Source organism: Hydra vulgaris, chromosome 09 (assembly GCF_038396675.1).
Source record: "Hydra vulgaris chromosome 09, alternate assembly HydraT2T_AEP".
Taxonomy (NCBI): Eukaryota; Metazoa; Cnidaria; class Hydrozoa; order Anthoathecata; family Hydridae; genus Hydra; species Hydra vulgaris.
The window spans coordinates 38557290-38629378 of NC_088928.1; the positions used below are offsets into that span (position 1 = coordinate 38557290).

At 27.0% G+C, this 72089-nt stretch overlaps 2 protein-coding genes and 2 long non-coding RNA genes across 5 annotated transcripts in view; 3 read left to right on the forward strand and 1 right to left on the reverse strand.

Annotated features, from left to right (window-relative positions):
* LOC136085453 (uncharacterized) overlaps window positions 1–612 on the forward strand; it is a 1011-nt gene extending 399 nt beyond the window's left edge. The window contains exon 1 of the mRNA XM_065806761.1: window positions 1–612. This exon is cut by the window's left edge and continues 399 nt beyond it. Coding sequence (XP_065662833.1) covers window positions 1–612 — 612 coding nt within the window.
* Window positions 613–6120: 5508 nt separating this feature from the next.
* Window positions 6121–21970, forward strand: LOC100213504 (polyunsaturated fatty acid 5-lipoxygenase). Of its 2 annotated transcripts, none has more exons than XM_065805632.1 (12): window positions 6121–6317; window positions 17774–17854; window positions 17944–18009; window positions 18135–18499; window positions 19068–19224; window positions 19307–19416; window positions 19809–19998; window positions 20070–20434; window positions 20584–20687; window positions 20848–20953; window positions 21036–21239; window positions 21619–21970. In XM_065805632.1, exons 2-12 carry the CDS (start codon window positions 17791–17793, stop codon window positions 21850–21852), a joined length of 1965 nt encoding a protein of 654 aa, XP_065661704.1. In that variant the 5' UTR covers window positions 6121–6317; window positions 17774–17790; the 3' UTR covers window positions 21853–21970. The 2 variants fall into 2 exon arrangements, with proteins under 2 accessions (XP_065661704.1, XP_065661705.1); XM_065805633.1 differs by lacking the exon at window positions 6121–6317 and adding an exon at window positions 10567–10707.
* A 17428-nt stretch (window positions 21971–39398) lies between these two features.
* LOC136084764 (uncharacterized) lies at window positions 39399–46390 on the forward strand. Its single transcript, XR_010640836.1, has 3 exons — window positions 39399–39534; window positions 42898–43022; window positions 46141–46390. It is a non-coding gene; the product is annotated as an uncharacterized LOC136084764 (long non-coding RNA).
* A 25371-nt stretch (window positions 46391–71761) lies between these two features.
* Window positions 71762–72089, reverse strand: part of LOC136084765 (uncharacterized) — a 1073-nt gene continuing 745 nt past the window's right edge. Inside the window, exons 3-4 of the long non-coding RNA XR_010640837.1 lie at window positions 72081–72089; window positions 71762–71944 (exon numbers count right to left, since the gene is read on the reverse strand). The exon at window positions 72081–72089 is cut by the window's right edge and continues 63 nt beyond it. This is a non-coding gene — a long non-coding RNA (uncharacterized LOC136084765). The remainder of the gene's footprint in view (window positions 71945–72080) is intronic.

A 72089-nucleotide genomic window follows, 5' to 3' on the forward strand; every position in this document is an offset into this window, starting at 1 on the left:
TCGCCGCAAAACGTTGATTTAAGACAAAGTTATTGCAGGACTAATAATTCGATTCCTGACAATAACTTAGTATTTCTAGATGAAACAGGCTTTAACTTACATACTTCTAAGCAATATGGCTATTCTATAAAGAATACAAAATGTTTTGTTACAGTGCCAGCAAATCGTGAAAAAAATGTAAGTCTAATGGCCGCTATTACAGTTAATGGTATTCTAAGCTTTAAGATAGTGGATGGTGCCTATAATGGCGATATTTTTTGTGATTTTATAACCAATAATTTAAGACCGTATTTCCAAACAAATCCCCATTTTGTACTAGTATTGGATAATTGTGCATTTCATCGTCGAAGAGATGTAATCAATTTGCTCGGCCAATCCAATGTTTCAGTTTACTTTTTGCCCCCTTATTCACCGCAATTGAACCCGATCGAGGAATACTTTAGTTGTCTTAAAGCTAATTATACTTTTATAAGGCCATTTCTAAAAACCAGCAATGAAGTTAAGGCTACTTTAAATTGGCTTATACCGACAATTGGCATTAATTTTTGTGGTTGGTATTGTAATATGAGAAGATGGGTTTTGAAAGGCATAGCAAGGCAAGAGTTTTATTAAAGTGGATACTTTGTTATTTATATTATATCTTTAAATATAATGAGTTTTAGTTATATTTAAAAAATACACTTTATTATTTAGAAATTTATGAATAACTTTATACATCATAAATGCACTCTTAAATAACTAAAATGTTTTATATTTTCTTAAAAAATGTTTTATATTTTCTTAAAAAATGTTTTATATTTTCTTAAAAAATGTTTTATATTTTCTTAAAAAATGTTTTATATTTTCTTAAAAAATGTTTTATATTTTCTTATAAAATGTTTTATATTTTCTTAAAAAATGTTTTATATTTTCTTAAAAAATGTTTTATATTTTCTTAAAAAATGTTTTATATTTTCTTTAAAAATGTTTAATATTTCGCATAAACCCTGTAAAATGGGTAATATGTATGTACATACGTCATTATATAGTTACTATTATGAACATGCAACCACAAATTGCGTTACATTGTCAGATTACGAAGGATAATTGTTATACATTTTGATAAGTTTTGTATGTATAAAATAAATACGTATGTAAATTAAAAATGCTCGTACGTGTTTTTTCTAAATCAAATTTTTTTATGCGGTCCATATCTAACCGCATAAAAAAAAATGTTTTTAATCTTGTTTCGAAAACTATTTTTTGTAGGTACTTCTGAAGTTTTATGTGATTTTTTTTAATACGTTTTTCTTTTCTTTTTTTCCCACCTACCTTGCCTAATCTAATTTGGTGAATCACTTTGTAGTTTGGTAAATGGTAATTATAGTTGTTCACCATATTTTTGTCATCACACCGTATCTCTCTGAGATAAATAATTTGAAAATGAATATTAATTTTATATATAAATTGTTTTAAAGATTCAAAATTTTTTTTGAAGACTTCTAATATCATTTATTATTATTAATAATATTTATTTAAATATTACCATGAAGGATCGAGAACGAGTCGTTATTCATTCCATTAATGATATTTTTTGAATTTACATTATAATATAATTGGGTAATGTTTTTTATCTAATCATTATGATTTTAAAAGTTAATATCAGGATCAGAATCTTTTTTTTAAAGTGTTTATTTTTTAGTTAGTAATGAATTAAATTTAAGTAAGAGTAGTATAACAAAAAAAAAGTTATAAAAATAAAAAAATATTATAAATATAAAAAATAAAAATAAAAAATAAAAACATTAATCAAAATTTTTATTTCTAAATTCTTTGACAATTAACTTATAGTAAATGAGAATAGAATATTTACCTTTAATTCTATGACTTTTACTTTCTTCAGAAAGTTTTTTTCTGACTTAATGTTATATTTCTGCAAGAAAACTACAAGCTAACCGAGCCATGGATTTAAGTATGCAATTATTCGATATGTTTGAAACGTATGATGGAACTTTAAATGCTGCGGTATGGATGCAAAGAACTAAAGTAATAGCTAAAATGCTGAACAAAAAGCTGGAGCGACTTTTTCCAATTCTTCTTAGAAAAACTGCGTATTCGGTTTATTACGCTTTACCATTGAAAATAAGCAAGATGCAATGGAAGTCGAACAATTGCTGCTAGCAGCATTCTCATTGGATGTTAACAGTGCATATGAACTTTTCACAAAACGAAATTTACATGGTAGAGAGAGAGTTGATGTTTTTTTTGGCTGATTTGAAACGATTGGCTTATCTTGCGATATTGTCCCGATTATTATTATGTTACCCAAAGTAAAAGCTGCTTTGAACCGCGTGAAGAAAGATGACAGTAATGCTATTGGCGCTGTGTCTCAACATCAAACTACAGCTACAAAAAATCCTTTTGCGTGTTACAAGTGCCAAGGGTTACATCACATTGCGAAAGAACTGTTTATTTGCCAAGAACTTGTCTCAGAAGTTTTCTCTTGTAGTATTCTCGCAGAAATATAACATTAAGTCAAGATATTTTTTTTCTTTATTCAATGAAAACTTGTTTCTTACAAAATTATAATCATAATTTATACTAAATCACATACCTCAAATATTGCCAATACAACCCACATGAACATATTTACAATTTCACATTAACCATATAAACACATTAGCAATTATATACAAAACCGTACAAACATATTAACATCAATTATCAAATATATACTTTAATTACAAACCATTTGACGTCACAGAACACTGTAACATTTAACTTAATACAATTACATTCCTCCTTGACCCTTAAGGGTCATATAAACAGTAATCAATAAATTTTTTCGGCATGCATCGCTCTCGAGCACTTCTTTGTAAAGGCATGTCTATTTCTTGGAGACTTTCTTCGACCTCGATGTCCACTTCGTTCACATCAGCAATTCCTTCAAAATGGTCCTCATTGTTTTCAACAACTTCTTTGTAATTATTGTCCATACTTTTTCCATTTCCGGAATGAAGCATAAAGGCTGAACTTCTTATCGAAATCTAATATGTTTCACGTTGCGCGGAACCCCATTCACTTCAACAACTTGTTCCAACACATCTTTATCACTGTCGCTGGCTTCTACTTGGAAGAAATGCACTTTGGATTGGGTGATTTTAACCAAACTTTATCACCTGTTCCAAATATTTTGTTGGTGCCATTTATTGTCAGAAGATTTCTTTTTCTTAATCCCTTGATACCAATTTCGAAATGCCGAATATCGTTTTCAATCGATAGGGTTCCTAAACTCAAAACTCTATCCTGCAACATTGTTGACAGCAGATAGGTTTTTATTAGTTTCATTTTGGAAAAGCTTCTTACTCCACTTGCTACAGTGACAGGTATTGCTAGCAAAATTTGCATTGGAATCCATGTTTGTGGATACAAATCTTGCATTTTATGCTTTTTATAAAATTTAAAACAATAATAGGAGTAGTTTTATCTTTGACCATTTCAGAAAGAAAAGGTTTAATGCTCATCAGTTCATCGCAAAGGAGAATACCAATAATGTCCGATTTTAGAATTACAGTAAGTTTACATTGAAGAGCTAAATATGATTTTAGAATTTCTTCTGTTTTTTGCAAACTATCGACATTATACAAAATCCCCAAACTTCTGAATAATTCTACAACTGTATAAATCTTTCTCTCATTGAAGTTAGAGATGTGTCTAAAAGAGGATTGAAGAAATCGATTTCTAATTTTTTTTCAGAAGAAAATAAATAAATCCCATCTTAGGCTGGTTTGTCAAAATGACGTTCCACTCCTATTACTCTTTAAAGTGGTTTAAAAACAGGCTCCACTTGTAATTCTAGGGCCAAATCCTTTGCTTTTATAATTGCTTATTTTCGGTAGTTTTCTAAAAATAAACAACAGCTTTTTCACTATTTTTGCTCATTAAGTGATGTCATGTCTTTCTCTTGAAGAGTTTTACTAACAATATTGACTTGAAAAAAAACGTCATACTAGACAAAGAGACAAGAAAGCTAAAAACTTCTAAGATATGAGTAGAAAAGTTTAGGTTACTTTATATTTTTTGACTTGGTATGGTGATAATAGAAAGCAGTGTAGTTTGCGTAATCTTTTACGCAATAATTAGCGGCTCTCTTCTAACAAAACACTATTCAATTTTTTGTGTTGTTAAAATATTATCATTACACTTAAAAGAATATGAAGCGCGAAATTTTGATGTTGAAAAATAGATATTTATTTTTTCATAAAGAAAAATTTATTAGCTAGACATCCGTTTCACTTTTGATCGGAAAAAAAATGCATTAAAACTTTTAATTTTAACTTCATTTAAAGATACCATTTTCGTGTAATACGAGCAAGCTCAAAATGCTGAGTGTTTTCATTGAAACTACCAAGTTTAAAGTCCTAAAATTTGCGGTGGTTTTATTTGCTTTTTGAATAAAAGAATAATATAGTAAAAACTTTTTGTTTTTGAGTTAAACAAAGTAGTATTGTTTCAATAAAAATCGGCCTAAAATTTAATCTTTTAACAATAAGATTTGTTAATAACGAACCATTATTTTCCACAAATTAGTTCTAATTGACAGATTAGTATTTCTTTACTAAACTAATGTTATTTTTTTGAGCTAATTTAAAGTGCTTGTATTACCATATTACCCAAGAGCACTTCTGCTACTTTTTTAAAACCACTGTGTTTTGAAAAAAATTCGCGTGCCCAAATATCTAAATGGATAATAAATAGTGATCTCTAAAAATTATTTATTCGAAAAAATTTTAAATCTAGCATAATTATTCTTGATAATATTCCGATATTCGCTTGAGGTGCTTATAATAACACTCATCTACTCTAGAGAAAAAATTACATTAAAAATATAATCGTCATGACTTCTAAAAGATCATTAGATCTTTTCACGAAGCCCATTATAATATAGAATATAATAAAAGATAATCAAAATAAATAATAAAAAAAAATCAACATAAACTATATATATCTGAACATATAAAATCTACATACATTTGAAATAAATATATGAAACAAAAAAACTAGAAATAAAAAAAAATATAATTTCTGTTTGAGAGATAACATTTTTAAACTTCCCTTTAAAAGAGTAAAAGGTCCGTTTCAAAGAAAAATCAATGCTAGGCAAAATCTATTTTATTCCATAAAAAAGGACCACGATAAGAAATAAAAAGCTATTTAAAATACATTTGGCAGAAAGATTTCAGGGAGTTTTTTACATTAATTTTGAAGGCTCTATTTGAATCAGTAATTTTTTTTTAAAGTTTTTTTTTTTTTGCTTTTTAATTGCACATTATAGTTGAATACACATTTCTAGTGTTTTTAAATAGAATTCTATAACTACCTGGTTTTACAAGGAAACTAAGTAATTCTGGGCACAAGACTAAAAAGTGCAAAATGTTTTCTATTAAAAAATTCGAGTTTAGAGGAAACTAAATTATCATTGCATTTAGTACTAAAGTAACAAACAAGTACTTAAGTAACAAACAAGATTATATAAAAGTACATATAAAAAAAGTATTTCCTCTATGATCGAAAAAAAAAAATTCTCTAGGACTCAAAATAAAATTTAACATCGTATATTTAAACGAAGTAGGTTGACCCTAGGTACAAAGTGGCGTTTTAAATAAAGCATCACTATATCGTTTTTAACGATATAGTGATGCTTTAATTAAAACAATTTCTAAAGGTATTTTTTTTTGCTAGCGATGATTTAAAGCTAATCTATAGATTAACGTGCGTGAAAATGTTTAAACCTTTCCCCAACTTATAAGTTTGGAAAGATTTGAACATTTTCACGACATTTTAGAAACATTACAATTTCATTCCTTGATCATTGTTTTGACTTTTCAAGAAAATAAGTCGTTAAACTTAAGTGCTTTTTTTTTTTTTCAAATAAAAAGTTTAAAAAAGTTCAAAGCATTCTCCCATATTCTAACGGATATCAAAATCTTTTAAAATAAAAAAAATTAATTTGCATCTAAGTTAAAAGGTAATAAATTTTAGTTTTAATAAACTATATATTTTGTTAAGCAATAAGTTGTGTAAATAACAACTATACGACAAAAATTCCATGATTCTATTATTTATTTCCATGAGAAAATTGATAGTATCGAAAACATGTGCCGCTTTTTTTTATTTTTTGTATGAAAATTAATGCAGTAACAAATATTATTTAATTAGATAATATGTTAATTAGTTGGTTAATAGAGTTTCATTAAAAAGATTACAACATTGTCATAGAGTATTAAAGACAACAACAAAAAATAATATATACTATATCAATTTATCTTTATTTAAACGTAAGTTTGAAACATATTTTTAAAATTTTCATAAAAAAAATGTTTATTGCATTTTTTTCTGAATTTCTAAAAAATAAACTTTGTAAACACTCTTTAATTCTCACTCTCTAAATTGAGTAGGAATAACGGAGGGATGTAGGGAGTTGGGATGAGGTAAAAATGATGATGATTCCCATAGTTTTTTTTTTTAATTTGTTTTTTTATAAATTGTTTGGTCATTATGATGTAAAACATGTTTTAAAATGTCTGCTGGTACCCTTTGAATGTGTTCTATATAACAATATAATACTGAATTTAAAAAAAATTTTCAATAAAAAATACTTTGAGAAGTTGCTACGGACCCTCGAAAATAAAATCGGTGCCTAATATTATCAGAAAAAAGTTTTTCAAAAGTATGTCATGTTGGGTCCTCAAATGAAGCAAAATAATATAAAATTTTCAAAAAAAAAGAATAATTTTATAATTAAATCATTATTTTAGATTTTAGTGAGCAGAATATGACTTTTTTAACTAAAAACGAAAAATAGGGATTTTAACAAGATTTTTTAATTATAACTTTTTTTATCGATGTTTTTTCATAAAATGATGATTATTTTTAAAATTTTAATATAATTTTGCTTTGTTTGAGACCAAACACTGTATACTTTTAAAAAACTTTCTTTTTATAATTTTTGGGACCTATTTAATGTTCAAGGGTCGGTAGCAGAGTTGTTAACAAAACCAAAAGTAGCAAGGACAAGACCAAGGTCAAAGCCAAGACCAAGGACAAGACCAAATCCAAAAGTTTCAAGGCCGTGAACAAGGCCAAGGACAAAAGTTTCAAAACCAAGGCCAGGAATAAGAGTTTCAAGGCCAAAGCATACGCAAACATTTCTAAGACCAAAGACTTTTGGTCTTATGTTAAGGCCAATTATTAACAAAAACTCTAGGTAGCAAGTGCTGTGACAATAAAGCCACATGTTGTGAAATTAGACCAAGGTTGTGCTCAGAACTCAACGAAGTCAATAAGAAAATGTACTTGTAGATATATTTGAAAGCCGAAAATAAAAATACATAAAAATAAAGAATTAAAACTTTTAGTTCTTTAATTTTGTGTATTTTTGTGCTTAATGCTAACAACTAATATTACCATCTTTTAATAAAAGTTACGTTGTTATTAGTTGTTAGCATTAACTATAAGTCATAACCATTAACTATAACTATATAGCCTATAAGTCTTTGTTCCAATTAAGAAACATTAAAGTTTAAATCAACAAATCAGACATACGAGCTCTATAAGGCACATTATCAATCCACCCTGACAAAAGATACGCTCGACAGGAGCTGACGTTGCAGAGACACAGAAATTATTGCCAAACATAGATTTCTACTTTTTGAACATTGTTTGTGTACAGTTTTTTTAACGAAAAATCTTTTTGATTAAATTCTTGCGATTGATTCGTTCTTGTTTGTAAAACATGATTTTTTCTATTATTTGCAAAAAAGCATTTTATTTTTATTGGTAAAGGGCTTTTGAATCTGTGGTGTGGCACTATTTTTAGTACATGTCAAAGTGGTTTTTGGTATTGTTTTCGTGACCTAACCATCAAATTAAACTATTGGTTATTGGTTCATAAATGGGTTTTATAAATAAAATTATCAAATAAAACTATAAAATATACATTTCTAATAACTTTTTTTAAACAGATTTAGATAAGTTGAAAAAAAAACAGTATAAATAAAAAAATATAACAGATATAATCAATTCTCCTTAATTAATCATGTCATTGAATATTGCTTTAAAATGGCTAGTCAAAAATGGCAATTTACTGTGACATAAAACACAAAATTAAGTTCTAAAGCATTCAAACTCTTGTAAGCAAAATCAACTGTAGTACAATTTTTTAAAAAAAAACACGAAAGAAAGATCTGAATTCTTAATGAAAAGGTGAATGGTCAAGGCCAAAACAATCAAGGCCAAGGCCAAAATTTACAAGGCCAAGTTCAACAGTTTCAAAGCCAAGACCAAGGTCAAAGTCTTATTTTTTGACCTTAAGGCAAGGCCAAGGCAACCCCCTAAAAATATTTTTTGTTCAAAAATTTTTCATTTAGGAGGTGTCAGGGGCTTGAAAGTAGCATTATACACATATCTTAGGGTGCCTCTAAAAACTCTTGTTTTTAGAGGCACCCTAAGATATGTGTATAATGCTACTTTCAACTAAGAATAAAGTTAAAAAATACTTTTAACGTAATTTTTTTAACGTTATAAACTTTAAATAATACAAAATACTTTTTAAATTGAATATCAAGGTAAATATAATATTTTAGGCTTTTCGACATTCTTTGATGAACCTTATTATCTTTGTAACCTTTGATGGTTAATAAAAATAAAACAAAAATAAATTTCATCATCAAATTAGTACTTTACCAAATAAAAAAGTTTTTTAAACTTAATGGAGCAAATGTTTCATGTCCTAAGAGATTACCGCGTAATTAGAACATGCATTACTTATTGTATTTAACATTGTGTTGGAAAAGCTAAATAATTACATGTTACTGTTATTTATTTTATTACAATATTAGTGTTAATTAAAAATTTAAATTGATATTGTTAAGTAACGATTAATAAAAATTAATAAAAAACTTATAAAACCAGATTCGATTCGTTTAACATTGTGTTGAAAAAGTTAAATAAGTACATATTATTTATTTTATTATAATGTCAGTGCTAATTATAGTTTAAATTGGTATTGTTAAGATTAATAAAAAGTAATAAAAACTTATAAAATCAGATTCGTCATGATATCACACAGATTGAGCCGATGTTAGAACAGCTTGGGCTGGCTTTACCCAAAACGTTGATCCAACGTGTTGTGCTGCTTGAAATTTTTAAGATTCTTGTTTTGACTCCGTGAGACGTCCGTGAGACGCCCGTAAGACGTTTTGACGGACGTTTTTCAACGTTTTTTTCAAAACTAGCGGTATCAAAATGTTTACTATCAGACACTTTCAAATTCTTCATAAAGTTCAAGTCACATTTTCACTTTTACACATGCTAGCACAAATACACGAACTGTACCTGTATAAAGGCTAAACATCGCAATCTTAACTTACTTAAAATATGACTCCTAGTTGCCAAGGCAGGAACTTCTCAACTGCCTGCTGCTAAAGCAGGAACTCCAGAGTGTACCATAGCCACTGTCGGTTCTGGGTGGTCTGTAACTTTTTAAAGCATGTAAAAACTATTTAAAAAAGAGGTAAAAATATGCCTTCAAAATATAAAATATACATTATTCAAAAAATATGCCCCCAACAATTTTTTATTGCTTTAGTACAACTATACAATTTGTCTTATACAGATTTCAAGAACCCGTGCAGCAAAGCCATGTTTTGTTTGTACCAAATTCAGATTGTTAAAAAACCAATTCTCATAATATCTGGTGAAGCTGGTGGCACTACTCAGTGATTTAGCTTCAGTTGTTCTTATTGCAAGCCCTGGTTTTCTTTTTAGTCTGTACCCACACGTTCGTTTTTTTTTTGTAGTAAAAACATTTTTGTTGTTATGGTAACCCACGGTTAAACTTGTCAGGGTGCTTGAGATAGCTGTATTTTTTGAGCGCCACATACATATGCCATTGAAACATGCCAAAACAATTAATTATCAACTTCTGTCAGTTTTTCAACAATCTGATAGTTTAACAATAGCATCCGTTTTCAGAGAGACAATATAAACCAGACGCTCACAAAATAAATTACGTTCAACTTAATTGAAATCTTTGTAGAGTAGTTCCAACCTACAAAAAAACAGTGTATTTCGATTAATGGGCTACAAATGAAAATTCGCACGGATTGACATTTAAATGACCCATGCAAAACAATCAACTTTTATGCGCTATCTTTATATTAAATTTTATTTAATTCATTAAATAACTTTCTTTTTTTTGCTTTGTAAGTGCAAAATGCTTGAAAAGTTCAATTGATCTCAACAACTTATTGGTAAAACTTATTAATGAAAAATGGTAATAAAAGCCCTCCCAGCCGGCAAACAACGTTGAGATAACGTTGAACTTACGTTGAAACCTAACGTTGAATTTACGTTGATTTAATGTTTAGAATGAAAGTTTTTTTCAACGCTGATTTATCAACGTTAAGTCAACGTTAGGTTCAAACGTTATATCAACATTGATTCGACCCGAAAAAACGTTACAATAACGTTGAAACAACGTTAAGAATGACAGTTTTTTAAACGTTGATTTATCAACGTTAAACCGGCTGTTAAAATACGTTTTGTAATCACAGAAACCGTTAATAAAAACTGAGATCACCAGTACCATCAAAACGTAGTATGTACCATCAAAACGTAGTATGCATGTCCAATAGTGCTGCTGCACTTCTCTATTACATTATAAAGGTATATTATGAATATTAAATCTACTCATAGTCTATACTTAGACTATTTAGAACTTTTTCAGTTTAGTTTAGTTAAGATAGCATTATTAAAGCAAGAGATGAAAGTCGTTTTATTGAAAAATATATTTAAATATTACATATATTTACATATAATTGAATATGATCTATAAATAATTGAATATGATCTACAAATAATTGAATATAATCTACATATAATTGAATAAAATCTACACAAATTTCTTCTCTTTTCCATCACCTTTTTGAAATGGAGCGTATTTTAGAAAACCATACAATATTCCATTGACCGAGGTTTCTTTTGCTTCATTGAATACAATAGAGGAAGCTGTAAATAAGAAAAATATATTTAAAAAAATCAAAAAAGGCAAACTTGAAAAAAATATAATGAATGGGAAGGTGCTACAACTTATAAAGGTATTCCATTTACAAAGCCATATAAATTAGTGTTTCTAAGTATATTTTTCCACCTTTGCCCTTCATATTTGTGGAGGTCATAAAATTTTTTCGAAAAAACTCTGAATTTTTAAAAGGTAATTTAGCTGTTAGACAAGGCCGTCCCGAAGTGGCCTCTCATGGGCAGGGGGGGGGATTGTATGTATTTTTTGCCAACTAGAGACACACACACAAAAAAAAAAGATCCTCAATATTTGCAATTAGCCAACTATAGTTCAAAACTTGCTAAATGTGTCAACTTAAATGCTTATATGACAGCTTTGGGGGTGGTGGGACACCCCCTTCACCCCCAGTTCGGGAAGGCCCTGCTGTGAGATGATTATTAATAACTTTTTCAAATATTTAATTTAAATGAAACAACCTTTTTTCAAAATAAATTAATAATCAAAATATTAAATTTTTCTAACATTGAAAAGTAATTATCGGGGTGGCAACAGAAAATTTTAATAAGAAAAATAGGATTTTAGAGGAGCTGTTGCACCTAATATAGAGGATTTTTTTTGTTTTAATTTAGGTTTAATGTCCATGTTTTCACACTTATGGGGCTTAGACAGAGTTCAATAATGTCATTTTTCATGTTAAATAGCATGCATTTGCTAAAGCAATTTTTAATAATCCCATGCATTTTCAGGGGAAAATGCATAAGATATATATATATATATATATATATATATATATATATATATATATATATATATATTATATTAGTAGAAAATCACTAAAAAAATTTTTTTTTTCATTTTACACTGAGTTTAATCAATAAAGACTCACCAGAAATGATGAGTCTTTATTGATGAAACACAGTGTAAAATGAAAAAAAAATTTTGTCAAGTGATTTTCTACTAATACATAATTGCTCTGTTCTTTTAAGAACATTGAACACTCTATTTTGTAGAATACATTTAAAAGTTTTATATATATATATATATATATATATATATATATATATATATATATATATATATATATATACACACACACACATATATATATATATATATATATATATATATATATATATATATATATATATATATATATATATATGTATATATATATATATATATATATATATATATATATATATATATATATATATATATATATAAATTTACCTGTAGATTTGATCATTGAACAACTGGAGGTCAGGTGCATTGACACTTCATCTAAATCTTTGATAACTGAACCTGTAAAATATAATTACTAATTTACGGTATAAATTACAAAAACATTTTTATTTTTAGGTATAAAAATTGAAATTTATAAAATCCAAGCATATAAAACTAATACCTACTTGGGAAATTTTCTTTGTTTACATTTTCTTTTTCGTATATAGACATTCTCATTATAACATTTTTCTTTCGTAGTTGTAAATTCAAATTTTTCACAATCCTGTTTGCTTTTTGTGAAATTGAAATAGTTATATGAATAGTTATACACTTTGTATCAACAAAACAACTCTTCCTAACAAAATTATTTAAAAAATAATAATTGTAACATATAGATGTAATACCTGAAGAGAATTTAGTTTTAATTTATGGAAACTTAAGCCAATTCTTCTCAGCATTTTAAAGTAGTCAATGCTTTGGTACCTGGAGGCCAATAAACAGTTTTATAGCAAATCCAATTACATTATGATTATGAAAATATTATATGAACTAATAAAAAAAACAAAGAAACCATAATATAAGTGTACTAACATGCCTAGTTAAACTAGCTAAATTTTGACATTTTATAACCATGATACTTGCTAAACAATAATATTAGCAGACATTATTAGCAAAGATAAGATTTTCTTTATTTTATAAATTTATTATATTTTAAATTCATTTTTATGAATATATTTATTATTCTATTATTCTGCATAATTCTGAATATATTATGTTTAAATAACTTGAGGCATCAAAGGAAAATAATGAAAGAATCCCAGGTTGCTAAAACATAATTAACTACATAAGAGTAATACGGAATATTGAACAAAAATAGATAATATTCATTATTAATACAAAATATGATATAAAGTTTATTATAAAATATCACACAACAATAACTTAGTTTGATTGACAATATAAAAGCAACAAAAATTAAAAAAGAAAACATCTCAATAAATAATAAATTATCATTCAAACAATTTTAAAGACCAAATAATAACTTGTAACTTATTTTTTACACATCTTCATCTATTAAACATTAATATTATTACCAATTTTTAATACCACATTAGTTTTTTTGTTTTTATTAAAAATAAAAATATTATATCCGTTAAGCTTTTCTTATTTTACTTAAAACATCAACTCAATCCTACGTTTTTTCATAACTGAAATTTTTTTTGGGTAATGTTGAATTAACACTGAAAACAAAATATTAGACAACAGTAAAATATTTCTTTATTGAAATATATGTAAATATATACAATCAATCTAATTTCCTTTCTTTTCTGCCACCTATTCGAAATGGAGCGTATTTTAAGAATTCAGACAAAATGCCATCAATTAAAGTTTCAGTTGCTTCATCGTATTCAATAGAAGAAGCTGTTAATAAAAATAAAAAAGTTTTATATATCTAATAAAGGTATACCTTTCATAGCACCATATAGTCTGGTAAACTTCTGTTAGAACAAGAAAAAAATAGTCAGTAAAAAAAATATCTGAATAACAAGTTAACACCAGGAATAGCATCTGGTTGTAAAAATTGCCAAACCTCGCTCATAATTTATATTAATCATATTAATGAAAATGAAACTGTAGACATTTAATTTAATTGCCCTTAAACCATTGAAATTATACTAACAAATAAGAAGCCATTGTTCTAATATATACAGTTATAAGTTTTTATAAGTTTTGACAAAAAGCTGTAGACATAAAATTTAAAAAAATTCTGAAACTTATGATATAACTATTTAATAAAATACTAATTAAAACTTACTCCTGATGATTGTGTTTTTTTTGTCAATCTTGTCCACTTCAATAAATTTAGCTACAGACAAAACAAAACTTATTTGGCTTATAAATTCACTATTATATTCAGGCTTTGTCACTGTGTTTTGGGATTTCTTATATCAGTAAGAAAATATAACACTCTCTTTTGAAACTCTATAATTTAAAATAGTTTCACAAAACAACTTTTGTTGAACATTTTTACAAGCCTAATAAAACTAAACAAAAATTCACTAAAAAATAATTAATAACATACTGCCTTCAGCCATCGAGAACTTATCAACGTTATCTAATTTTGGTACTTTGTTTACCTTTTTTCTTATCCTCACTGAAAGATAAAAGAACTTTGCTTCAGGCTCCAAAATCAGTTACTGTCGCAGCAAGTGTGGAAGTCAATATTGTTATTTTGGTCTTGAGACTGGTATACAAAAAGCTGTTTCTGCAGATAGCATAAGGCTTCTGCTATCAGTATAACTAACAGCTTGATTACTTATTCACGTGAACAGCAGTGCTTTACTGCCATTTGGCCATTTTATAATTAAAAGAAACATCGTTTTTTTCAATTTCTTTCAAAAGAAAAACACAGAGTCATTGTTACTTTGAGACAAATAATCATAAAGAAATTCTTCACTTTCATAATCACTTTCCAAATTTCGTCTTCTTCTACTCAACTGATATTTTGTGTAAATTTTGAATTGTCATTATTTTTTTCGACTTTCTCTTCTTCAGTGAAAATAATTTGTGTAACTTTTTAATTATCACTATTTTTTTCGACTTTCTCTTCTTCACTGAAGAGAATAATTCACTGAAGAATTTCTTTATGATTATTTGTCTCAAAGTGACAATGACTGTGTTTTTCTTTTGAAAGAAATTGCCACTCTAATGTTCTAGCTCTGGCAGAATCATCTTCTAGTAGTGAAGTCTTCACTACTAGAAGATGATTCTGCCAGAGCTAGAACATTAGAGTAGCATTTTCGCCAGTTTCTTAAATAAACCATTATTATCTTTTGTCGTAAGAACAAGTAGAAACTTGAATACTAAATAAAGCATTTTTGAAAATTCAAAATTCAAAATTTTACACATAAACGCCCTCTGTTTTGCACATTATTCTAAATTATTGCTTTATTACTTTTTCGCTTTAACTATTTTTACTTTAAGCACCAATTCAACGGACGGTTTTTTTAGAAGTTTTTTTTGTCAACGTTGATTTATCGTTGAAACAACGTTAAATAAACAACGTTTAAATCGTAACGTTGTTTTAACGTTGAGACATAGTTGAACAACGTTGAAACAACGCTTCAACCAAGTTTCAACGTTGAAACAACGTTGAAACAACGTTGAAACAGCGTTGAAACAACTTTGAAACAGCGTTGAAACAACGTTGAAACAACGTTGAAAAAACGTTGAAACAACTTTTTAAACAAGACAAAAACTTTGTCATTTCTCATTAAAGAATGGCATTTACTTCAATATACCAGATTTCTAATACCTTTTTTAAAAAAAAATAATTTAAAAGATAAATAATTAATAACTAGAATCATCGTAAATTCATCATTACATATCCTTACATGTTACTAAAATTTTTTAGTTTATATATTGAAAAATCACTCTTTAATGCTTTCTCACAATTGATTGTTTATAATAAAAGAATTGAATTTGCTGACTCAATTTTTACTATTTTTACGTAACTAAACCTTTTAAACAATTATAAATTTTATAGTTATCTATAAAAAATATAAAATTTTACAGTTATAATACAACTTGTTTTCTTTTTTGTTCCACTAGGTTTTGTATTATTGTAATTATAACAAATTCAAATAAATAAAACTTAGAAAAAAATATATGTATACAAAAAACTTATGTTTTACTATATATATATATATATATATATATATATATATATATATATATATATATATATATATATATATATATATATATATATATATATATATATATATATATATATTACATTTTAAATAAGCATTTCGTTACAATATTTAAAATACAAATATATAATAATAAAAACATATATATATATATATATATATATATATATATATATATATATATATATATATATATATATATATATATATATATTAATCGTTATTAAATAATAAAAGAACGCGGGAACTCGTAGAAGACCATACGGTCTTGTCGTCGAGTACCGCTAAGAAATGGTCGTGTTAAAATTTATAAGATATTTACAAGATAAAAAATAAGTTAACGAAGTAAGAAACTTTAAATATTCCGTAACAAATACAAGATACATTATTATATATTACAGTTGTTAAAGATGACTTATTTTTGAAGAATTTATATATATATATATATATATATATATATATATATATATATATATATATATATATATATATATATATATATATAAATTCTTCAAAAATTCTTTTGTTTATTAAATACTATTTAAATATAAATATTAAAAACATTAGCTATACAATACACCTATTTGGCCGACAGTGACGTATCCAGGAATTATTGGTGGAGGTTTGGGGAGGGGGAGGAATTGTTGAAATATTTTTGTATTTTTACCACATTTGAGTTTCCTAAAAAATTTCAGGAGGGATGCATACCCTATCAATCCCCCTCCCCTGGATCCGACACTGACGTCCGAAGTGTTTGCAATGCAAAGCGCCGTGGTTCAAATCCAATCATTGCTACTTTTTTTTTTTTTTTCAAATTTTTTTTGATTTTTAAAATACAAAACAAAACACTTTTGATTTTCAAAAAAAATTATATATAGCGTATAAAAAGATATCATATACTATAACAAACGAAAGGGAGCTCATTTGCCGTTTTATAAAGTTTTTTGTTTATTAAATAGCTCGCAGAGTTTCTTAAATGCATCTCTGTAGATCGAATCCTACCACTTGCTCATTATTTTTCCTTTTTCAATTTTTTAAAATACAAAATAAAACGTTTTTGAAGTTCTATAGATTTTATATGCATAACATATATAAAAATATTATATACTATAACAAAGTTAAATTTAAAAAAAAAATCATAACACCAGGAGAAATTTGTTGCACATGTCATGATAGAGATACTTATGTTATTAATGTGCACATGTATTTAACCCTATTAAGCTGCGGATGGTCTGAAAAAAAATTATGGTCTGAAACTTAACAAGGGAAAAATTAATAAGCCAGTCCTGCTAAAAAAAAAAAAATAGCACGTAGCTAGCGAAAACTTTAAAACTTTATTTTACTATTTTTTCTAATATATATATATGTATATATATATATATATATATATATATATATATATATATATATATATATATATATATATATATATATATATATATATATATATATATATATTTATATATATATATTTATATATATATATATATATATATATATAGATGTAGATATATATATATAGACATATATATGTATATATATACAAAGTAAAAGTATAGAAAAGGTCGGTGTGGAACAGACTTACAAAGACCTGTATATTTACGGGTCCGGTTAGCTACTTTTAAATATACATTAATGCCTTTTATTAATTTAAACTTTTATTTTAAAATTTTTTCATTAAAATATAAAGTTTACCGACTTAGTTTTAATAACCAGTTTAGTTTAGTTTTAATATAATTTAATTTTTGCTAACAATTATTTTTCTTTTCAGCATAAAATTATTTGAAAATGAAACTGATATATTTTGTTGTACTAATTTTAAAAACGGTTGTTGCTTTGAAAAAAGAATCGAGTAAGCTTTTTTGTAGTTTTATATTTTCTTTTATTGCGTATTAGTATTTAATTTATCAAATATAAAATTTTAAATGCAAAATTTATTAGATAACATCAAAAAAGAGAGACTCGATGAAGAAAGCTCTAATGAAAGCAAAATATGCTATTTACCAGGTTGTGTTTTAATTAGAAGAAGAATTTTATAACATTGATAAAAAAAAGTACGAAAAGGTTTATACAAATAACAAATCATATAAATAATGTCATTAAATACTTTATATAAAATTTTTTGAATTCAGCGCGTTGTCCAGTTACACTGCCTTCATTATTTACAAACGATACACGCGATACACGTTGCTCAAACGCGAGAGTAGTGGATATTGCTCGAGCTAGGTCTTGGTATAAAATCACAGATGAAAACGAGCCTTCCAATTCAGAATTTCCCTTAAAAAATGTACCTTTTTTAAACCAACCTTATCAAGACGTCCTGTTTGCTGCAGTACTCAACCCAATGGAATCTTCCTGGCTGATTCTCTACCAAACGTGGACAACTAATGTAATGAGCAAAGCTGCAGAAAACATTAAAAAAACTTTTTCAAAATTTAAATTTGACAACATCGAGACGTACCACCAACTGAAAATTGCTTTTGATAATGTAGTTAGGGTATGTGCATTACTTATTAAGTATCGCTTGATTATTTAGTTAAATCAAGTTGGCTTTATAAACTATAAACCAATATCTTTTTATAAAAATAATTATTATAAAAAAATTTAGTAGTTACCTTAAAAAGAACTAATGTTTCTTTAACATTAACAAGTTTCTTGTCTCTTATTTTTATTTTCATTTTTAAAGACACTTTTTTTGATATTAAACACTCATACATTTTGATTCGCGTTCTTTTCATTAAAAATTAAAAAATATATATATAAAATATTTTTATAATATATATATATATATATATATATATATATATATATATATATATATATATATAAATATCTACAAAAAACTCAAAAATTTTGGCCATACCTGCGTTAAACGTGAAAGCAACAAGTTGAGGATGTATATATATATGTATATATATATATATATATATATATATATATATATATATATATATATATATATATATATATATATATATATATATATATATATATATATATATATATATATATATATATATATATATATATATATATATATATATATATATATATAAAATTTTTAGTCGTTAAAAGCACCTATGTATTTTGATAAACCGAGTCTTTATCGAGAAACATTTACTGACGTAACTGAAAATGAGCTTTGGAAATCTAATAAAATTTTTGCTCAAAGAAGGCTTGCTGGATCATGCCCATTTCACTTACGTAAAGTAACACGAAACGGTAGGTTTTTAACTGTTTATGATTTTAACAATAGTTGCCTTGACCATGTTTTACAATTGTGTAAATAGTTAAATTTATTTAGAGGAAATTGGTTTCCCTGAAAGCACATTGCTTGAATTGTTAAACAAAGACTATGACTTTGACGAATATATTCGTTCGGCAAGTGAAGGCTCAATATTATCTCTTAGTGAGGTAAGTTGATAAGTTAACAACTTTTGTATTTTATATATATATATATTTATGTATATAAATATTGGGGGATTCTGGGGAAGGGAACCAGCAGTTTTAGGGGACCCATTTGCAAAATAAAAGAGTTTTTTTTTCCAGTAATATCTAATAGAAAATTTTTTAAGAATTTAAGACCCTAATGACAGTGTTTTAATGGAGGGCCTCAGATCCACTGACCATAGCACTGTATACATATATATATATATATATATATATATATATATATATATATATATATATATATATATATATATATATATATATATATATATATATATATATATATATATATATATATATATATATATATATATATATATATATATATATTACATATTATCTTAAATAAATTGTAGGCTGTGGAGCAAGAAAGTCTTTTTGTTTTATATCATGAATCATACAATGATATTGAAACTATTCCTGATGTTTCTGATAAAGATTCATCAAATAGAAGACCGTTGATAAAAGTTACATCGCCTATAACGCTATTTGTATTAGTTGAAAGAGAACTAAAAGTTGCTGCAATTCAAATAGATTACAAACCAAGTTTGTTATTTGCAATTTACAACTTATTTTAAATCATTATAAATATTATTTTTTGAACAATTTTTAAATAGGTTCACCCGTTTATACCCCATCATCATTGGAAGATAAATGGTTGCTTGCAAGAGCTATGGTAGAAATTTCAGATCAAGATATTTGCGATAGTAAAGTGCATTTAGGATTTATTCACTTTCATTCTACTATATTTTGTTTGACGTTTCGAAGACATTTAAGCATACAACATCCTCTATACGATTTTTTTCAATGGCATTGCGTTGGTACAACTTCTCACATAAGTCTTTCCTATCATGCTCTGGTTTCAAATAATTCAATGGGCCATAGACTTTTTGCCATGGGTCATAATGGATTTATAAAGCTATCAAAACAAGCATACGAGGAAGCTTACTATGGTCAATATGAGTTTGAGCCTCACTTAAGGGTATGTTATTAAAGTTAGGCGTTTGTTATGAGAGTTTATAAATAAAATTGTATAATCTTAGTTGGTCAAATATATTATAATAGAAAAAAATGAAAAAGAACTCAGATTTTGTAATCAATATTTGACTTTTTTATGTTAATTTAACTTAGAAACAAGGGCTATACGATCTTCAAGTAGATTATTACCCGTTTCGAGAAGATGGAAAAATTATTAGTGAAGAGCTTTTCGATTTTAGTTCAAGTTTCATCGACCTGCAAGTGTTTTAATGTAACACACACACAAATACACAGACACATCCACACGCAAGCACGCGCACAAACACTTTTTTTTCCTGTATTATCTTGAATATATCATTATTTATATTATAGAATAAAATTTTACATTTATTTTAAATGTGTAACTATAATTTGCAGTTATTATGATAATGACGCCCAAGTACAGTCTGATGCAGAACTACAGAGCTATGCAAACGAGTTATCCATAACTGGTAAACTAAAACCAGACGGGGGTAAAGGAAAGGTAGAAGTAAAAATACAATATTTTTTTTAATAATAATTAATTAAGGTATTAATAAATATAAATTAAGGTTAATTTTTTTTAGGTTAAAGACTTTCCAGACACATTTATCTCAAAAGATCAGTTAGTCACATTTGTTTATCGATTTTTATGGTTTAATGTAATACATAGTTCTTCAAACTATGCTGCTTCTCATACATTTATACCAGTTCGACCAACTAAACTTTACTCAGATCCTGAATTTTTAGATAACTACCCACATAACTTGCCTTCTCTTGAACTTGCTGTGGTAAGGTGTTAAAATATTTAGATAACTGCTTGTGATCCTTGAATATAGAATGAATCTCAGCCTTTATAGTTACTTTTTTAATTATCAATTTACAGTATGACACTGCAAAAAGCTTTAATAACCTGTAAAAAAATAATTCAAAATTTTTTTGAGAAGTAAATGATCAATGTTCATGGGTGTAATAACTTTTTGAAAAGGTATAATGTTTCCCACAGCTCATTCTTTAAATCAATTTTTTTTAAGGGTATTTTTACAATGCTAAAAAGACTTTCTAATCTAAAGTTAAGCACCATGCTACAATTTATTTTTGTTCCATATTGTTTTAATTACTAATGTTCTTAACATACATAGTTTTATACTTTTGTATTTTTTATGTTAGGATATCACAAGTTTTGCTCAAATTCTTGATAGTTTTAGAGTAAATCGTTTATTTGATTATTCTGATAAAGTAGTTGACGAAAAGTTCAAACATCTTGTTTATAAAACGTATAGCAAATTAAATAGTTGCGTACAGAAAAAAATGGAGACAAACAATGCTAAACGAAAAAAACTTGGTCAACTCACATTCCAGTACATTGAACCTAAATGGTTGACGAATAGTATTCACGTATAAATGAAAATATATTGCATAATAACGTTAATGTCTTTGTTTATTCTTTGTTAAATATATTATTTTGTTTCTTTTTGAACTGCAATATTACGTTTAATGGCTTTTTGAAGATTTTAACAAAGTTTGTTTGTGCTTTTTCATTTATGCATTGAAAATTAAAATAGTTGCACGCTATGCTGTGGTTTCATACAAATTAAAACATAGTTGCACACGTTTATCTTGTTACCATTTAAACAATTTATTAACCATTTAAGTTTAAAATACAAGTATGGCGCTACGTTTTAGAATTATTGTTCAATAAAAACACAAGTTTTAAACGCGAATAGATTTCTAAAACTTTTTCAAAAATATACTAATTTGTTTTTAAACCATAGTATTTATTATTAATTGTTGTTTTGTCGGAACATGTTACTAGTAATGGTAAACCATTACTCTCACTTTTTTATTCGCAGACTCTAGGAAATAGAGCTGAGAAGAAACTTGGAGGGTATTGTCTCCAAGACATTTTTGAGCATGTAGCTCACAATGTTGCCACTAAGATTTTTTTCTTACGTAAATTAATATTTTTTTTTAGCTTTCCCGATGAACACAAGACATGTTTAAAACGTATATAAACGTTTTAGTATGTTTTTTAAACTTTACAGCAAAAGCAATATAAAATTGGTGCAGTTGCAACTTTTTTGAAAAGTAAAATTTTAAGCCTTATTTGATGAATCGAGTGCTCATTTTTTGAAGGGATATTTAAAATTTAAACTTTTTTTCGTGATGCTTAATAATATTATTATTCGAATGTCGTGTATAACTAACTTTTGACATTTTTTGACTCATCTCCCTTTTCCTTTTGCACACAGAATTATGAAAAACAAACTATCATTTTTGATTATTCATTAAATACAAGTCTAATTTAAACTAATTATCAGTTATCAATTGGAAAAAAATAAACAATGAAAATTGCCTAAAATGTTGATAATACAATAGATTGATAACCCTATAAGGTTGATAACACAATAGAAAACACAATCTTTAAACAATAAAGTCTTCCAAAATCACAGTTAAATCTTTAATTTCTAAAAGTATCCTACAGTGCTGGACAAAGAATTAGAAATTTTTATTTTTTGTACAAATTATGTTTTGAATAGCAAATTTATTGCAAAATAACAGCAATGCTTGCACAAAAGTATGTAAGGTATATAACTACATGTACATATATGATAATTAGTTAGTATATGATAAGTTTTTATCATCAAACAGTCTTTAATATTGAGTTGATCCCCCTTTGTTCTTGATGACTTGAGCAACACGTCTTGGCATACCCCGAATAAATTCGGCAGCAAGTCGTTTGAGACGTTCGTCATGGTGCCATACTCGTATCAAAGGTTCCATCAGATCACGTTTGATACGTGAGCGGAGAACACCTTTAAAACTTCGCGCTTTAGTTCGATCCACAATCCCTCTATTGGGTTGAGGTCGGGACTGTTCCCCGTCTAGTCAACTATGCCAAACAGCTATGCCAAGAGTATGAAGAAACGCCATCACTGATTTCGCAGTATGGCATGGAGTGCCATTCTGCATAAATATTTCTCTTCCTTGTCCAAACCATTCCCTCATTTGTGGAAAAGTTGATTTTGGATTTCTGTATTGATCTTGTCTCATAATACCTTCGACATATGAAGCCGTCCTGTACCGAACACGGATATGCAACTCCACACCATAACTTTGTCAGCATGTTTCTATTTGTGGAACCTAATAGTTTACTACTAGGTTCTAGGTATAATAATAGTTTCTTGTATGTTCTTTACTAATTTGGTATAATACTAGTTAAAATATATATATAATACAAAGTATTATATATATATTTTAGAAATTTACGTAAATATGTAATATTGCGTTTCTTTCAAAAATAGTTTTTATGTAAAACTGAAATTTATATTTTTATTTGAGGCTTGTACATTTATTTTTATATAAAAGGATATAAAAGTTCGTCATCCGCCGCCATTTTGGGAGGCCAAAACTGGCTTCTAAAAATTTGCCGAAAACGCTATCCAGTTATTTTTTGAGATCAGTGCTCGCGTACTGTTTTTAAGCAGTACATAGGAGAGAGTAGACTAAAACGATTCTTATTTAAAAAAATGATAAAATCAACTAGCTACAGCCAACCGAAATTTATAAAAAAATATATTTAAAAAAAAAATCATTGCTCAAAAATCAATGCTCTTCAACTTAATATCAGAAATCTAAAAGTGTAATGATGCCTTACTCTAAAAAACATCCATTGAAAAGAAAGACGCTAGGGCCTATTTCACACTGGTGTTAGCCTAAAATGGGATCTTAATTTAACTTTTACTAACTATTAATACTAACAACTATTGCAGCATAATCACAAAGCGTTTGTCCTTACGGTTGTCAGTAGCAGAGAACTTTTAATTTTTTATTATTTTAAGTTAGCTTTTTTTGTAATTTATACAATATTGATTACTCTGGTAAGCTTGGAAGCCAGGTACTGTACTTTTCTAATTTTTGGGTGCTGATTCCGAAAATACCATCAGTTTCTTTCTATCAGGTCAGGTTTCTTTGACATCCACACCACTTCTTTTCACATTTAAACGCATTTTTAATAATACAAAGTCTAGAAAATGACCCCTCAATCTTACAGATATACAGATTCGCTGCAATTTTAATGAGTATATTCATTACCCAATTATATTAATCAAAGCTAAAGCTAATAAAACAAACAGATTGCATTATAATTTTACGGTTAAAGGGGAAAATACAACCAACTAAAAATACGATTTTGAAAATAAAAACAGTTATGATGCTGCATACATATGCAATATAAATGTATATATGTCATTAATGTTAAATTTCATATTATTTGTATTTATTGTGTATACATTGTATTAATTGCACTAATTTTCTAAATTTCACTAAATTTCAAACAATGTTTGGTATAGAATAAATATAGTAATTAAATATCTTGCGTGCACTTGATTTGGTACAGCTTAGAAATCTTTGAAAAAGGTTTTGAAAATCTACAAAGAAGTAGTTTGAATCATTTCAAAGTAAACGAACAATTGTTGTAAGTTTGTTATTATTTTATATACTAATTCAGCATGAGCTCCAGAGGATGCGTAAATAACCCAGACTTGTTCTTCTACATTTGTGGGTTTTTTACTCGTGTAGGACATCGCAAAACAATAACACATTTGATAAAGACCGCATATTTTCATTATTTTGGATGCCCCATAGGTGATTAGGACAAAAAATGGGCCCCACATACTTGCTGTAGTAACTGTTCTTTGGAGCTGGCATCGTAGTTTAATGGTAGGAATATGTTCATAGGGTATGGCGTGAACAACAAAATAATGTGAATGACTTCTATTTTTCCATGAGCAAAATTATTGGACTAAGCTTAAAAACAAGAAACAAAATAGATTATCCCGCTGTAGCACCTGCTATAAAATCAGTTCCACATAGGTCCGAATTGCCAGTTCCCATGCCACCCATAGATAAGCAAATTATAGCACCTTCAGATAAAGATAAATCAGAACAAGAAAATTCTTCATCTGATACTGAATACCAGCCTGAAGAATGTACGTCTGTGCCTCATCTACTCAATCAGCAAGATTTTAATGATTTGGTAACGGACTTATATTTGTCCAAAGACAAGACAGAACTGTTAGCATCAAGACTTAAACAATGGAATTTGGTTGCTGGTGATGTGCAAGTTACATCCTTTTGTAGCCGAAGTTCTGAACTGTAAGTCTGTTTTTAGACTTAGTTCATCGGCTGTGCTTTTGTTCAGATCTTGAAAGAATGTTTTTGCTTTTTGATTTTAAACATAGCCGTGATGATTGGCGTCTGTTTATTGACTCCCGTAAACGTAGTGTAAAGACCTTTTATGTTTGTGGGACAGCCGGACAACACAGGAGTACTATGTGAAAAAGAACTGGCTCCTGCTTGAAACTTTTACTCCAGGACAGCGCAGTGCTAAATTTGTTTCATCAAGGAATCGTTTTATATGAAGTGGTGGCATTTTCCTGCCACCACTTCATATAAAACTAAGACTCGTAAAAAACTTTGTCAAAGCCATGGATCCAGAGAGCAATGGCTTTAACAAAGTGACGTCAAAGTAAAGAAGAGAATATTTTTTGGCTTAACCAAAAAACATATATTTGAAAAACTAATACCATAGAAATATGTTATTGTATTCCAGAATAGAGGCCTTTCACACTCACATAAATTGTTTACAATAGCTGCTGATAATAAAAATCAAAATGCAGATAAATGCCAAATCTGAAGAATTACAAAGAACTTTATGATACTTTTATACGAAAAATAGTCCATGGTGGATGTTTAATATAAGTAGCCACTGCATGGGCAACCGCACAATTTTTTGATGTTTCAGATAGGATAATTTCACACACTGTGCAAACTCCAAACTTAAGTATGTTCATACCTATGCCAAATAAAGAAACCTTGCAAAAATTTGGGATGGCAGAGGCCTGGGAATAAAAAAAGCCCTAAAACGCTTGCCCCCCAAAAGTGAGGGCACTGGTGTAGTAAAATTTTCAACTTTACTATCTTAAACTAAATTTAAATTTCGTAGAAAAATTTGTAAATTACAAAAGTTATGAGTATGCCAAATTTACACCACCTTCTTTTTCTAATTTTTTTTTTTTTTGGGGGGGGAGGGGGTATGAACATACTTAAGTTAGGAGTTTGTACAATGTGTGGAAGTATCCTATCTGAAACATCAAAAAATCCTGCGGGCGCATATGAGCCCCTGCATGGTTGATGGTAGATGCTCAAAAAAGTTTTCTAAACTTTTTATGAAAAAGAACTGTAATAAAAAGTAGGCTTAAAAGAAACAGTGTAGTTATTGTAGGTAATTAGAGGCAGTGTATGTTCGTGGTGAAACATGATACAATTACATTAAAAACAAAATGTTTTAATAATCCCTGGATTACCAAGGGATTCAAAAAATCATCCAAAACTAAACAAAAACTATACATAAAATATTTGAAAGCAAAAATAATAGCTAATGAAAAAGTTTACAAAGATCTCAAAAATCTGTTTGAAAAAATCCAAAAAATTAAAAAAAAACTTACTATTCAAAATTGATTAATAAAGCTAAAAATGATTCGAAACGCACATGGCAAATATTGAAAGAAATTACTGGAAAACAAAAAACACGCTCAATCTCTATGCTACAAATGCTTAAAAATTATATCTCTGATCTCAAAATATATTTGTTATATAAAAGTTATATTTTGAGATCAGTGGTCAATATCAATATCTTGTATGAACCACAAATAATAGCTCATGAGTTCATTAAATATATCACTAAAATTGGATTAACTTGGTCAAGTAAAATACCAAAAACCCAAACCTCATTTTATGATTTTTTGATACCTATTGATAAAGATACTTGATCTTGAGCAGCCGTGGTGCAGTGGAAGGGCACTTGCCTCAGAAAAAAGGGGCCGTGGTTCAAACCCCACCTCTGGGCAAGTCTTGCAACATTGGTTAGGAAGGAGGCGTAAGCTTCCAATTAAATTCTCATCAGCGGTGCTCTGTGAAAAAAAGTAAGAACTTCTTGGGGCACCTAAATGAAATAAAAAAATAAAAAAAAATAATTATCGGCCGAACTATCATTTGATGAGTTTGAGAAAGCTTTCAAATCTTTAAAAAAGAATAAAGCAACTGGTGCAGATGAAATAAACGGAAATATTGTTATAGATTGCTACGAACAATTAAAAAATATTATTTTTAAAATTTTCAGAGCATCTATTCATCAAAGTATTTTTCCATAAAGAAGGCGACCCATTCAATCATAACCTAATAAAATGCTTTTGATACGGTTGATCATCACAATTTAATCTAAAAAATTAAATATTATGGTTTAAACAATAAGATCTTAAAATGATTTGAAAGCTATTTAACAAATCGAAAACTGCTTGCGTATAGTAACGATGGTCAGCAAAGTGAACCCCTAGCATAACCTGTGGTGTTCCACAAGGTTCTATTCTCGGATCACTATTATTTTTAATCTATATAAACAATATAAACCAAGTTCCCAAATTGAAAAGTATAATGTTCAGTGATGGTACTAATCTTTTCTTATCTCATACTGATATTTATGAATTCTTTCAACTACAAACAAAGAACTCAATCATATTTTTAATTGGTTTAAAGCTAATAAATTAACTTTAAATATTAACGAAACAAAGTGGATTATTTTTCACTCCTGCGCAAAAAAATGTTTTTTACCAAATGATATGCCTCAAATTTATATTGATGAAACTATAATAAAAAGAGATACTGTTATAAAATTTTTAGGTCTTGAAGAGAATATTACTTGGAGAAAACATATTGAACATGTATGCACCGAAATTCCCAAAAATATTTGCATTTTATATAAAGCCCCGAATTATCTAAACAAAAAAAACTTAACCTAACTCTATTATTCATTTTTACACAATTATAAAAATAATTAAATAATCGCCTGGGGAAGTACGGAGAAAAGTAAACTACAACATCTTTATCGCCGTTAAAAACATGCAATCCGCGTAGTTAACTATGCGGATCGATTTTCACATTTAAAATATTTTTTTGATTATATGAAGGTACTAGATGTTTATAAACTGAACATGTTTAATGTTTTATGTTTTTTTTTTATATGGAAAAACGATTTATCTTTATTTGTTTTTAACGACCTTTTTTCTTTAAAACCAATAAATAAATAAGCATTAAGAAATAATGTTTTTTTTAAATAAACCTATTTGTAGAACAAAGTTTAATCAATTTTGTTTTGCATATTGTGCACCCCACATTTGGAATAAAACAGTATTAGCAAATTTTGATTCTTCTATTGCTCTTCCTGACTTTAAAACTAAGTTTAAAAAATTCATTCTCTCTATGGAAAACATTCTAAAATTCTATCTTATTATATATTAAAATGTTAGTATACTGTATTATGTTAAGTACGTTAAATTTTAATACGTTAAATCTTCAATATATATATATATATATATATATATATATATATATATATATATATATATATATATATATATATATATATATATATATATATATATATATATATATATATATATATATATATATATATATATTATAAATATATCTTTTTAATTTTAAAGGTTTCGATGATAAGATCCTTATGATCTTCTTTCGGAAACCTAGTTTTATATTGTTAGTACGCTGAATTGTATCATTTACGTAATTGCATTATGACTTATATTATTATGTATCACGACTAACATTGTAAACCCAAAAAAAAAAAAAAAAAAACTATAATTATAGAATATAATTTGAAGTAACCTTATAAATGACCTGTCTGAAGAAAACATATATGTTTTCTAGGAAACTCAAACGAACTTATTTGACACACCATATATTGATCCTTTTAAAAAAAATAAACGGTCCTTTTCAGTTTTACATATAAATATTAGACAAAATTTTGAATAACTAAAAGAATTTTTAAATATTAAAAATTACACGACACCATCGCTCTTTCAGAGGCTTGGCATCATTTTGAAAATTCTCTTGAATCAAATTATATTTATTACTTGTCATTTTATAAATCATAATTTTTAGGAGATATGTTTTTATTAATTTTGAACATAAACATAAGAATTTAATAGACATTTAATTTGATAAACATTCATTATATTTAAACTAAAAATAATGCTTGGGAGTGTGTATAACAGCCCAAATTGGAAATTATTCTGATTGCATGCATTTGTTTATCATTATATTTATTTGTTTAAATAGTTTATATATATATATATATATATATATATATATATATATATATATATATATATATATATATATATATATATATATATATATATATATATATATATATATATATTTAAACAACTTTAAAAAGTATTCTACACAATAGAGTGCTCAATGTTCTTAAAAGAACAGAGCAATTATATATTAGTAGAAAATCACTTAACTATATATATATATATATAACTATATATATATATAACTATATAATATATATATATATATATATAAATATAATGCTTTCTGTATTTTCAAAACTTTTTGAACGTGTAATTTATAATAGAATCTATAATTACTTTAAAATTAGTTAATCAAATAACTAATGGTCTTAAAAAAACAAATTTACTTCAGGAATTTCTATTGAAATCAAAAGCATTTGATACAGTTGACCACTCCATTCTATTAGATAAACTTAAGAACTATGGTATACTAATAAAACTTGCAATTGGATTATAATTTATCTTACCTATAGAAAACTTATAATTAATTTTTATTCAATATACAATCTGGAGTATTAAATGTTTTATGTGGAGTACCCCAAGGATTTATCCTTGGTTCACTCCTATTTTTAATTTATATAAATGATTTTTGCAATGCATCTTCAAAACTGAATTCAGTCATGTTTGCTGATAATACAAATCTATTTTTACTAAAAATGGCATCAAGAAATTATATGCAGACATGAGTAATCAACTGAATAAAGTAAATATTTGGTTTAGGGCTAATAAACTCTCGCTTAACTCAAAGAAAACAAACTATATATTATTCCATAAAAAAACACAAGAAGAAAACCTTCCTTATAAGTTGCTTGACCTCATCTTAATTAATAAATTAATTAAAAAACTGGCCTGTATAAGTTTCTTAGGAAATTTTGTTCATGAAAATTTATCCCGGCTTCCTTAAATAAGATATATTCAATCTAAGATCACCAATGTAGTTGGTATAATGTATCGATTTCGTTTGTTTATCAGTGAAGTCTTAATCTAATATACTTTAGACTACTTCATTGCTTCATCAGCTATGCATATATATTATGGGCAAGTACGCAACCATCAAAACTTAAAATAAAATTATATAACTTACAAGAGCTCGCGTGCAGAATTATTTACTCTAAAAATAAGCGTGAACACGCTATACCTATAATGAAAGATGTGAAAATGATTTATGTTCTTGAAATAAAAATCTATCAGCATTTAACTTTTATGTTTTATTTTACCAATAGTTCTCCTGAAAACTTTAATAACAAGTTTGAATTAAGTAAAAACGAAACAATTATCTTAGAGTAATTATAAGAAATACATGCAAACTACCTCAAAACTTTAATAAATATACTGAATACAGCATTCCATATCGAGGACCAAATATATGGAATATCAAAAAGGATTTAAATGTATGGCAAAGTCATTAAGGTCATTTAAGTTTCTAATAAAACAAAAAAAAATTTTTATTTTAATTTGAGCTTGAGTAACTCTGAAGTTATTTGATTTGATTTTTTCAGTTTTTTTTAATCTCTATTTGATTTACTGATAAGCGCAGCAGTTTAAGGTTATTTAAATTAATAACTATATTCTAACAAAAATATATAGGGGTTCTATGAAAAGATTGCGATGATTTATTGTCATCTTCATCTTCTTCTTTGAGCTCCTGTTTGTTTAGTTCTTTATTTTATAAAGATCATTGTAAAATAGAAAAGTTTATATTTTATATTGTATAAACAAAAACCGTGCTTGTTGACAAGACTTTACTAATAAATTTTTTACTAATAAAATCATTATGATCTTCTTTCAGAAGCCTTGTTTGTTTGTTCTTTTAATATATAGTATTTATCTTACGACAAATGTAAACAAAAAAAACAAAAAAATTGCTAACTTTAGTGTATAATGTTCTACCTTAAAGATTATAATTTTCTACCTTTAAGGGTAGGATATGTGATATAACCTTAGGGTTTTTTTTAGTGTGAAGAATCAGCCAAAGTTAATGCGGATGTCTCATCAAGAACTACGCCGATTGAAACATTGACTTGGTGAAAGTGAAAGGCTATGGAGATTGAGGAAAACATTTGCCGAGCATTGGCATATGAATTTATATTGCATCCTCAAAATTTCTGCAATTGGATTCTTATTGCTTGGAAGAACAAAATATATTATAAATAATAACAGGATTATTCTTAAATGGCTCAAAAATTCGCTGTCTTTACAAAATTGTAACTACAAATTCTAGTTACAGGTAACTACGAGAGAATTTTTGAAGCTAGATAAAAATGCTACATTTAATATTGTTGACAAAAGTATAAAAGTTTAAAAATTTAGATTTCACAAAATTAAAAGTATATTGATCCTATAGTTTTAAACAAATCCGGAAATTTAAACAAGTTCGGAATTCCGTTTAACCATAGTCATAAGAAATAGATAGTCTGGTCACTCGGGCCGTATTATGTGATTTTTCTAATATTCGTTAAAAACACTTGAAAACTGTCGAACGGCTAGGAACAGAGTGCACAAAGTATGGAAACGGAAAAGAGTTCGATAGTGAATTTGATATTGAAACATTATTTTTTTCTTTGGAAAATGATTTTCTTTTTGCAGACGAAAATTTTAATAAAGATTTAGACGCCTTGGTGTTAGAGTTGTCTAGTGAACCTGTTGAAAGCACATTTTCTTGCACAATTTGCTCTAAGAAGTGCATATCTCAAAGAGGCCTTACAAGGCATACAAATTCAAAACATCAAAGTATCTCTTTGGATTTAACATTACAAAATTCTCAACCACCTATTCTTCTCAGCGAATTTAAAAGTCTGCTTGATAAAAGCATTACTACCTTGATTGAAGACGAATGCTATCCTGATTTGTATAGAAATGAGTTAAGAATTAATCATGCAATGCTATTAGAAAATTCACAAAAAACCCTATCTCTATTAGAGGCAACAATAGCTAGTTTTAAAGATAATGGCGATGCAGAAAAGTTTTATCCTCAATTTTACAAAGATATTAATTGTGATGGAGGAATTTTCATTAACAGTCTGACTAAAAAAACAACTAGACTTCTTGGCTATGAACTATGCAATCATGTTTTAGCATTTCTTACAAACTCATTTTTCAATAATTCGTTTGTAAATTCAAATGATTTATCGTCAGATGAACTTTCAGATAGAGATAAAGAAATTATCTTGTATCTAAGTGGTTATGTATTCAGTACATTTTATTGCAGAGTTCGCAGTTCGCGGTTATGGCAGCAAAAGTTAAGCACAGACTGCCTTACACTTCTTAATGCTGGTAAAATAGAACATATTTTTAAGAATCCTGAAACATCCACTAAGTCTTACCAAAAATTTGTAGATGCTAAAAATCGAGGTGGTTTGTGGAAAGTGTCTCCTCCAGTTTTAGAAATCTTTACAAAAGTTGAGCTTCTCTTTCGCCAACAAAGTAATGGTTTTGCAAAAAAAATTGATTCAGAACTGATTGTAACCGAAATTTTAAAAAACAGTGTTGTTATGGCAAGCATATCTGAACTTCATAGTCTTTGCTTAAATCAAGTATCCAAAGAACTGTCTTTAAACTTATTTTATCATCTGGTTACACTTTATGTTAGAGTGAGATCTTTTTCATATGCAAAAGAAAAACTAAGTATCCACAAACTTAAAGAGAATCAAACAAAGTCAAAATCACTCCGTTCGAAAATGAAAAAAACATCAATTGGATTTGAATAAATAGTTTAATGTGATATCACATTCAAAAACGGCTATTTTCATAGCCACAAATTCGTAAAAACATACTTGGCATAGTAACTCAGTTATTTATTTGTCATTAAAAATATTAATTTAAGAAAATGTTTTGATTTGTTTGTGTCAATAAGTCATGGGTAATGCTCATAAGAATTTAAATCCAAAGGACCCTGATCAAAATGTAATACAAAATTCAAATATACACAAAATAGTTTTAAATTTATAATAAACAAATATTTTCAGGTTAACTTTCTGCTCTGATTGATTTGTAGTGAGAGAGAGTGTTGTTTCATTAAGGTCAGAACTGGGAATTTTTATTGTGACACTACCACTAGGAAGATTGCCATCCAAGTTTAAGGAGCTCCTACCTCAGTCAGGTCACCCTACTATAAATTGTATGTATTATATATATACATACATATATATATATATATATATATATATATATATATATATATATATATATATATATATATATATATATATATATATATATATATATATATATATATATGTAAATTATGTTAGTGTATTTTAAAAATAGAGTGCTCAATGTTCTTAAAGAACAGAGCAATAATAAATTAGTAAAAAACACTTATCTAACTTTTTCTTCAACTAGAAGTTTCACCATTGCTGGATCATCTGGAAGAGTTCCCTAAGGAACTCTTCCTGATGATCCAGCTATGGTGAAACTTCAAGTTGAAGAAAAAGTTAGATAAGTGCTTTTTACTAATTTATATATATATATATATATATATATATATATATATATATATATATATATATATATATATATATATATATATATATTATATATATATATATATATATATATATATATATATATATATATATATATATGTATATATATATATATATGTATATATATATATATATATATATATATATATATATATATATATATATATATATATATATATATATATATATATATATATATATATATATACAATGTTACCATACTCAAACTCGTGAAAATTAAAACTTTAAATGAAATTATGGCTAAAAATATCAAAACCAGAAAACAAACATTCAAAAAATTTAGAATTTATATTAAAAAATACTTTATATATGAAAAAAAATTCTAGTCCTCTCTTGTATTAGCTATTTGACATATATATATATATATATATATATATATATATATATTTTTATATATATATATATATATATATATATATATATATATATATATATATATATATATATATATATATAGCACCGCTCTGAGCTTAATCAAGTCAAGCTTAAATTACAACACCATACACCCAAGTAAATAGGTGTCAAATAAAGGTTTTTGTTAAGATTTCTTACTTTAAAGATGATGTAAATATGCTAAGAGCAGACATTAAACCACTGATCTATTGCTTCTAATGCAAACGATCTAACCACTACACATATAAAGGCTCCCCCATGCACCCATTAAGAGGAAGGGACAACAAATTTAGGGAGTTTTTTTCAAATTTTAGAGGTCCTTAAACCAAATTTGATGAACTAATAATCTAATACATTAGGTACATAAGGTAATCAAATGTTTTTTAAAATTATAGTGTCCTAATGACAGTTTTTGGGAAAAATACATTTTTTTATATATCCAGTGGTATATAACCTATGAAAAATAGATGAGGTTTAAGAAAATCACCCAGTATCACCCCTGATTACACGCTAGATCCCAAATACAATTTTATTGTTATCAGAGGCTCTATAAAAATCCTAATATTTAAATAATATCCTTAAAGGTTCTATAAAAAGCATCATTGGTGCTTGTTTACATTGTAACAAAAGTAAAACAAACAAAAAAACAAGTCTGCAAAATAAAATTTTCTATTTATTATTATAACAACGAATTTCTCAATTAACTGATCAATATTTTATGCCATTTAATGTTTTTAAAAAGATTTGTGGCTATGAAAATAGCCGTTTTTATGCAAATTCATTTATTTGTTTTCAGCAGTACAAGGAGACATAAGAGTTTTTTTTTTATAAAATCACTTAAAAAGTTAACTTTTTTTATCAACAGATTTTTCAGAGTAAGTCCATTTTCTGCGTGGTATACGTGTCATACTCTCCTCCATTGACATTTTGTTTGATTCATTCAGACAGTTACCTGCAATTGGGTGAAATATATGTTGATTTCGAATAGTATTATCATTGAATCCAAAATCAAACAAGGAAGGATTATCTTTTCTTCTACCAATTGACCGTTGCTGTCTAAAGTAATTTTCTAAAGGATCTTGACAAAACCTTTCAGTTAATACATAACTTACATTGTTATTAATTAAAAATTTGACAAGTTCAATAACAGAATTAACTGTGATCTTTATACCATCATGGGTTTGCCAAGTAATAAACATATTACTTCTATCACTTTTTGAAAAATTTCCGGGTCTTGATTCAATAGAAAAAAGCCAATCAGAAAGGTATTTTAAAAATTTTTTTTTTAGCCATGTAAATCGAACATCATTAGTATCAGAAAATGGTTTCAAAAATGAGTTGCGTTTTAATATATAATCATTTGTATTACGAACATTTAAGCAATCAAAAAAATCATTAAAATATTTGCAAAACTGTGCAGTTCCAGCAGTATCAGATGGTGCATAGATTTCTAATGCAGTACTACATGAATTACTTAAAACTTGTGCAGCTAAACGAACATTCATAGCTGAAAATGGAGTTATTTTGATGTGCTCAACGGTTAGCTTTGGACATGCATGCAATTGACATTTTAAATCTTCATAAAACAAATCAGTTATATGAGACCATAAAACATGTTGACCCTGATTCCACATGTAACGATTGCTTTTACCAGCTCCAGAATGAGAAAGGCTGTTCCTTACTGTTTTAATTAAATGAGGGACATCACAAATAAAATATATAAACCTTTTATCGCCATCATCAGCAAATAAATTATCAGTGCGGTAAGTCACAACAACATCACCATTATAATCTTCTTTCTCAGTCAGATTAAAATGCATTTAAAAAAATTTTCAATTCGATGATGCTCCATCACAAGTAACTGCTACTACTTTTAAACCAACTGAGATTTCTAAAATGCCAACAGCTTTCCAAAATAGAGAAAATAATTGCACTGATGTAATATTTATAGTAGCAAAGTTTGCAAAGCTGTATTTGAAAGGATTTACAATACTTCTTATTAAGAAAACTAATACATGAGAAGCAAGTTTGTCTGCCTGTTGTAATGTTGCAAAATTAACAATAGGATCGCCTAAATCAACATAACCAATTAATTCTCCAGAATGTTTGTCCCAAACAAGATTTTCTTGAATTTTCATTTCATCAAGAACTAGGACAATAAACTTTTCTTGAGCTGAAAAATGTTCGACTTTATCTTTTAATTCTTTGATTATATTTTTATTAAATCCTAACTTTAGCTTCACATAATTTTTATAGTCACGCAATCGCCTACGACTTGGTAAAACTAAGAAACCAGAATTATTTTTCTCATTTAATCGTACTGCTTCATAAGCAGCTGGTGATTTTGCAGCTAATCCCAAACAGTAACGTATTATTGCTGGATGATAGCGAATCCCTTGTTTTGAGCTTTTTAAATATTTTTGCTGCTCTTCCCAAAACAGGCTCATAAATGGAGAAATCTTGCTTTTATCAGCTCCTGCTATTATTTGAACTAAATCACTTTCAATACTTTTACTTATAGCTAGTGATGAATTTTCAATCTCCTGCTTCATCAAAGCTAATTCCTTTTTTAATTCTTTATTTTCCAGACGAACACTCTGTAATGTAAGCTTCAGACGATTTGGAGGTGTAAATTTAATTGGTGCATTTAATTTAGCAGGGATACAAGCATTGGCAACATTTTTTTTTAAACTTATGATTTCTTTTTTTTCAATGCTTTTGCATCGAGAACAGCATAACACTAACTCAATCAGCATAATACATGACTGAGATCGAAAATACTCTGTCTGATTTAAGGGAAACTCATTCCTAGATGAAAATAAATCAAACTTTTTTGAAATACAATGTTTAATATACAGATTTGACTTTAATGTGAATATATCAGTTATTCCAGAACACAGGCTAAATGAAGTAACAACAGAAATAAGATTTGAAGCTGAAATATGTTGCATTGACCTTTTATATTTTCTATATATTAAATGATCATCTGGAATAAGCCAAGAATATACACGAATGGTAAAAGCAAGACTATCATCAACATATATTTCATATAGAGGACATAAGTGGATTATGTCATAAAGTTTAAATTCTGCCACAACAGGACTCACACTCACTGTCCAGTCACAAATCTTTAACTTGCTAATACGATTAAGGAACTCTTCGTATGATTTATATATGGGTTTAAAAGTAATAATACTATTTGAAATCATAGAAGCATCTCTTTTAGCAACGATTGAAGATGCAGATTCCCTTTGTATAGGTATTGATGATATAAAACTTTTTTTTGGTAGACAAATAGGGCGCTACTGCAGTTTCTCCCCCCCCTTTTTTTTATTGCAGAATATGATAGAGAATTTTATGCTGATTATGAATCGTATAAAAACATAGGTCTGAAAACCAACAAAAAGTGCTCTAAATTGCTGTTGAAGTTTAAAAAATTATACTAAAAAACGCTAATATTCGCCATTTTTTCATACTCAGTTATAAATAAAATTCTTTTCAACGATAAATTTAAAAAAGCCTGGTTTCTATCAAAAATGTAAAGCAAAACTATTAAAAAATGCTGAGCGCATCATTTTCTGGTTTATCTCTGACCCAAACCCTAACCCTGTCTCAAATCATGTACTTTTAATCGCGCCAATCCCTATTTGTCAGTCGATATATGTGCATTTAGTTGTGCCAATCCCTATTTGTCAGTCGATGTATGTACATTCAATTGCGCCAATCCCTATTTTTCAGTCGTTGCATGTACATTTAATTGCGCCAATCCCTATTTGTCAGTCGATTTATGTACATTTAAAAAGCAAAATCTTAAATTAATTTTTAAAAAATTAATTAAAAATATATAAAATATATTATTAAAAACATTTAATTTAAATATAATTTAATTTTGACGACAATAAAAACCGGGTTGCATAATTAAAAAAAGATTTTCTAACCGATTGATTTCAAAATGTAAACTTTGATGTAAAACGTTTTAAAAAATGGCGAATATTAGCGTTTTTTAGTGTAATTTTTTAAACTTTAACAGCGAATTAGAGCACTTTTTGTTGATTTCCAGACCTATGTTTTTATACGATTCTTAATCAGCATAAAATTCTCTTTCATAATCAGCAATAAAAAAAAAGGGGGGGGAGAAACTGCAGTAGCGCCGACAAATAGTCGGTAATGATCCAGGTTTTAGTGACTTTCTGCTATCGTTATGAAGTATCATTTCTGGAAGATAATGCTTTTCACAAATAAACAGATTCTTACTTTCTATTTGAGCCTTCAAATTCATATCTTGAATACGATCTTTAAGAATAATGGCTATTAGATTTTTCCTCCAAGAAGTATTAAAACTATCGTTAGATGCAGGAATTTTAAATATTGAAACTCCCTTATGCCTCCTAGAAGTACTGCATCCATAAATAGAACAATTAGCACCAGGCATTTAAAGAATTGGATGAAGAAGATGCAATTTAAACAAGCAGATCGTAGAAAAACAATCGATGAAAATAAATTTTGTGCACTCTGCGGCGGACTGGACACTAAAAAATTGCTAACAAAGAGTTGATCAAAGGAATACCGCAAGTGGCCAGACTATCTATTTCTTATGACTATGGTTTAACAAGGCATTAGAATCTAATCTTCGAATCCGAGACCTCTCTATTTTGATCCGGAACCTGAATTTCCATAACTAGTTGACAATCAAGACTCTGGAAATAGTTATTTAAAAACCTAATTTTCATAATTGCCATAAATATTATAATAATACTTCGGGATTTAGAATCCGGATTTGCTTTCATAATAGGCTGATCACAAGTTTTAAGGGTCTTTTTATCCGTAAAAACTGGTTAAACAAGTCACAATGATCAATTTTTGAGCGCTTTCATTATATCAATTGCATCTAGTTTTATGCCATAGCTCAACTTTGATAGTTTTAAAAGTTTTATATCCTGCTAAATCGTTTTCATCATAATGTCGTAAGTATTTTTTTTGTGAATAATATCTTAGTATATAAATGTTTAAAAATAATGGTTAGAGTTTTTTCTTTTTAATAATAAAATAAATTTCAAGTATTTCAAACCTAGTCAACTTGATAACATTCTACAAGATATTAATATCTTTCATTTTAAATTATAAATTAAAATCCCATTATTTATTAACTATGATATTTACAAAATTTTCAAGAGTTCTTTATTTAGATTTTCTGTCCCACTATATGTCAGTCTTGAACCCCCACCAAATAATGAGTAGTGAGTCAACACAACAAATTGATTTATAGCAGATTTTTACGGAGAGACCATTTGTATATGTCTAATTCTAAATTTAAAAATAAATTGTTTACTTATTTAATTATTCCTTGAAATTAATTTTATAAATTTATTATTTGTTGTATTTAAATTTTTAAATTTTATAAGTTAACTATAAAAAAGAAATAACAATAAGCAGTTAACATTAAATGTATAACTTTGCTATAATAATCAAAATGAATATATAAGCTTACTTGACACAGGTGTTTAATTATAACAAAAAAACGAATTTCATCAATGCATTTTAAATGTTTTATTATGACAAAATACAAATTTTATTCAATGCATGTTAAGTGTTATAAGCAATATCTGGCACTAATGTTTCTTATTTTCTATAATTTATTGATAGTTATTTTGTTTGTATGTCCTATATGAGTTATCAAAAACTATTTGTAAATAAAAAGTTTATTTTTTACAGAATAAAATTTATTACATTTAATACTATATGTAGATGAAAGCAATTAACATGTTAAGATATACAAACATGTGTGTAAAATAAGAATATATTATAAATATACAATGATGTGATGTAGAGAAGGTTATGGACAACTTTTGGGGAAAAAATAAGACTTTTAGGTTAAAGAAACAATCAAATTTAGAACCCTGAGTCCTTATGAATAAAGAGGCAAGGACTCTAGGACTCCAGGTTTAAAAGCAATAGATTCCAAGTAGTAAGCAACTGGAGTGATATTTGACTGAATTTGATAAAAGATAAGTGGTGTTGGATCTTAAGCATTTTCTTTTCTTAAATTATCATACTCCTACATTTACCTTTTTCTCTTAAAGTTGCTATCTCTCGAAATGCTGGCACCCAAATTATTTGCATCCTTATTCTCAACATATCTTTGTTTGATACATTTACTATTCCTAATCTGTTTAAGATCATGACTTCTTATCTATCTTGTTAGAGTCACAACACACATTGATCTGATTATCATCTTCTGTATTGGCAAATATGATAAACGATATAAATACGAGAGTTTTTAAAATTGGAATAGCCCCTTCATTTTTTCATGTTTAATACAAATGGATTTAAAATGCGAGTAATGACGTAAACTTATTTTATAAATTACTGCAGAAATTATATTGCATATCATGAATATTCGATATGCTTATTCTGATTAGAACTTTTTAGGAAAAAAAAAGTGTATAAAATAAGAATATATTATAAGTATCAGTTAAAAATTTATTTTGATTTATTATCAGTCGAAATCAGTTGAAATCAAAATAAGTCAGTAGCATTTAGTACTAATCAGTCGAAATCAAAATAAGTCAGAAGCATTTAGTAATAAATACTATCATAAACCTCGAATATAATACTTTGTTTAGTGATTTATTGTTAATAAAATAAAAGAATGTCAAAATAGTTAAAGCTTTTGTACAATTTTAAATTTGGTTGTAGCAATGAAAATAATTTTGAATTTATTTGTGTTGATTTTACTGCGTATGTTTTTAAAAAAAGAAAGCTGTCCCGTTAAGAAACCAGAGTGTTCTAATTTCAGAAACCAGTTGCCTTTATTGGAACAAAATGGTGTCTAGACAAAACCAAATTTATTTTCAATAATTTTAATTTAATTTCAATAATTTGTATTAATCAACTCAATTGTGATAAATGTTTCACTGTAAAACAAGGAGCCCATTTGCAAAACACACTAAGTAAACTGGTTATGAGAAAACAATGAGAAATAATATTTTTAGTTGTGCATCCACAGAAATTTTCTTTGTCTGTTTTTAGGACCAAAATTTCTTTAATTCAGGCAATTCAGAAAAGGTGTATGAGCACGCTGTAACTGACCATGCTTATAGTTTGATGTTTTAATTTAAATGCAATTAAAAACTTGTCATGTTATGAATAACTTTAGGTTGTTGATCTTTTCTAAAGTTTTTAATTTTTACGTGAAGACTTTAAATAAAATAAAAAAGTAATTATAATGATTGCCTGAAATAAATGCATTTTGTGTTAATTAACCTGTGTTATATTTTAATTTTTTTAGGTAGGCTTGTATTTTTAATGATAAGTTTAAATATTTGAAACTATTTTTCCATGTCTTTCTAAAAAATCTTTTAAAATCTTTTTTTTTTAGTTACTTCAAGTTATGAATAAGTTTGCAACTTTTTTGGGGGGAAAAAATGTTTATGCAATTTAAAATATTCTATATAAAATTTTTTAATTATTTAAATTAATAATTTTAATAAGTTTTGGAATTTAATAAACATTTATCAAACAATCATTAGAAGTAATTTGCAAAAGCGTTTCAAAACTTGGAAACGTTTTAAAAGATCAGTTTTTAAATAAATTTTAAACACAATTAAAAACATAACAAAAAGTAATATTCGCTTTGAGTTTTATTTAAGTCCTTATAAACTTTCAAATTTTAAGGAACTATTTTCTTTTTTCTTTCTTTATTTTTTTAAGTTTTCTTCCTAGTTTGAGTTTAGCTTAGTGTTTCCTTTTTTAGCGCATTTCTGAAATGTTTAAAACATCTAAACAAGCATAATCAAGTTGTAAAAAAATAAAAAATTTGTGCGCCATTTATGTTCAAACCTGTAATTTGTCTAATATTTAAATAGATGATACTTCAGTATATAGAATGTGGAAATAGAGCTAACTCAATTTTTTTTTTTGTGACTCAGCACGTTTTGGAGATGGCTCCTCAAACCATCTTTATGTTTGAGGTTAAGGTTTAGCAGGGACCCCAGTCACTTACTAGTTCAAATCATTTCATGAATTTTTTTCTTATTGTAGATTATAACTCGCCCAACATTTTTGGAGCTCCTGGACACCAAAAACCAGGAGTAAATAAAGATTTAAAGCCGGAATCCTATTGAGACTTCACATCCCTGCTATGCATTGTTTTAATTTATAAATATTTTAAGTCTTTTTTATTATTTCTTTCCTATTATTTTCAGCTTAAACACGTTTCCAATATTTTTCACATTCAAATTAAACTCAATAACTGTAAAAAATTAAAAAAAAAACACAAACATTGTTTTATCCCGCTAAAATTTGAAAATTGTTTTTCTTGTTTTCAGGTAGTTATTGGGTTTAATTCAAATATGAAAAATTGTGTTAAAGGGAAAATGAAAGTTTTGTGCAAAAAAGTTGTTTGTAATTCATCTTGACCATCAGGAAACAATGGTAGATAATGAAAAGTATAGTAAGTTTTTTTTTCTTCTAAAAAAAAGCATAAAAAAATTTATTTATATCAGCCATATTGGGTTCGTTATGTGTGTGTTAATATTTTTTAATTTATATAATAATGGTAGTTTTTAACAAAAGGTTGGGTTAGTTTGCTTCTGATGACTAGTCATATTTTAAAGCCTTATCAAATATTTTGATAAAATCTAAAAGTTAAGATAACACAGAAATAGGACAAAAACCAATAAGCAAAGCAACAAAGTGGAAAATATTAAGTATGATGGATAGCTCTATGACCAGTAACAGAAATAGCTACTAGATTAAAAATTTCAGTGAATTGTGTCAGAAATGTTCTACAAATGTTCATATACAATTAAAAACCTTTAACTTTATTTGTTTTAGAATTAGGTGAACTTTAAAAAAGTGGAAGGAAGTTATTTTCAGTAATAAAAGTAACTTTAAAGAAATAAATAGAAAAAGTTCTTATTAAAAAGATAAAATCTAAAAAGTATACTAATCACTATTACAAGATTTTACCATGACAACAAGAGTGTCAGTAACATAGGCTGCTTTAGTTTCAACAGAGTAGGTGTGTAACATTTTTACAATCCAAATAAACTACACCTATATAAAGATGCTAACAATTAGTGGGAGTTTCTACAAATGACGTCTTGACACACAGCTTGTACAGTGAAAGCATGGATAAAAGAAACAAGATAGATTCATTCCCCTGTCCACCTCAATCACCATGTTTAAGTCCTATAAAACATATTTGGAGTTTGATAGAAAAAGAATTATACAAGGTCCGATTAAGATTTAATAATATAACAGGAACGAACTTAGACCTGTTTTAGTACCGCTGGAGCGGTATGGGCCGCAAGAAAAGCTCCCAAAGAATATTTTTTAATTTTTCTTATGCTTTTTTTATTAAAAATAAAAAAAAATTCGGTTTTAAATGCAGTAGTATATAAACAATTTTCAGTTTATTTTAGCTACCTTATTTTTTCTTCAGGTCAATAAAATGAATTCAAAAGAAATTGCATTTTAACATAATTATGTGACGTACATGTCCTTCAAGTTTTTAAAAGTAAGTTTTGTAAAAACATTGGTTTTTTTAAACCAATGTTCAATTAGTGGTTACTAATTGAACGTTAGTTTTAATAAAATGAATGTTTTTTTAAAATTTAACTTTAAAAACTTGTAGCAAAATTTTATAACAACAGAATGTACAAAAAATTTGCTTTTTCTAAAGATAAAACGATTTTAAAATATCCATTCCAAGTATATTTAACTTTTGTTTTTTGGCAATTAAGAGTAAACTGCTTTTGATAATAAATGAACAAAAGTAAAAACTTTCCATCTTTTTAATTTTTGAATGAATGAACTTTTGATCTTAACCTTGCTATTTTAGTTTACACGAGGAAAACAAAAAAAAAAATGAAACTTTCCTAGAAAATTTTGATTCTTTTACACATTCTTTTATACCTTTAAAATAATAAAAATTACGATTACAATAACTTAATAAAAGTTGCATTAGGATCTGTTTAACATAATTTATAGTAAATGTAAATAAAAAAAGTTTGCTTTTTTTTTAATCTGTTATTAACTTTAAAATTTTTACGTTTTGCTATTTTTATTAATTTGCTGTTTCTTTTTTGTTATAAAAAATAACATATAACTAGAAATTAACTAGAGAAAATAAAAAGAAAACCAAACTTAAACTAAAATTCAGTAAAATAAATTATTCTTTCCATAATAGAATGACGTTTTTTTACTATAATTATTCTTGAATAATTTATTCGTAGTAAAATATAAGTTTTGTTGCATATCCGCATAATATTAAAATTCAAGCATGATCATTTATCATATAAAATTTATTGCAGTCACTGGTTCTTTTGGTCTAGGTGGTCTATTATAAAATGCAACTAGCATGATGTCACTTTTGTTTCTACTCACCCACCCACCATGTTTTGTCATGTTTTCAAGAAACCCACTTACTTTCAAACGTGATATAATAATACAATGGCTCCTTACTAAAATTATCTAAAAATGTTTTATATTAAAGTATGTATTTTTTATGATAAATTTGATATTTTAAAATAACTTCAAGTTAAATGTTTTGATAATATGTGAAAAGGTTTTCTAAAAGTAACAATTACTTTTACAAATTGTTATAATAATATTAAAGACGTTTTATTTAAATTATTAAAAAGTATTTTATAAATTTATTAATAAAAATATAATATCTTATTTTAGTCAATCCGTTTTTTTTCAATCATTTCATTCTCCGTTATGTAGATAGGCTTTAATTTTTTTAGATTTAAGTTAATTTTATTTCTCTATCAAGAACATTACACTTTATTTTACACTAAAAAATTATTTTTTGATTGAACGGAAGAGGTGCGCAACTGCACACTTTTCCCGGAAGGTTTTTATATATTTGCATACACCTATAGTTTGGCTTACGAAGACAAGTTTTTTTAAAAAGTAAATTTACATGAACAAAAAAATAAAAATGTTTAATAGTTTTGTAAAGTAATTTTTTCTCAATAAGTATATATTTTTTGTAAAAAAAATCACATGAACACTTTATTAATGCTTAGCAGGGATTGAATAATACAATTTCTATAAATTAAATGATTCAAAATTTTGTTTAATATGTATATCACAATATATGTGATTATAATATAAAAACTACAATTAGTATGAGTTTTTTTTCTTTATTTTTATGTAATTATTGTAATTTATATAAATCCAACATACATATGTATACAAAGTAGCATAATAGGACTGTTAAAATAAGGTTAAAATATTGTTGAACAGTCACATTGTGTTGTTTATATAATGTTCAACATGTTCATAATGTGTTATTAGTGTGAGTATACTTGAAGAATTTTTTTTCGATCCTCAAATATTAGATATTACTTAAAATGGTATTTATCTTTCACTTTTTTTACACTATATTAAAAATTATATTTTAATAAAAATGTTAGGTAAAATTGAAGAGAATAAATGCATTAAGTTGCTGATTTTATTAAATTAAAATATTAATTGTTTTAGGTGTTAAGATGTTTTTGTAAATTAGTAAATAATGTTTTAGTAATCTATGGAACAATAAATATACATATATTTTTTAGGCTTCTTGCCAAACCGAAAAGTGAACTCACATTTGAAGAGTTAAAACAGCGAGAAGAAGAAGAATTTAAAACTGGTCCTCTATCTGTCCTTATGACTTCTGTAAAAAACAACACTCAAGTTCTTATCAACTGTAGAAACAATAGGAAACTACTTGGTAGGGTCAAGGCATTTGACAGGCATTGCAACATGGTTCTTGAAAATGTTAAAGAAATGTGGTATGAAATTCCTAAAACCGGCAAAGGAAAGAAAGCTAAACCAATCAACAAAGACAGATACATAGCAAAGATGTTTTTGCGTGGTGACTCAGTAATATTGGTTTTAAAAAACCCAATAGCTTCGGCGAAGACTTAAAAATGAAAATATATACTTTGTTTACTATCTAGTTTATATTATAAGTTGTATACTATAACATTTTTTATGACCCTAAACGTTGACAACTCGTTTAGAGTGAGCAATGGAAGAGAACGGAATAAGACTAACTTTTCAATTCTTTGAGTTTATTTGAATTAAACAAGAGCATTTCACCTGTTTTTGAAACTGCTTCGCACTTATGTCAATAATTGAAAACTTGTACTTAGATGATGCTTAGTTGCATTAATTAATTTAGTTTAATATTACAGATATGTATTAAGCAAGCAGTTTAAATAAAAAAGTTCGAATTTTGTGTTCAAGTTTTCAGTTGCCGCTAAATCTTTTATTTCTTTCTATATGAATAATGCGTTTGAAACTTGTGTATTATTGTCTAGACGGTGCATCTCGATTTTGTTATCGTAAACAAAATTAGTTGACAATCTGTATATTCATGGCAACGCACAGTGATCAGGAATATCTTAAAATTCTAGACCGAAATTAATTATTTTTGAAAATATTTGTTCAAAATTACTGAAAATTTGCTCTATAATGATAAAAAAAGTAGAGAAGGAACGAAGAATATAAATTTTTAGAAAATGGTGGTCGGGGGGGGGGTTTATAAAAGAAATGTATTCAAAAAATAAATTTTAAATTCTTTCCTCAATAATTAGATAAAGTTGATATTTAGTTTACATCTTTTTTTACATTTAGTTTACAACTTTACATCTATTTCATATCAAAATGAAAGAAAAATTATATTAACTTTAGCATGCATGCATATACTATACATATATGCATGCAAAAGTTAATATAATTTTTGTATATAATGCTTTTTTTTATTTTTTTGCAATTTATATCGTCACTATATTTTACACACAATTAACTTTAATCTATTTATAAATACAAGCATATTTATATGTATATATTTAAAAATAAGATAAAAATTAAAATAATGATAGGAGCAAGTAGAAGACTGCAGTTTTTTCATCAAGCTCCTTCATTTGCAACTTTTCATTAAGTTTCACGTGACAAAAAATTCATAAATAAAAATAAAGCTAAAATTAAATTCAAAGCTTTGTACGTAACAATCTGATAGATGAGTTTATACATAAACTATTTGTATTGTGATATAGTCATCGTTTTTAGTCATCCAAAAGGGATGTAATGATATATATATTTTTATTAAAAAGTTTTGTTCTGGAAAAACTCTTAAAACATGAAAATTAAAGGTTATTTACGTTGCTAATTTTTTTTTTAACAAATGAGCTTTTTATAACTACATTATTCCTAAATGGGGCAGCTAACTTTTTTAGTTTCTAATAGAATGATACAAACTCTCTTTAAAAAAAGAATTGACTTAGTGAAGAAAGTCTAAGGTAAAAAGTCCTAGCTCTCTGAAAATCGGTTTAAACTTGTTAAATTAGCATATTTTTTAAAAATTAATTTCTTTAAAGATGTATAAATACATATTTCAAATATTTTATTAAATTAAGATAAAGTTATCTTATATCTTTATATATAATGAAAATGAAAAGTTTTGTATATAGGGAGAAAATTAAGTTTGATAATTATAAAATTTTCATGATAAAAAAAAGCTGTTTTCGTAATTTTTCAAACGTAAATTAACGTTTAAATCTATTATTTCAGTACTTATTTTTTTATACCGTTAGAATCATAATTAACTCAAGAAAATAGTTAGCTAATAATATTATTTAAATTGCGCTACTCAAAAAACTGTATTTTGGCCTAATTTTAAGTGTTTTCACTGTGCAACAAATCACTGTGCAACAGTTTAAACTGAACATTATGCTGAAATGTTATTGAACGTTATGCAGAGTCCACAATTTCCGCCAAATTAAGATATTGGTGTCACCCGACAGAGAAAGGTCAATTCTATACTCTACTAAATCCGCTCAGGCGGCTTACATACTATAATTCACAGTAATTGCCTCACAAAATATTTGTTTTGTATAGATTCGATCATTCAACATTTAGACGAAAGTGCCTTTATCTCAGTCTTAGTCTTTTTGTAGCAGGCTGCTTTCTGCATAACTTCGTTCAATTGTACCTCTTTCAATATTGAATCCGAATCCTAAAAAAAAAATAATTTAATTTTGGTTAAAATGCACCCTTTTAATAAACGCTAATCGTTTCGAACACGGTTTTAAAATTTTCAAAAACATTTTGCGACAGAAAAGATGTTTATGATGAAGTCACTATCCCATTGATATCTTTAAGTTTTGTTTCTATAAATGTTAACAAAAAAGGCTATATGAAAATTTTAGGTCGTTAGAAAGAATAACTTTTCAGCATACTGGACACTCAGTAATTTTTATGAAAGAAAAATGGTACGAGAAGCATAACACACGGTAAAAGAATCAAATTCGACCATAATACCTCTGGTCAAATTCAGAAAAACACATGCGAAATAAGCCTAATTCTAGTATTAAAGACGCATCTTTACCAACACTTTTATGATTTAGTATTTAGAAACTAATTGAATTACTTATAATTAAATTAATTTTTTTAACTCATTAAATTAGTCGATTGACTGTTAAACAATATGTAATATAGTTTTACTAGTAATTGATTTTTTTAACGTTTATATCTACCACAAGAAAACGATTGCATTACTTAAACACATTGCACTCATCAAAAATAAGCTCGTATGTAGTTTTTTGCTCGTAACAAAATCTACAGCAAAGTTTCATAATCTCTATTTTGGTAGTAAGATAAATTTTTAATTGAGTGCAAGAAAACTAGTTTTACAAAAACAGAAGCTGATGGTGTTGAAACTGTAAAATCAATTGAAACTTTATACTCTTAAGTAACTGTTTAGCTGTCACAAAACGAACGTTATTACTTGTAGCTATTATTCCATCATAACTTAACCATCGCTGCTATGTTCTGTAATTTCTTCAATCGCTATTGGTTTAGCTGTCATTTTGAATATGCTAACTTTCATTTCGGATATGTAATTACATATCCAAAAATGTAATTACATGGTAATTGCGAAGGCGTCAGAGTAATCTCAATTTATCCCAGTTTGATATTTGGTAAAATTATTTTTATTTTTTCCGTTATCGTATTAATCTGCGCGAGTGTTATTGCATCATCAGTTGCTTTTATTTGATCAAAGAGTTATGCATTTGTTACTAACCAATCTAAAGAACACACATAGTTTTGCAAGTATGCTTGAGACGGATTTATTGAAGGGTTATATAGAAAAATTCCACACGGTTTAAAGATTCATTGCCATTCATGCCATTCATTGCAGATTCATTGCCGTTCATGCTCAAAACTCTGAAACGATCAAGCGTGTTTTTCTTGCATGGATTAATTTAAGAAGTTGTAAACCTGCCAATTTATCTTATTTATTATATAACAATAATAATAATTAAATAAAATAAAATGAGCAAATCAGTTAAAGTGTATCCATTGTAATGACGAGGGAACTTCTCAATGTTCAAAGAAAAACTATGATATCATTTTTTTAAAAACGAAAATTTTTAGATAAAAGTCTTTTTTAAAAAGACTTTTATCTAAAAATTTAAGTTTATTATTATATTAAATTAAATTTTGTCTAAAATTTAAGTAAATTTATCTGCAGCAAAATACTAACGGCTTAAGTAATAAAATTCATGAAATAAACACAGATATGAATTTTGTTTGCGACCTGTGATTTGAAAAAATAAAGATGCAAGAAAAAAAGTAAAACAAGTAAGTGATGAGTTATATAATGTTAAAAAAGTATAAGAAAAATTCTTGTCAGATAATAGTGAGTTTAAGTTGATACGCGTTGACATAGACGATAGGAATCAAAAGAGTAATTTACAAATAAACGGTCTTAAAAAAACTAGTTACAAAAAGTAGCGGAAATTTACGAAAGAAAAAGTTAAAAAATTTAACGAAAATCTCGGGATAAAATAGGACATAAAAACTGAACTTGCGCATATAGTTAAGCTTACTAACAATTAGCGTGCGCGAACGTGCACATATAGTTGGGCTTGCTAACAATGAGCGTGCTCGAGCCATTTAATTAAAGCTACATGACTTAAGGAAAAAAAAAAATCTTTAATAAAGTTTTTTGTCTTAAAGGTAGCAATATTTATATTAACGAGGGTTACAGCGAAACCAAAAGGAAAATTAGAAAAGAACTCTTTGTTAAAGCAAAAAATCATAGACAAAAATTGATATTTCGCAAAAGTGGTATAAATAGAGCTGTCAAAAATTGTAAAAATGCCTGCCCGAGATAAAGAAGATAAAGAAATCGTAACTATTGAAATTTGTAACTACAAAGTCTTTAAGATCTTCTTTTACATAATAATTTACTATCATTAAATTGTTATATTACAGTTAATGATTTTAAACTGAATGAAATGGGTTTTAAATTTATCAAACGACGGTTAACCTGCGTTGAAATGGAGAAACTATGAATCAATATTTTGTGAATGGTGGCAATATATACCAACTATATTTATTAACAATAGTTTTAAGCAGTATTAGTACAACAAATTTTAAATTTATAAAAGCCAATATGGCACCAAGAATTTTAATTTTTTTCCAAGATAAAACTAAGAATGAGTGAAATAACTTTACAAGAAAATACATGCAAATGATGCTTCAAAACTTTGATAAAGTTGAAAATAAGCGTGGAATATCTAGAGTTTTCTTTTGGTTTGGTGAGGCGCTGAGGCGTTGCCTTATTTACAAGGACCCTAAAAAGGGATTATAAAAATTGAAAAATAGAAAGTTAAATAGAGAATTTGAAAGAGATTTTAATTTGTAAAGTGCATATTTAGACTTAAATAATATTTTGTAAAATACATATATTACAATAAATAAAATACAGTTTAGTTGATATATTTCTGTTATCGAGAACTCAACAGAAGGCTACTTTTTTATCTTACTTTTATTAAGAAAATGAATGTATTAAAATTATAATGGTGGACTGATAACTAACTTATATGTTTTGAAATAACTTAAATATTATGAAGTTGCAGCTCATTGTGATCGTTCATTATTTTTTTCTTGACTATTTCACAAGCTTGCAGCTTTAAAGATATGGCAAAGCCGTCGGAAAAGAGTGGGAGAACTGATCTTGGCTGGAAGTAATGTGTTGAACTTCCTCTCAGGAAGGCAAAACTTATATATATGTTGAGTGCAATTTCTTATTAAAAGAGGATCACTGGTGGAATTAAAAGGCTAAAGGAGTATCTTGTAAAGACACATAAGAGAGTTGCAGGTTTTCTAGGAGTTCCCATTGAGGTTCAAAAAGAAATAAAATCTTTTATGTTGAAAAAAACCGTGGGAAGAAAAAGGGCATTCAAAGTAATGGAGGAGGTTTGTCGAATGGGAATGACAGAGCCATTTGCTACTGAAGGCGATCTACAATTATAAAAAGTACCCACAAGCTCAAATGCTGTTCAACAACAAGTTCTATAATGGATTTCTTTATACAACAAACAAATATTGATAACTGCTGTTACTCAATTTGCCAATTTCTTACCTTGCAAAGCTTGTTTGGAGCAAGGGATGGTCTTGAATTCTTTTTTAAATCAAAAAAATGAAAAAGCTTGTGCATCTCAATCATTGGGGGGAAAAATGTGCGGAACTTAGTTCTAAAATGCAGGTCTTTTTGGCCAAGTAATGCTTATGTGCTCAACACAACATAAAACCTTTGATACAGTTCTTCAAATGGTGAATTCCGAAAGTATCCACAAATGAGATTTATTTACAAAGCTATGGACATTGCAAAAGAAAAATTGCTCAAAATTAAAAGTACCAGTTGATAGTTGATAGGATTGCCAGCTTCACACGCATTAGCATGTTGCAAAATTTTTTCTAAATCCTGGTTTCCAATATGAACCTTTATTATCTACTCATCTTGATATTAAATTGCAATTTTATTCTTGAATGGAGCGATTGATTGATGGTTCATAAGAAAGGAAAAAAGTGGATTTAAGATCGATTCTTTTCGAAATGGACAAATTTTGTTTTGATGGGGAAATGCGGTAAGCACGAGAAAGAAGAGAAGTCCAGGTGTGTTTTCACAATTTTTAGAGATCACAAGCTTTTAGAGATCAAACACATGAATTAGCAAATTTTGCCATTAGAATTTTGAGCTTGACCTGCAGTGCATCTGGATGTGAACAGAATTGGAGATCCTTCAATCAAGTAATAATACAAAGTTTTTTGGTTTTAATACGTTTTTAATTTTTATGGTACTGACCTTTAATACTTTAATGAACAGGTGTATACAAAGAGAAAAAATTGTTTGAAGTAAGCAAAACTCAATGATTTGGTTTACATTATATTTAGTTTGAAACTAAAACACATGGAGTTAAAAAAGAAAATAATTAAGGATCCCTTTGTTTGGATGATGTAGACTCTGGTGATGAATAGATCTCAGAGCTCCAAAATCCTGAGGTGGAGGCCTATGAGGGTTCTATTGCAAATATAGCTCTTGATGGCCCTCTTGAAGTCAAAGAAGGTTAAGGATCTTAACATATAAAGAAGAGAAAGAAGAAAAACAAAGGTATAAGATATTAATTTAAAAATGTCTATTTGTTTTTTTTATGTGTACTTTAACTTAAACATATAAAATTTAGGTAAAAAAAAATTCCAATTTATGTTGATGAGCAGAAATTTTCACATGCCAAGAAGGAAAGCAAAAAAGATGATGTTAAATTGATTTCATGTTTGATTCCCTTAAGGATCCTATTGGCAATGAAATATTGAAATTATATATTTTTATTTTCACTTTTTTAACAAGGGAGTTGATTGTGTGATTTGTTCTATGCAAGGAAAGAATCTAAACATTTACCCATTAAACAAGAATTAAAACAGATCTACAAAAGGCAGAAATGGTATCGATTGATGGAGCCTAGTTATATAAAATTTTTTACCTGACTTGTTATTTCTGATATCAATGTATCATTTTAATTTTTGACCTCGTAAACCTATTACAGAAAAATAATGCTGTCACTATTTACGTTTTCATACAATTTGAGCTATTTTATTAAGTTTGCATCAACTCTGTTCCAATTCTAGACAGTGTTTAGAGGAAATATCTGACTGAAGATATTTTATTTATAATGAAGCCTGTGAAATGCAAAATATGAAGAAAAATTGTTGTTATGCATCTGTAAATGTAGGTTTACAGATGCATAATAATCTTTGAATCTTTAAATAAAAACAAAGCAAAAAATGAATGCAATCAAGTTATATCTGAACTTATTCCGCAAATGTGCCAACTCAAATGCAAATATATCAGCTTTGGGGGTGGAGGGGACACGCCCTACACCCCCGTTCGTAACGGCCCTGGCAGTATATCTTTTGGTAAATAACTTCTGATTACTTGGGAAAGTATTAGAATCGTAATTTCTTTTAAATAGCTATCAAAATCGATTCAACTAAAACCAGACGACTTCCAACAATTTGTTCAAATTTTGAATAAATTTAATTCCCATTGATTAATATTTAGAAATTTTCATTTCATTGTGCATCTCAACTCAGTCTTGATCATTTATACTTTCTACTTTGAAAGACGCCATTTTGAATGGAAAATTGATATTATGGTATATAAATACGGGACAATGTTTAACATGTAAGACATGTGACACAGGCTGTGTAAAGTAAATTTAAAATTTTGATACTACAGGAAAATGAAGAATTATAGAACTATATGAAGAATTATAGGTAAACCTAGGTAAAAAATACAAATTTCTTAACTAACACAATGTAATTTTGTTTGCAGTTATCAATTATGTAAGGATTTCTAGAAGTTTAGGAATATTTTGGGGCAAAAAGAGTTGCTATCCAGTTTTCGGCAACAAACTAGCACTTTTTTCATCAAAAATGTTACCTGCCTCTGAGAATAGTCTTATTTTAAATGTTACTTAAATTTTAAGTTGTTAAAAAATACAGAATGCCTAATACAGTAAATATTTAAATTTTGACCTAAATGGAAAAACAGATATCAAAGAAATAGTTTTAAATATAAATATTATGCAGATTATAACGTTAAAACTTTCAATAAATAAAGTTATAAGAAGCGAATAAAACAACATATTAAATTTAAGTAAAACGAAAATCAAATTAATGAAAAAAACGGTATTTCCCTCATTGTGAGGCACAACCGCACCCCCACAAAAATCGTTTGGGGAACATTTTTCTTGGTACATTTTCTTTACAATTGTCACAGCTCAGATTATTTGATGATTTTGCACGTTTGCATACTGTGTAGGGATTATTTGTACTTACAGTTTTCTCATTCGATATACTCTAAGCTTTATATTTTATTCAAAAACTCATTTATAAAAAAAAAATAAAAAAATACGAAATCTAATTTCCAACATATTAAATTAAAACTATTTCTATTCAAGTTTTTACGCAAACGCATTCTAGTGTTACGATATTAATTATTGTTATTCGTAACTACCTAACTTTGATAAATATTAAAAGTATGCGGTTGTGCCTCCTTTTCGTCTACGCGGTTCTGACCCAGAAGACAGTTTTTAGAAAGAGTACAGTTTCATAGCTTGCTTATTAAGTTATGTTGATATCAAAAATGGTTTTCACTTGATGAAATAACGCTGATAACACATATCTTTAACACTAAAATCAAATATTGCTTAATCCTCAAAAAAAAAAGGTCTAGAAAAATATGATGTAAATATAATATTTTTTATCAAAATAAACATTATTATGCAAAACTTCTCAAAAACGTAACAGGCACTTTTTTTGACATAAGCAAAATGAACGAAACAGTTTACTAACGCGTGGTATGTTTTTTGCCATACTAGATAACATTTTTCTAAGGGAAATGTTAAAAACGGTTGTGCCTCCATATTCAGTTATGCCCCCACTTCCTCTATTTGTACTTAGACATTTCAACCATTGTGACGGATTAACATTGGTGAAGATGTTTGTTTATGCTTACATGAAACTTCATTGAGACTGGTGGGAATCAAGAGTACGCATATATGACGTACTCAACTCTCCTGTAAATACTAACTCTGTTATACAACCTTGGACGCCATATAACTATAATAATTATACAGTAGATCCTGGATATGATGTTGATAGTAAACGTTTTACTGCTTATCTGGGCTGGACAATTTTGATCTTTCTTCATGGAACGTCAAATTTCAAAAAAGGTCACTTGGTTGGAAGTTCCATATTATTAAATACCACTTTGTAGATTTTCTCAATAGGAGTCATAAAGCTCTTGGACTTTTTTCAGAGCAAACATCCGAGGCTGTACATAAAAATTTAACAAAAATATTGAAGCGCTATGCTGTCGCAGAGACTAACAAAAACCATGGATTGAAGCTTAAAAAAGTTGCTTCCACCTACAGCTCTATGAGAATTTAAATTAATTAAGTTCAAACTTTTTAACTTATTTATATAGTATATATGATCTTATTGTTTAGTTAAAAAAAGAAAAGTTTTTGATTTTATTTTATTTTGCTTTGAAACCTCTAATGTATATAACGGACCCAAAAATACTAATTCTAGTTGCACGTAAGCCATAAAGTCATCAAATCATTAAAGGTATTATTATATATTAAATTAACCCCATTTTGAAGACAAAGATAATTGATGGTCATGAGGGTTTCCATGATTCTTTTAATGAGAGATAGCTAAAATAATTCAAATGATATTGTTTTTTAGGCACTAATTTCTGGGTTTCGGAAAATATCAATTTTGGACTAAGAAAGAACGCTTTCGATTTTCTTTTAAACACATTCCAGCTCGTACATATACATATTAATAGAATCTGAAGAAAAATCTCATGTCTTTTGAAACTCAACCTAAAACCCGTAGAATAAAGCTGTGGACTGGGAATTAATGAAAGAAATTATAGGAAAGCAAAAAGTAATTTCAACTTCTCTTCCACTTGCAATAAAAGTCGGAAATAAAATAATTAATGATACTAATAAAATTATGACTGAATTTAAGAAATTTTTTTTCACTATAGGAGCAAATTTATCAAACATCATTTCATCAAATCCCTTTAACAAATTATAAATTAACAGATGAACTTCAAACATCAAACTTCTTACAATTTACAAGCCTAACGTTTGAGGAATTTGATACAGCTTTTTGATCTTTAAAAACAAAGACCTGACGATATAAATGGAAATATTGTGATAATGATAATGGAAAGACTCTTATGACGTCATGAAAGATATTCTTTACAAAATCTTAAAATCATCCATTAAACAAGGTTCTTTCCCAGACTCTCTGAAAATAGCAAAAGTAATTCCTATTTTTAAGACAGGAGATCTGACCAATAAAACAAATTACAGACCTATTTCTGTTCTTCCAGTTTTTTAAAAAATATTAGAAAGAATAATGTATAACAGTTGTTATACATTACACTCTGCAGAGTGTACACATACCTAAACGCCAATGAAAATCCTTTATGAAAATCAGTTCGGTATAAAAAAAACAATAATTCAACCAAACATGCTATTCTTCAATTAACACATTGTATTAACGAATCTTTCAAAAATCTAAAACTTACACTTGATGTTTTCATTGACTTGTTAAAAACTTTTGACACAATAGACTATTCTAAAATCTGCCCCTGCCTATAATAACATTTCCAAAAAATGTATGCTATGTTTGCAAGAAAAATTTGAAAAAATACTCATTTAAATCAGGAAAATTTATTAAATAAAAAATCTGAATTAATTTCTAAATGGAGACATGAAAATAAATACCTCTTAAAAAATTATTAAAGCAAATGACCAAATTAAATTATCCCCATTCCAAAGAAATTTATTTAATAATTACTTTCTGTAACTTCCCGTGAACCAAAAAAATATAGTAATTAAAAATTTTTATTTGTTTTTATTTTTAGTTATAATAATTTATAACTTCCTGTAAAATATTTTTTTCTATAAATTGAATTTTTTTTTGAGATTTAGTAACTCTTCCTGATGATTCAGCAATGGTGAAACTTAAAGTTGAAGAAAAATGTTATATTAGTGTTTTTTATTAATTTATTAATTTAATTTATTATTGCTCTGTTCTTTAAGTACATTGAGCACTCTATTTGTAATACACTAACATAATTTACAAATATATATATATATATATATATATATATATATATATATATATATATATATATATATATATATATATATATATATATATAATTGTTACCTTTTCTAAACTTCTGCAGGGTTTCAACGCAGGGGTGTAACCGAATTGGTGTTACCAGCATCATTTCATCTTATAACTTTACCACAGTTGGATCCATCCAATCCGCCACCGCTATAACCATGCCCCATTACAGTATTTTTGTCCAAAAAGGATTTCAGGCCCTCATTAACTAAAAGAATGTCAACAATTTTTGTAACAACATGCTCATACATGTGAAGTTCCGGAGGAGGGATGGTATCAAGAATAAATTTTCTAGGATCTTCTTCAAGCAAACATGGGTTAATAACATTACTGAATAGTTGCATAGTCTTATAAGGATATCTTGCATCTTGGTAAAGATAGTAATCTGAACTTAAGGAGGCAAAAGTTCTCAAGTCACCTGGTGAGCTTATTGTACCAGTACAGTAACAGCAAGCATGTTTTCTACCATGGCTTTATAATAAACTATTTTATTATTCTGAGATTTAATGTTTTAATAGCTAGTATTATAAATTAATAGTAAAAATTAATTAGATTAAGCAGAATCTCTTACTGATTTGACAGGTTTTTTAGTAAGATTTTTATCAGTAAAGAGATCAACCATTTTTTTTTAAATATATAAAATGATTACTAGTTTTAAAATTTTATTAAAATTTCGCTTCATTACAGACTCAGGTTGACATACTATTAAACTAGAATATACGACAAGAAGAACATTTATGAGCTTTAGGTCAGAAGTGACAAAAAATTTGAGCTGATTTAGATTAATTAACTTAGTAAGCATCCAAGATTATAGTTATTCTCCTTGACGTTACGTGCCAAAGCCAGAATTATCACCTTGTTCACTCCTAAGTTTTTCTCGTTTCTACTTTGCTCCATTAACTTTGTTTCATCGAAAATATTCATTATAATCTGAAAATTAATCACAATTGAATAGTAATTCTATATATTTTTTTTTTTTTGAGTAATATAAAGTAGGTTAAGTTACTAAACCTTCAGTGAAACCTGTCCTCCGTCAATTCCAACTCTAACTATGGCTTTCATAAGATATAATCCACGTAGAGGGCAAATTTCTTGAACAAGACTGGTGAGATCTTCTATGTATACAACATCTTTCAACACGAGTTTTCAAGTTCATCTTCCTTTCCATTTAAAAAAACAACTTTTCTCTAGAGCATGAGACCACTTCATAACCGTAGCAATTGAATTCTTTTCAACACCTAATTGTGAAATGCCATACTGTAAACAATGTGATATATTAAATATTATAGCTTTTTTGAAAAAAAAAAATAATGTACTGCCGTTTATATTATGTTATAAATTATTTAGACACCTAAACGACCAAGATCTTTTCGTAAATCTCTAAGAATATCACGAACAACATTTTCAGGCGGATTTTTTTTGATATCAAATATTGTATCAGTAGAGACTGCTTTATTTTTTTTGAGCTTTGGTTTTAGTACTGCAGGTAGAAGTGAACCTCCTAAAATTAGAATAAAATATTGCAGAAAGTCATTATAAATAAATGAGAAAATAAATAAAAATCTACCAGTGGATAATTGCAACGAATTTTCATTCTTAACTAGAAACGTTAAAATAGTTAAGGTTATTTGCTCTGACATCTTTTCATCCTTGGAAAGAATAAGATTCTTATCATTTTGAACAGCTGATGTTCTTGTGCATGGGTGCCTAATGCCCTTTCCAACTAGTTGAAAACAATCTGTGCAAAATGAGTTTAATCTTTCAATGCAGAGATTTTTATTTGACTTTTGATTTTCAATGATATAATCTCTTAAGTTAAAAATCTTGTGGTTGCGCTTGTCTGATACCATACAACAAATTGGACATAAGCATTAGGGTGTCTCAAAAATTTTTTTTTTTGAAAATCAAAATGTGGAAAAGTTCAATCGTTATCATTATGTATTAGTACCTTATAGTAAAAATTTCAGCTTCCCAAATCAACTCTTAGGTAAAGAAGGTGGTTTTAGACAATTTTTATATAATATAATTTTTCCTGAATATTATATTTTAAAGTTCCGAATATAAATAGTTTTAAATTTAAAACACTCACAAAACACTGGTTTCGATTTAAAATATATCTAATAGAATAAGGAAAATACAGATTTTGTGTGACAATTTTATTTCAGATAATAATTCTAAACTGAGTTTAAAAGCAACAAAAACGTGATTACAGTTGTAATACTTGTTAGATGTTCTGCAGGTTCTTCTTTGTAACTTTCTTGGATACTTTTTGTCTGTTTTTACGGACAACCTAGAAAATAATAAATAAAATTAAAAAAGCAGGTTATTTTGTAAAATAATTAAATAATCCAAGCAATAAAATTCCTCGTATTTGAAATTAATAGTTTATTTTATTAAATAAAATGATATGGAAATACTTTAAAAAATTTTGCAGACATTATTGTGTAGAATGCGCGTACATTGGGTGGGGTATGTGGTTGTTAGGTGTAAATTGTTAAATGCAATTGACTTCCTTTTTTGTTATTAAAAATGAGCATGATATGTGTTTGCTATTCTAAAATGCCTAATTTTTCAAAAACGACCCCTCCCCTAACAATTTACACACTACATGTCTGTATAATAATGTTTAGTAATTACCTGTAGAGTATCCTGAAGTCTATCCTCGTTATGTGTCCTTCCAATAAAGTTTTGGATAAGCTTTATGTCACGTTCTTCGTGATTTCTAGGAGAAAAAAAGAGAAGATAACTTTGCTCAGTGACAAAATCATCAAGAGATGACATTGGAACAACGACACTGGATTCCAGGTTTCTCAAGCACCATATATTTTTATTCTGGAACGGCAAAAGACAACAATTTGCTAAGGATGTTGTTCTTAACGTCTGTATCTAGATCCCTGTCAGCAAGAGACAAAACTACAAGCTGGGGAGCTAGATACCAAGTGTGCCGTAGAAGGCTTTTGTTGAGAACTTTCCCAATCTCTGCATAGGCTTTGTAATCATCTGACATTTGAAGTTGGTAAGCTTAAAAGCTCTTAGGTCATTTGAAGGAGCTTGAGTTGCCATAGGAATCTTCAGAAAGAATAGACCATGGAAAAACACAATATAATTTGTAGCAGTGTTTATGTTCTTGAGAGTAGCAGGCTCTACTGTTTTTGAATCATTCGGATGTTAGTTCTGAGTCATCTGCAGAACAAGAAAGTAAAGATAGTCACTCATAAACCTGGCCTCATGGTGAGTTCCCGGCTGCCTAAAGAAGAAATTAGATATACCTGCACCCAGGAAGTAAGCCAGCAGCTGGCAAAGATACTTGTAGTCTCCTCTTTGGAAAGTGTTTCTTTGAAGTGCAATAAACAGGTTCCTGGTCGAACACCAATACCATATCTTGTCATGATTGGAATCCAATTGTTTAGGAGCTCGTCCATATTTAGCTGAAGACTAGCTTTTACTTCCCCTGAAATCTTTTGGGTTTTTGTAGGAGGCATAAAAGCTTCGTCAGAGTCTGGAAGGCTATCACTGTCTGTGTACCAGGAAACTTCAAACTCTCTTTGTTCTATTTCTTCTACCTTCCTTTTATTCTTTTTTTCTTGATTTCTGAGCTTTTCATCTTGTGAGCGCATTTTTTCTTCCATTATTCTTATTTCTCCACAGCCAAACAAGCATTTTTTTGAAATGTGTTATTAATACCCGCCATCTCGACCATGCGTCCTTTGAGACAGTGCTTTAGAAATTCAATGTCCTCTTTATGAGCCTCTCTGTTTCTTAATGGATCACTCTTTATCAAGTTAAGATGTTGGCCTTATGAATTGGGAATGAAAAGTTGCTTTCATTTAGAAAGTTGTTTACTTTCTTGCAGTAGCTTCCTTCTGGTAGACTTAGAGTCTTGAGTCTTTTTAGAGATTGGTACTCATTGATCTTGTTGGTAAATTTGTTTCAAATTTGCTGCTCTGTGAGTATGAAATTGTTGTCGAATCCAGCTTTGCAAACACCTCTGATTGTCTGTCGCCAATTCTCTTCACACATTCCTTCAGCTAACTTGCTGCATTTCAGATAACTTTTTCCAGAAGCAAGGGCACATCCAACTTTACAGTTCATCTTGGTAGTGCTAAGAAAATGCCAAATGGTTAAGTAAAAACAAACAGATAAAATTCAGAAATTTTTTAGACGTTACCTAGTTTCTTTTCTAATGTTGAGCCAGTAAAACCTTCTGACCATTTCTTTTTTATAAATTTATAGTATAAAATATAGCTTACAGTACAGAAGTTTGTTTCGTAACAGCAAATAATACTATTAAAAAATACTTTTTTTGCCAAGCAAAAAAAAAAGCGTTTCATGCATAGCATACATGTGTTGTTTTTTACTATAATTATCTACACTTAACAAATTATTTGAAATGAAATGAAAACTTACTAATTATGTAAAACTTTCATATGCACGCGCGCAATTTTTATGTTAGAAGAATTAGCAAACAAACCGTTTTTATTTTTCATTTTAACGTCTTTATTAATTTAAAAAATAAAAAATAATATTATTAATAATAAATTATTAATTATATTATTTTTATTTTTTAATAATTTTTGTCATGTATTATAAATAAAAATGTGTAAATAACTAATAAAATAATAAAAATAAAAAATAATTAAAAAATAAAAAATAATTAATGTGTTTCCTAAATTCTCCTAACATAAAAAAAAGTTATTACAAAATAATAAATTTACAATATAATGTTCTATGATTCTAAGAAATTGACTAAACCACCTTCTTTACCTTAGAGTTGATTTGAACGGCTGAAATTTTCACTATATGCTACAAATACATAACGATAACGATTGAGCTTTTCCACATTTTGATATTCGAAAAAAATTTTTTTTGAGACACCCTAATAAGCATTGATCCTCAGTTGGAGCAATTCTTCCTACCTTTATAAGTAACTCTCTTCCACTTTTCCGAACCTCTTCTTTCATTTTTACACGCTTTCCTTGCTGTGAACAAGATTATTTGTACTATTAGTGAAATATTTTAGAAAAAATTTAATAAATATAATAAAATATTTATAAAATATAATTACCTATTTGGCATAGAGAGCATTTTTGCAACAGCAACAAAGTCCAGTAGAAAATGCATTTATATCAAAACTGAATACTTCGTGTACATAGTCTCGAACTAGTGTCACCAATGATGGCATACTGCGAAGAGAGTAGTTGTCTGTTTTGTTACAGTAACGAAAACAAACTGAATCTCTGGACTCATTATGATTTTTTTTCCTTAAAAGATGAGCCATTTGATATGTAATATGTATCTACTTTTATTGTTATTTAAAATAAATGTTTATTAATTTAAAATGTTATAAAAAGTAGTTATAATTTTTGCAAATTAAAATAAAAAAAGTTTTTAAAAAAATATTGTAAAATTTTTTACAATATTTCTAAACAAGTCATCAACCGCTTTAAGAGCTTTATTAGTAAAATTATTTAAGGTATTATTATATTTAAGTTAACCACATTTTGAAGACAAAAAAAATGAAATGTCACGTGGCTTTCTATGATTTTTGTAATAAAAGTAAGCTTAAATAATATAATTATTATTGTTTTTTAAACGCTAATTTCTGGACTTCAGAAAATATCAATATTGGGCTAAGAAGGAACGCTTTCGATTTTATTTTCAACACATTCCACCTCGTACATATAAATATTAATAGAGTCGGAAGAAAAACCTCGTGTCTTTTGAAATTCAACCTAAAACCCCTAGAATCAAGCAGTGAGACGCGTTTTAAGTTATGTTTGTGTTGCGTAAGCATTTTAGAATAATAACTTTTTTTTAGCATTTTTACGGAGTTTTTCAAACAGATTTTTGTAATTTTTGCAATTTTGTTCATGATTTTCGAATTTTGTTTTTAAGTATTTAATATAGAACTTTTGTTTTAGTTTTGAAGACTTTTTTAGTCCCTTATTTATCCAAGGAGATAATGTCTTTGGCTTTGAGATTTATTTCACATTTCGGAAAATTAGCGTCATAGATTTTAATGAAAGTTTTTAAAAATGTATTATAGAAAATGTTTATGTTATCATTAAAGTTGATATGATTCCAGTCCTGATGGTAAATTTGATCTTTAAATGATTTTAAATTACCATTCTAACAATTCGATTTTTTAAAGTCATTCCACCCTCGTTTTTTATTTGATAATCTGATTTAATAGAAAAAATATGTGAGAGTGATCAGAAACATCAGTTTCTATAATTCCTTTCTTATGTGTGTGTGCTATATATATATATATATATATATATATATATATATATATATATATATATATATATATATATATATATATATATATATATATATATATATATATATATATATATATATATATGTATATATATATATATATATATATATATATATATATATATATATATATATATATATATATATATATATATATATATATGATTTAAATGTTGACATCTTGTATGAGAGTATATATATATATATATATATATATATATATATATATATATATATATATATATATATATATATATATATATATATATATATATATATATATATATATATAAACTAATTTAAAACATCAAAATTTCGAATAAATATATATATACATGTACACATATATATACATGTATACATATATATATATATATATATATATATATATATATATATATATATATATATATATATATATATATATATATATATATATATATATATATATATACCCAGAAAAACACGGAGACGTACAAAAAACAAACAATAAACGTTCAGACGGAACGTCTCAGATGCGTTCTAAACTGATTCTAGATAAGACGTTTTACCAGGATGTTCAAATGACGTTGTAAAAAGATTTAAATAAGACTTTTCGTTCACCCCAGTGGGCACAAGAACGTTTTGTGAACGTTTTTTAAGGGTGCTACAAAAACGTTTTTTATTGGTTTTTTGAACGTAAATATGAAGCGGTGAACAGACGTTTTTCTGAAAACGTTATTTTATTAACTCTAATGAAACGTTTTATTGTTTTTAACGTTTTCCTAAAAACCTTTTTTTTAAGTATTTTAAGAACATAACTTATGTTATAAAGAAAAAAAAACCCTTTCACTAATGAAAACTTAGGTCTAACAGCCTAGATCCGGATAAATAACTAAAAGTTTAAACATTTTGTGTTTATTTACAATTTAAACATACAAAAACATAATAAATTAATTTTTATGCTATTCTATTAAGAGCTCTCTTCAAACGATCGCCTATCAACTTATCGACCAAATCGAATTTTGCAGTATGTGACACTAATGTTCCTAAAAAGAAAAAAAACCATAGAAATCTTTCATGCATTTCACTAGCATGTAAAAAAATAAATCAAAATGTAAATAATAATAAGAAATAAGTAATGTAAAATTTTACACAGAGTATAAAAGGAACAATATAAACACAACACATTTATAAAAAAATTACTTATAATTACTATATACAATGTGTTTTTTTAAATGATCTATTTCTATAAGTTCCAGCATTCTTAAACAATGCTACAACACATTTTGACATGTCATCCAAAACATTATTAGCAGAAGCTAAAAAAGAACTTAAAAAACCATAGAATATATTTAGTTTGATCACATTTTACTTTATTTAGGAAAACTTTATACATAAATGTAAACAAGAATATAACAATAAATAAAACATTACTTTATTATTTAAAATTATTTCCCTTTTATCAAAACTTGTTATATCATTTATTTTTAAAAATAAAAAAATAATGAATCTTCAAACTCAATTTTTTCCTCGAGGATATTCACTTCAGATAAAGACTTTTTGATTTAAGACATTAGGAATGGTATATCTGGTATCATTGTACCCACAAATACTGTATATTGAAAACCTATTATAAAATAAAAAAAATTAGAACAGAGTAAAATATTTATGAAAAACTGCTGTAGAAAACTGAAAATTAAATTAAATACCAGAGCATCTTTTGAAAAATGAAAAAAGTCCACATTTATTATCATACCTGTTTCACTTATAGGCTTAAAACTTGATGGCAGTTCATTGTAACAAAAAAGTACAGCAATCCTTCTCTAGAAGCATTGCTGGACTTTATTTGCTACCATGGCGCAGTGGATATTAGATATAAAATCAATTTTGAAAAGTTATCAAGAAGTTTACATACATGAGCTAAATTAAAAAAAAAGATTCTTGAAGTTTAGAACTTGAAGTCTTTGTATTACTTTATGCATGCATCTTTAGTTCTTTAGTCAAGATTTAGGTTGCCACTATTTATATTTGCCATTCTTTATAAGGTGAAATTAATATTTTTCTATTTTTTACGTACTGTCGCATTCTTAATTTTTTTTATAATCTACGGTTGTTTCTACTAATAAAGTCTTCCGTTTAAGCTAAAAAAAAAATCATTGCTTAATATTTTGTATACAAAATTATTTCTATTTGTAGAAATAACTTTATATACATAATTTCACTTATTAATTCAATACTTCTACATCTAGAAGTTCTACTTGTATAAATAATGTAGAGCAAATGCTAGCTGAAGTAGGAATAATCTAGATATAGCTTTATATATTCATTAAAAAAGTTATTTATGAAATGTTTCTGACCTAAACTTATTTTGTTTTAAGTTATAGTCATTTCATTGTAACTAACTTGTATCTTTGTTACTCAAATATGAGAATGGCAGTTTAAGTTTTTCAGTCTATTTAAAAAAAAAATTTTCATACATAAAAAAAATTAATTATAAACAAAATACATACATACATACATACATATATATATATATATATATATATATATATATATATATATATATATATATATATATATATATATATACATATATATATATATATACATATATATATATATATATATATATATATATATATATATATATATATTTATATATATATATACATATATATATATATATGTATATATATATATATATATATATATATATATATGTATATATATATATATATATATATATATATATATATATATATATATATATATATATATATATATATATATATATATATATATATATATATATATATATATATATATATATATATATATATATATATATATATATATATATATATATATATATATATATATATATATATATGGTTCGAAAGAGCTTTGAATTTGTAATAAAATGGTGAAATTTTTATGTAAAAAGAATAATTACAAAAAAAGTTATGCTCATTTAAGTAACATTATTTTTTATGAAACATTGTTTAAGAAAAATGCAACTTACGTATAAAACTCGCGTTCGGCTAACGGCAGCTTTGTAATAGAATTATTGTTAATTTGCGCATGATTTTGCATTGTGAAATGTGCAAAACGATTTAAAAACGTTATTAAAAAAGTTTCGAATTAAATATTTTTAATGATTAAAACGTAATAGTAAAATTTATAACAAAATTTTATAAAACATGCAGAAAAAAAAAAACGCATATTTTTGCGATATTTACAATAATTATATATATATATATATATATATATATATATATATATATATATATATATATATATATATATATATATATATATATATATATATATATATATATTTATGGTTAAGGGTATATATATTTATTTTATTAAAGGCTAGATTTCCTATAGCGTAGGGCAAAGAGCCCTAATAATGGCCGGGTCTTATTAAGAGCCAAATTTGGGTCCGCTTTTATTGCATTTATTTATTTGGCGGAACATTTATCTAGTTGTTGATTATCATTTTCTGTTTCTTTAATATATCTATGTTTTAATCTAACTTTTATAAATGTTTTTTTCAGTCTTGATTTTAAGGAAATCTTATTTTTCTCAAGGTTAATTTAAGTGAATATTTTATGCCGTAAAAAGTAATTTTTGGTTTTTTCATGCAACTTTGAGACATATTTTAACGCAATATTCTTTCAAGTATGTCTTTTTGGTTTATTTTGATCTGTTGTGTACTTTAATATTATTACGTAAACTGTTTTGTTCGTCAATATACGATAGGCAGAAGCATCAATATAACCTAAACTCCCAGATTTCAAATAGGTCTCAATAATAGCCATTTATTTAACCAAATCAGAGCCACGGCTCCTATTTTTAATATCGAATTATTACGTGGCTATTATTAGGACAATAGTTTAATTTATTGTGTATATAGTTTAAACACAAATTGTGTCACAATAAATTAGACTTATATAAAAGTTCTAATAACTTATATGTCCTAATTGTATCCTTATTATAATTATACTTAATGTTTATACATGGTAAAGTAAATACTGATTATATTTAATATAAGGCTTATATTAACTATAATCAGTATTTACTTTAAGATGTATAAATACTACGTATAATAAGTATTTACTTTACAGTATTTATTATAACGGTTTATTATGTCTGCAAGTATGTAATTTTATTTGTTTTAATGTTTGTAATTATTTAAAGTAATGGTTTGTATTTTATAATTTATATAATACAAATAAACAAAAATTATTATTATTAATATTTACTCGCTACATAACAATTTAAAAAATATATATTTTGTATATTTAATTTAATGCTCACTAAGCATTATGTATTATAAGTATTATGTTGTATTTAACCATTGTACTTATGTATGCTATTTCTGTTATATTGATGTATAGATATGTATGATAAGCATACTTTATGCTTGTATATGTATTTGTTTGTGGTATCTGTATATAACCTTACAAAAATCTAATGTAAATACATTATCATAACAATGTAGTCAGTATTCTCTATCTTTTAGTTAATTTGAGTAATTATGGGAAAAACCACAAAAATCGCAAAAAAGAATAACAAGATTAAAAAGAACACTGCCTCTAGTTTTAATTCAAAGTTGAACCAGAAAGTGACAAATGTAAATAGATTTCAGTGGTCCAACAAAGAAATGAAAAATGCAATTGCAGCTGTTCAAAATAGTTTAATGTCGCAACGAGAAGCTGCAGCACAATTTAGTATTCCTCGGTCAACCCTTGGTAAATATCTTAAAGGCAATTCAGTTCATGGTGTCAAACCCAGACCTAGTCCAATATTATCAATGAATTTAGAGCTAAAACTTGTTGAATATGTCGCAACAAGAGCTGAACTTGGATTTGGATTTGGAAAGAGACAATTTAAAAAATATGCATCAGATTTAGCCACAAAGCACAATTTAAAGTTTAAGCGTTCAACTCCTTCAGAAAAATGGTGGCGCTCATTTAATCAGCGATATAAAAATTTAGTTTTGCGAAAGCCTGAAGGTACTTCATCAGTCCGTCATCAATGCATGTCTATGCCAAAAGCTGCTAAATATTTCTATTCACTGCATGAAGTTTTGAGTGGCACTTGTGCCCTTTTAAAGCCTTCATTAATTTGGAACATGGATGAGTCTGGGCTACAGATGGATTTTAAATCTCCTAAAATAATTGAATAAAAAAGAGGTACAAAACACCTTCAATCTCGCACATCTGGAAAACGTGAAACCATAACCATTATTGCTGGTGTAAATGCTGCAGGTGGTTTAGTACCTCCACATTTGATAGCAAAAGGTAAAACGACTAGATCCCTTCATTCTTTTAATACTGCAAATGCACCATCAGGCTCAAATTGGAGTTTTAGTGAGACAGGTTTGACAAAGCAAGGAATTGCATTTCTTTGGTTCACTAATACTTTCTTGCCTAATATAGGTAGAGATAGGCCACAAATTCTCATAGTTGATGGTCACAATTCTCATGACTTTGTTGAGTTATTGTCTGTTGCAATCGAAAATAATATTTATATTGTCGAAATGCCAGCGCATTGTTTGCATTGGCTCCAGCCTCTAGATGGCACAGTATTTGGTCCTCTTAAAACCTATTATAATCAAACATGTCATGAATTAATGAATGAATATCCTGGAGGCCACAAAAAGTTGACTTGTCAATAGTAAATTGACAAGTCAACTTTTTGTGGCCTTTTTAAGAAAGCCTGGGATCAAGCTCTCACAGCTGCTAATAATATTTCAGGGTTTCGATCATGTGGCATTTTTCCATACAATCCGTCTGCTATTCCAAGCATAGCTTACTTGCCTAATTCTGTCTATTCCATACAACAGCTACTTGATTCAAATGATCTGCTTGAATCAAGTCTGCATCCAATCAAAACTGACACTAAAATAACAAGATCAGAATATGCAATAGAAGAGGTAGTTGATTTTGAAGTAGAATTAATTAATAAACCTGGAAATATGTCTGAATCTAAAGTAGATAATAATTTGATAAACCTTGACAATAATTCTTTGATATGGGATACCCATTTGACTCATGAGCAGTTTACAACTTTTAATTTCTGTATTCAAAATGGCTACGACATCCCAGATCCCTTGTATAAATTATATAAAGAATTTAAACTGAAACAGATTTCATGTACAAATACCATTTTAGAAATAGATGACTCTGTTCCGATGCCAAATGAATCTATAGTTACTATTCCATTTCTAAATGAAACTATTATTTAGCAAGTTCCTGTGCTAAATGAAACAACTGGGCAATCTAGTTTTTTTCTAAATAAAACCACTAATGATTGTAATCAGATGCCAATTAAAGCCATTGTTCAGCCTAGTCTGACACCAATTATGTTGTGTACAAACCATTCAAATAATGATATTGACAATGATATTTTGCCTTATCCAAAGATATATACTATCAAGTCAAAAGAAAATCGAAAAAAAGCTCAAAAATATTTTGTATTAACTTCTCAAGAAGCAATGCAATCTAAAGTAAATGATGAGAGAAGAAAAAAAAGAAAATCGCAGCAGCTGAAGAGAAAAATTGAAAAAACAAAAAGAAAAAGAAAATAAAGCACAACAAAAACAGAAGAAAGAGATACAAAAGCTATCTAAAAAAGCTAGCTCAGTTAGAATGAAAAAAATTCAGTTCAACTCCTAAGATATTGGAATTCAATATCTCTTCAGATAATCAAAATATCTGTATTAAAGTACCAGATAATGCAATTATCTCCATCGATAATGAGCAAATGTAAATAGATTATTATCAACAGATTATTATCAAATTCATTATCAATATATTGTGAAAACTTCTTATTATTTTAATATTATCAAAATTTCTAACATATTATTGTAAAGCTTATTGTACATATATTGAAAATTGCATTATTAAATGCTAGTTGAAATCTTATAACAGCTATGTGCTAAAGCTATTTTTTATTTAAAATTTGTTTTATGCTTGATTTTCTATATAAGTAATTAAAAATTTTCTTAACTTATTTTGTATTTCCTTTTTGATAGACTATCTTTTTATTTGAATAACAAATAAAAACTGTTTAAGTTTTTTTGTTTAATATCAACCAAAATAATATTTTTAAGCGAAGTATAGAATATTTTACTTATAAAAAAATTATCTTGGTTTGTAGTTCTTTAAAGTAGATCCTAGTTCATTATTAGGCTTTAATCGTCTGTCTGAATAATACTTTTCGATATATAAGCATTCTTAGATATATTGATTTTAGGTAATGTAAGTGGCTCATAATACGCAACGTTTTTTAATTTGCTTGCTATTATTTGGTCTACCCGGCCAATAATTGGTACAAATTTAAAATCTTAGTTTAAATACATTTTTATCTGAATTAAAAATGTTTTAAAAATAAAAAAGGTTTGTATAAGGTGTAGGCGTTGGTCATAATAAAGCAGTATAAAAAAAAATTCACCATTAGTTTAAGACATCCTACACGGCATTTTATAAAAAAATTGTGGCCATTAATTGGTCACTTTGCCCTATAGGTGAAATTTAAATAATTAAAAGTCTTAGCGTTTTCGCCTCATTTTTATCGTTACTAATGAATTTCAATGAAAGATATATATATATATACAAAAAGATTTATATACATATATAACATCGGAAAAGACGTGACATTTTAGTAGGGGGCCGAAGTACAAAAAAACAATCATAAAACACCATATAGTTCAACTAAAAACCTTCACAAAAAGATCCATCTAAACAATGGAGGCGGGGGGGGGCATGTCCACCACGGATCTCCTTCATTTTCTCTTCCGTATATCTATCTAACTTTGTATAAATTCCAACAAACCGCAAAAAATAAGAATAATTTTTTACATACATCTTTAACAAAAAATTTAACTAATCATTAATTTCTTCTTTGCTTAGTAATGTTTTTAACAGAATTGCAGCTTTTAAGAAAGCCTAGTTTTTAAACCAAACAAAACTGTGACATCCATAGCTAGAAAGAGTCGATTCTTTAGTACGCAAACGAAACCACATCCAATGATATCTAAAATAAAGTAAACCCCTAAATTAATATCGCTATACCTATTTAATAAGGATGCCTTATGTCGCGGATAATAAATAAATATATAACTGTTATTATTGCATTAATAAACATAATCAATCTCTAAAAAAATATGAACCGGTTTAAT

What these genes read in the sequence shown, in the direction of transcription:
- LOC100213504 (XM_065805632.1), top strand. Translation starts at nt 17,791, where the DNA reads ATGAAACTGATATATTTTGTTGTACTAATTTTAAAAACGGTTGTTGCT. An exon ending in ACGTAAAGTAACACGAAACG is followed by an intron (nt 19,225 to 19,306) that starts GTAGGTTTTTAA and finishes AAATTTATTTAG; the next exon opens with AGGAAATTGGTTTCCCTGAA. An exon ending in CAGACGGGGGTAAAGGAAAG is followed by an intron (nt 20,954 to 21,035) that starts GTAGAAGTAAAA and finishes AATTTTTTTTAG; the next exon opens with GTTAAAGACTTTCCAGACAC.